This window comes from Primulina eburnea, chromosome 12 (genome assembly GCF_022965805.1).
Source record: "Primulina eburnea isolate SZY01 chromosome 12, ASM2296580v1, whole genome shotgun sequence".
Taxonomy (NCBI): domain Eukaryota; kingdom Viridiplantae; phylum Streptophyta; class Magnoliopsida; order Lamiales; family Gesneriaceae; genus Primulina; species Primulina eburnea.
Genome location: NC_133112.1, coordinates 28,365,145 through 28,437,233, shown reverse-complemented (window position 1 = coordinate 28,437,233; position 72,089 = coordinate 28,365,145). Strand labels below are relative to the sequence as shown.

General features: G+C 38.8%; 4 protein-coding genes, 1 long non-coding RNA gene and 1 other non-coding gene across 20 annotated transcripts; 5 read left to right on the top strand and 1 right to left on the bottom strand.

The window, feature by feature from the left end:
- Positions 1 to 1,353: 1,353 nt before the first annotated feature.
- On the top strand, positions 1,354 to 5,781 carry LOC140807272 (receptor-like protein 4). Of its 2 annotated transcripts, none has more exons than XM_073164058.1 (9): positions 1,354 to 1,681; positions 1,792 to 2,871; positions 3,224 to 3,374; positions 3,823 to 3,894; positions 4,389 to 4,457; positions 4,622 to 4,690; positions 4,803 to 4,880; positions 4,972 to 5,177; positions 5,276 to 5,781. In XM_073164058.1, the coding sequence occupies exons 1-9, from the start codon at positions 1,558 to 1,560 to the stop codon at positions 5,380 to 5,382; spliced, it is 1,956 nt and encodes a 651-aa protein (XP_073020159.1). In that variant the 5' UTR covers positions 1,354 to 1,557; the 3' UTR covers positions 5,383 to 5,781. The 2 variants fall into 2 exon arrangements, with proteins under 2 accessions (XP_073020159.1, XP_073020160.1); XM_073164059.1 differs by having other exon boundaries at positions 1,355 to 1,665.
- A 31,682-nt stretch (positions 5,782 to 37,463) lies between these two features.
- LOC140806748 (uncharacterized) lies at positions 37,464 to 38,629 on the top strand. The gene is made up of 3 exons (XM_073163288.1): positions 37,464 to 37,763; positions 37,881 to 38,075; positions 38,330 to 38,629. Exons 1-3 carry the CDS (start codon positions 37,464 to 37,466, stop codon positions 38,627 to 38,629), a joined length of 795 nt encoding a protein of 264 aa, XP_073019389.1.
- A 54-nt stretch (positions 38,630 to 38,683) lies between these two features.
- LOC140806747 (uncharacterized) lies at positions 38,684 to 40,150 on the top strand. Its single transcript, XM_073163287.1, has one exon. The coding sequence runs from the start codon at positions 38,684 to 38,686 to the stop codon at positions 40,148 to 40,150; it is 1,467 nt and encodes a 488-aa protein (XP_073019388.1).
- Positions 40,151 to 40,398: 248 nt separating this feature from the next.
- Positions 40,399 to 40,827, top strand: LOC140806746 (uncharacterized). The gene has a single exon (XM_073163286.1). It carries the CDS (start codon positions 40,399 to 40,401, stop codon positions 40,825 to 40,827), a length of 429 nt encoding a protein of 142 aa, XP_073019387.1.
- Positions 40,828 to 50,655: 9,828 nt separating this feature from the next.
- LOC140808486 (small nucleolar RNA R71) lies at positions 50,656 to 50,761 on the top strand. Its single transcript, XR_012112907.1, has one exon. It is a non-coding gene; the product is annotated as a small nucleolar RNA R71 (small nucleolar RNA).
- An 8,454-nt stretch (positions 50,762 to 59,215) lies between these two features.
- On the bottom strand, positions 59,216 to 61,339 carry LOC140808453 (uncharacterized). 14 transcript variants are annotated; one of them, XR_012112884.1, is made up of 6 exons: positions 60,913 to 61,339; positions 60,613 to 60,767; positions 59,773 to 59,867; positions 59,641 to 59,682; positions 59,459 to 59,517; positions 59,217 to 59,370 (listed from the first exon to the last, which is right to left on the bottom strand). It is a non-coding gene; the product is annotated as an uncharacterized lncRNA (long non-coding RNA). The 14 variants fall into 14 exon arrangements; XR_012112892.1 differs by having other exon boundaries at positions 59,218 to 59,370; positions 59,817 to 59,867; XR_012112883.1 differs by lacking the exon at positions 59,459 to 59,517 and having other exon boundaries at positions 59,216 to 59,418.
- Positions 61,340 to 72,089: the final 10,750 nt, after the last annotated feature.

The window sequence follows — 72,089 nt, the reverse complement described above, 5'->3', positions numbered from 1 at the left end:
GAATTTCTGAAATATTCAAAGATTTTTTGGTACCATTCGGAAAATATATATTTTTTCTTCTGGAATTCCAAAATCCTATATTATTTGTTAAATATTTGGGAGACTTGATATTTTCTCATTATATCAGGCCAATCGAAAATATTCATTCATGGAGGATTTGTGTATTAAAGAATATATTTTACTAGTTGGTATGGTCGAAATTCTGCTAATGATTAATTGGCGATATATAAGTTTTATTTGGACAAATATTTATAAAATATTTTTATAAATATATTTTTTATAATTTTTTTAAAAAAGTTCAAAAAATTGTTTTTTAAGAATAAATATAACTTTGGACAACTATTTTATAAAAATATTTTATTATTAAATATGTTTGAACAACTTTCTCTATTATTCTAAAAAAAACAAAAACAATTTCTTAACTATTATTTAAAAATTGTAGTTTTTAGAAGAAAAAAAATTAAAAACATTTCCATAATTTTTTTACAAATTTTTTTGTCAAAAACACATATTTTAAAATTTTTCACTTATAAAACACTATTTTTTTTTTCAAAATACTTGCACAAAAGGAGCCACACACTTTAGTGCTAGATAACCAGAACAAAAAATGTGGAAGCCAAATACAATTGTACTGGATTTAATGATCAACGTCATCATTGAGTGAACTTTATTGTTTCATATTAATGCAAATGAATTTGATTTTTAAATTGAAATCTCAACAACCAAATTAATTTGAACTATTTGAAAGTGAATTCTTTTGAATAGAATTTGTGGTAAGGATGAAGTCCAAAATCTATTTGATTTTGAGTTCAAATCTTGTTCATGTAGATATTTTTGTTAGATTATATTAAATAGAAAAATATCTCGTCGAGCAGATTCGTGAGATTTTCGAGTCGACTCGATAAATATTTGATTTGTATTTGAAGTTGTTGAATTCGACTTGAACTCGAACATACTGGAACTTTTTTCCGAGCGGAACTCGAGTAAAAAATATCTTGTTCGATAGTTCGTTAGTCTTAATATTTTATTAATATAATATAATTATATACTACATATATTCATTTTAAGATTTTCGGATTTTTCGAACTTTCGTTATTGAATGTTAATGTTCAAACAATAGTCTGAATAGTCCGTTAATATATTCGAAAATTTCGAGTTGAATTTCAGCAAAAAGAAGAAGAGAAATTTCGAGTTTTGAATCAAATTTTCAAATTGAACTCAAACACAAAATGGTTAAATCAAATCTTAAATTTTAATAATATTCTACTCGCTTCAATTCATCTACATTCCAACTTACGGTATAAAATTTTTATTTAATGAACATGAGAGTTGAGACCACACACTCCACCTCACAAAAAGTCAACCCTCCCTTTGACAAATCTCCTTTGAACCTTAAATCCATCATCCATGGAGACTGAAGTGGAAATCCATTTTTAATCCCCAAATATATATATAATTTACAGAATTCCCGATCATTATCTGTCTTATTCATTCTGTTTCCTACATTTTCCACTGTCAACTCACAAAACAAACACTCTTTCTTTGTTCGTTCATGTAATGTCCAGACAAGAAACGTTAAACGAAGAGCTCCGGGCAGACCTACAATGTCCCTTCTCCTTCTCCTTCTCCTTCTCTTTCCTTTTCTTTCTCTATGCTCTCCCTTCAGTGAGTGTACACCAACGTATACATAAGTTATCTGTATCTAGCTGTACCTTCCCTTTTTTCTTGGCTTCAATTAATTGACTTGGAAACGGATCAGCTAACTCTCACTGCTTTTACCCTTTTTCGCAGACTACAGTCTACACATTGACTGCGGTGGCCTCGTGAATTCCACAGATGCTTTCCACACGACGTGGGTTTCCGACCGCTTCTACTCCGGTGGCGCCGCCTCGGTCGTGTCGGAGCCGCTACACTTCCTCCACCAGCAAGAGAAGACTCTCCGCTACTTTCCCATATCTTCTGGTAAGAAGAACTGCTACACCATTCCCATGTCCTCCGGCTCCGGACGATACTTTCTCCGTATGTTCACTGTGTACGATAACTTCGACGGGAAGGCTCACTCGCCGTCTTTTGACGTCTCTGTTGAGGGTACTCTAGTCTTCTCGTGGCGTTCTCCATGGCCGGAGTCGGTTTCTCGCTCCGGAGCTTATTCAGATCTGTTTTTTTCTCTCGATGATCCGAATGTTGATCTTTGCTTTTATAGTATTGCTACTGATTCTCCTGTTGTTGGGTCTTTGGAATTGACCCAAATTGACACCCACGCGTACACTTTCGATTACGCAAGAAATTCAAGCAATTATATCCTGGTTAACTACGGCAGGTTTTCGTCTGGGTCGGATCAATGGGGACCCGGATTCAGCAATGACACAGATTCCTTCGGCCGGTCATGGCAGTCTGATACAGAATTCCGGCAACCATCCGTATCCCTTACTAATGGAACAACAATCAAAGCAATTTCCGCAGTTCAAAACGTAATTAACGTCGAAAAAAGCCCAAATTATTTCCCGGAAAAGCTTTACCAGACCGCGATAACTGTTTTAGGAAATGGCGGTGGCGTGTTGGAGTATGAATTGCCTGTTGATGCGAAGCTCGACTACTTATTATGGTTCCATTTTGCTGAGATAGATTTGAGTGTGAATAAAGCTGGTCAGAGGGTGTTTGATGTGGTAGTGAATGGAGAAAATACAAGTAGAGTGGATGTGTATGAGAAAGTGGGGGCATTCGCTGCATACGATTGGAGTTATGTAGTCAAGAATTTGAGTAGTACTACTTTGAGTGTGAGGTTGGAGTCGGTGATCGGGGCACCGATCATTTGCGGGCTCGAGAATTATGCGATTGTGCCTCTTGATCTCAAAACAGTTGCTGATCAGGGTATGTGTATCATATACTTGTTTGATGCTTTTCGGGATTCTGATTATATTTCTATGCATTGTGTTTGGATGAGAAAAAGGAAAAGACCAAAATTTTGTTTCTGCTATTCAGTTAGAATGTTGGATTGTTGAAGATAATGGGATTTTGTTAAATTTAGAAGAAGTTAATTCTAGAATTGTTAAGTCGAAAGTAGGTAATCTCGTATTCTTATCATATAGGAATTCATCTTTTGTGCTGAACCTGCTATCTTTGGTAACTAAGACATGTTGTGAGTAATTTGTAACTCTATTTAGCATTCAGAACACAACGTGTGAACAAATCTTTGTAATAGTTTGTGCCAAAACATTTGCAGTTATTGCGATGAGAGCACTGAAGGAATCGTTTCGTATCCCGGACAGAATGGGGTGGAATGGAGACCCTTGTGCCCCTACCACTTGGGATGCTTGGGAGGGTGTTACCTGTCATCCCACTAAAGATGAATCTGCCCTTGTTGTCTCCCAAATGTAACTCCTCCACTTTTTGAAGTCTTTATTGTATTAGAATTTAGAACAACAAAGAAAGAGTATGTGTGGAAAGCTGTGGTGTAGTTTGAAAGCTAGTACTTTTCTTTTGCATAATCTTGATTAACTTAGTTCAAGACTCTGAGTTGGAACTGGTAGCTGGAATTTTATTTCTGAAAATAGATTTTGATTGGTATATGCTACCAAGTATTATAACAGGAAATAGCTTTCCAAGGGCCATTTCATTCGTAATACGGTCATCGAACTAAGGCATCTGGTTAAAGCTTTGCATGTAATGTTAAAAAGTTCATGATTGCCATTTAAGTCATTCTGTGGGTTTTTTGAAATTTCCTTATCATGACAGAGACGTTGCAAGTTCATTGCACGTTAGTCACCATACTCCCGGGGAGTAGATAATTATTTCGAATGTTTTATTTTATCTCTTTCACAGAGATCTTGGAAGCCAGGGCTTGAAGGGGTATATTAGCGAACAAATCAGTCTTTTGACAAACTTGGTAAGCCTGTAAGTATCAATCATTAAATTCTTTGATCATTGTTTCATTGTGCATTGCTGCTCAGATAGAAAGTAGTAACTAATCGAGATTCTTTAAATTAGTTATTCTGCTAATTATCTGCATATGAAAGCTGTTTTCTGCATGATGGTAGTGTACTTTTGATGGGCTATGAGAAATTTTTGATATTCTATCTCCGACTTTTGAATTTTGATAAGTTTGAATCATGAGACCAAAGCAGATGTCTGAACATTGACATTGGGACAGTAAAAAAATTGGAGCTATTGTCTAATTCTTCCATAACCTTCAATTTAACCTATTGAGTATTCACTTTACCAATTTGTGTTGTTTGATGATTGCTGCTCTTTCTGATCAATAAATCTTCTAAATAATACTCGACAAATCCATACTGCAGCACTTTGGTTTTCTGTTCATATCATGTCATTTACCATAATTCGTTGCGATTCTGCATAATCAATATCTGGAAAAATATTTTTATGTGCAGGAATTTGAGTTCCAATTCTTTGGGAGGTAGTATACCCTCAGGATTGAGTCAAAAGTCTCTTGTGAAGCTGTAAGAATTTAATTTTCATTTAAATACACAAGCTTCTCAATGCTGTTTGAAATCATTTATCTTACTAAGATATTTTTGTCCCCAAATTAAATTTATTTGTTGAAACAAATATGGAGGACAAGGTCTGATTTCATAAGTTATATTTATTAACGACTTTGTTGCAGGGATTTATCGAATAACAAGTTGACTGGCTACATACCTGATATTCTAACTTCAGCCAGCTTGCAGCTTGTGTAAGTTGGGAGCTTCTCCTGATCAAGGGACTGGCATAAATGCACAACACGCACGAGAACACAAATTTAGTTCCTTGTCTGTCTTATTAATTCGCATTCTGTTTGTGCTCAGGTTCTTGAATGATAACTTGTTGGAGGGACAGGTGCCGGAAGCACTTTACTCGATTGGGCTCCATGGTGGAACTATAGAGTATGTTCCCATATTTCTTATTCCTATTAAACTTGCACGTTCACTATTATTCTCAAGTTTATTTAGCAAACCATATAATCTTATTTTACAGCCTTTATGGTAACGAAGAATTATGTGGCGTACCCTCTCTACCTAGTTGTTCGCTAATTTGGGGGAAAAATGGCTTGTCTACTGGTGCAAAAGTTGGTATAGCTCTGTCATGTGTGGTAATTTTTTCGACATTTGTTCTTGGTATATACTGCTGCATCAGTAGGCAGAGAAACGAGTATGACTTCGGGTTACCTCATGAACTAATGTGTAAGCTCCCGAATAGACTAATTTTTGGTTTTTTTTAATACCAAAATTCCTATTCTTTCGGCTACAAACTTTGCTGATTTTTGAAATTCTTTTCATAGCTCTTGCTGCAAAAAGAAACAGATATCAGCGACAAAAATCCTTGATGACTCTTGAAATGGAAAGCCAACATGCCAAAGGATTCATACCAACCTATGATGAAAACTGACTCATATACTTCTCTCTATGGCACAGAACAAAGTTTTGACGCTCGAAGCTGATTTACATAGCTGAGTGTTGATGATCTTGATCGCACGTATACATATTTCAACTTCGAAAAGATTGAGGTCACCTGTTTGAAAAGATGCAGTTCAAGACACATCATCAGCTTGTGTTAGAAATTACTGATTACAGGTAGTAGTGTTTCTTGGCTGATAAGGGAAGTTAGTTCACATTGCATCGTAACAAGGTTTTCGCAATTGAGCGACAGTAAGAAATTTTAAATACGACGTGAATGTCTTCAAGCAAATACAATAATATATCATTTTAGCATATGGTTTGATCTTTAACTGTCGTGATTTTTATGTATACCATGCACTAAATGATGAGTTGCTTTATTTCTCGACAACCTAGTCTTTGTAATTTGTGAGTTGTGACTGAAATTGATATAGTCTCTCTTGTTTTTGTAATGCTCATTTAGAGATTTTTGGTTCTTGAAATTAAGTTATTGTTAAAAATTAATGAAAGAGGATGCATGCCCACATGTTTAATTTTCACCCAAATTGGGTATTTTTTGAAGGGTATAATAACGTCTTCCTCACTTATTCGGAATCAAAACTATTTTGGTCTTTTACAAAATAAAAATAATAATAATAATAATAAAAAAAATATTTGATCTCTCAAGTCTAAATAATAATCTTTCAAATTTTTTTGTTTTGTTTTTTTATACTTAACCACATTGTTTTGCATGGGAAAATTACAAAATGCTTCCTATAACTTGACCATTTTTGTTTTCATCATGTAATCATTCTAAGTCTGATCTTTAATCTAATAATTTATTTTATTATTTAGTTTTTTTTTTCCGTTGGAATAATGAACACATAGCGTAAAATTGATGACGTGGTGTCGTGTAACAAATTACGACATTGTGTCATATTATTATTATTATTATCATTGTATTATTATTAATACAATAATAATAATAATAATAATAATAACAATAATAATAATAATAATAATAATAAGAATAAGAATATATTTTGATCACTCAAGTCTAATATTTTATTACCATATTTAACTTATATAATATTTTATCTTAAATAATTTCCCTAATATTATCTTTCTTTGTTGATTTGATTGTGTATGATATTTAATATGATTTTGTTTTTTTAGATGATGAGATAATGATGCAAATATATTTAGAATATGATACTTATGATTACGATTTAATAAGATATGATATTAATGTTTAAAAAGAGTTTATTTCTAATTAGACTCTGACTTTCCTTATGATGATAGGTTTCCTTGTGGAGATAAAGTTTACATCTATAAATAAGAAATCAAGGATATTGGTAAATGGCTCTTCTTCCGTTTTGATCAATACATACGTACACGTAGTGGAGTTTTCAGAACAAGAAATTCACGAAGCCGTTGCTGATCAGAAGAGTGGTGATCGCCGTGTTACCTTGAATGTTGGAAACATCTACAGACAACATTCGTGACGAAGTTGGCTGAAGATCATTTTCGTGGTTCCTCTTTTTGGCATCACGTTTTTTCTTTCTTATAGACGTTTTATTACTCTTAGTTATTTTAGAAAGCTTTTATTTTCTCAACGTGTTGAGGAAATTTATTTTAGTCTTAGTCACTAGTGATTGGTTTTGTGTAAACGTTTTAGTTTTCTAGTGATTAATTTTTGCCCTGAGGCACCACACAAGTACCGAACAAGTATTTATACTTGTGCAAATTTAATCTTGTCCATCTATTTATTTAAAGTCAATTTGTGTTGCAATGTTCAATATTTCGCTACATGTTGTCGCAAATATTGTAACATTTGGCACAACACTTAATAGGATAAAACACGAATTTACTGTCTTATCTACTATTGATATATTTATACACATCTGTCGAACAATATTACTAACAAGTGGTATCAGAGCCTACTCTTGATATACTAAGTGCTGATTCTGATTTTTTTTTTGTTTGAAAGAATTGATTAAATGGATATATCACTTGATAATGCAGCACTTTGACCACCAGTCTTAGATAGAACCAATTACAGTCTATGGAAGGTCAAAATCCGGTTTCACATAAAATCCATAGATGAGAGAGCATGACAACAAGTTCTAAGCGGTTGGACTCCACCGAGGAGACTAGACGAAGATGTTGATGGTCTAATTAAACCAGAAAGTGACTGGACTACTGATGAAGTGCAGATTTCTAATTATAACTCAAAGGCATTGAATGTAATTTTTTTCCTCAATTGATACGAATATGTTCGGGCTTATTACTAATTGTGTTTCGGCCAAGGATGCATGGGATATTCTCCAAAGACACTGTGAAGGTTCTGAGAGTGTGCGACGAACTAGACTAAGGATACTCACTTCCAAATTCGAGATGATGAGGATGAAAGAATCTGAGAACATACTGGATTATGATCGTCGCCTACGGGAACTTGCCAATGAGACGTTCAGTCTTGGAGACCCAATCTCTAATGAACGATTAGTTAGCAAGGTTCTTCGTTCTTTGCCCGAAATATTCAACGTAAAAATCTGTGCAATAGATGAGGCTAAGGAGACATCTCAGATGGCTTTGGAAGACCTGATTAGTTCACTTCGAACCTTCGAAATGAACATGGACATGCAGAAGAAAGAAAAAAGGAGAAAACGATGGCATTCCAAGTTTCAAATGACTCCTATAATGACCTTCTTCAAATATCCCAAGAATTTAATGAATCAGATCTTTGTGAGGACACAATCGCATATCACAAAGAAATTCGAGGATTACTTGAAGAGAATTAGATACAAGAAGAAGGATGCACAACCTTCGAAATTTCCAAGCCTTCCAGCACCTGAAAGGCCACAAAAGTTTCCGGCCAAGCAACAATTTCAACCAAGGAACGAAGGCAATGGACAATTTAATTCAAAGAAGTATGATTTGGTGCAATGTAGAGAATGCAATGACTTTGGTCACTATGCCAATGAATGTGCTAACATATTACGCAAGAACAAAGGCTACAATGCATCACTAAGCGATGAAGAATCTGATGAGGAGGAGAAATCCAATGATGAAGAGAATCACACCTCATTGACTGCATTATTGACAGAAAATCGCTGGCTGCAGATGAATCCTTTAGGTGTTGCCATTCCTGGCTGCAACATCTGCAAAAATTCAGTTTGTTTAAAATCTATAGCTTCTGGAAATTCGAGTGTAGATGATGAATTGGAAGCTGACAACGAAGAGATGACTCTTAAGAGTGTACAAAAGCTTTATGAAGAGTTGTTTAAGGATTGGATCAAAAGAAACAAGCTTAATTCAACTCTTGCAAAGGAAAACACTGATTTAAAAGTCTTGGTTGCCAAACTTGAAGTAATTCTGAGCAAAAAAGACTTAGAACTGGGTAAGACCAAAGAAGAGCTTCAAAAGGCAACTGAAACTTTATCCAAGTTAAGTTCGAGCACATCCAAGCTTGATTCCATACTTTTGATGGGAAGAGATGATAAAAAAGGCTTAGGCTTCAAAGACAGTGTGTTTGAGATTGGTAAATCATCCAAGTCGACTATCTTTGTGAAAGAAAAAGCTGTTACATCTACACGTCCTACATCTCCAATCAAAAGCTCTCCACCAAAAAGACAACCTGCTGCACCCGTTCCTAAGAAAAGAAAACACAGGTATATATGTCATTACTGTTTTAAGCCTGTATATATCAGGCCCTACTATTTTAAACTCACGGATGACCGCATGAACCAAAATTCAAGCCGGATGTTGCTCCGAATGTTGCACAATACTTCCCGCAACACCTCCAAATGCAGACCTACAATAAGACATGTTTGGGTACCAAAAGAAAAAAAATTCACTATAATATTGTTTATACTTCATTAAAAACTAACACTGCAGTTCATTGGTACTTTGATAGGGGAAGTCCACGCCATATGACGGGATCACGAGAACATCTTAGTGATTATATTGAACAGAAAGGCGGTAGAGTAACCTATGGAGGGGGAGCTAAAGGAAGGATTGTTGAAAAGGGAACACTGAATGTTGAAGGACTACCAAAGCTCCAAAATATGCTTCATATTGAATGATTGAATTCGAATTTGATAAGCATAAGCCAATTATGTGATGATAATTTTCTTGTCAAGTTTGATAAACATACTTGTGAAGTTTTTGATGAAACTAACATGTGCATTATGACAGATACAAGGTCTTCGGATAATTGCTATCAAATAGGTGGAGAACTTTCATGCAAACGTACACAAATTACTGAACTCGACCTTTGGCACCAAAAACTCGGTTATACAAATTTCAAAACCTTGAAAAATTCGAGTAAGTACGATGCAGTACGAGGTATTGGAATACCATATGTGTGCGGAGATTGTCAAAAAGGAAAACGGACTCGCGTGTGACACCCAATGTTGTCAACATCTGGGACAACACGCTGTCTGGAGTTACTACACATGGACCTTATGGGTCCTATGGAAGTGGAAAGCTTTGGAGGTAAGAAGTATTCTTTTGTGTGCGTAGATGATTTCTCACGGTTTTCATGGGAATTAGGGAGAAATTGTGCACTTTCGATATGTTCAAAAAATTGGTCACAAGGATCACAAACTTCCATAACTCGAAGGTGAGAAGGATCAGGACTGATCATGATCTCAAGAAGAAAACTGCTGAAGATAATGTTGATGACCTTCTGGAAAATCTACTCGTAATGGAAAATGTAGGTGTTGCCCCAGATGTTGCAACACCTAGCACAACACGTGTCACTGATGTCACTGAACTTGAGGACGAAACGAACAGTGATAATGACGCAGTAGATGATGGACAGAATATACCGACTAAGATCCAGAAAAATCATCCAGCATATCAAATAATTGGAAGTGTACAAGGTGAAGTCCAAACCCGAAAGAAAGAGAAAGTCGATTACCGAAAGATGGTTGGACTAATGTGCATGAGTACCATGTACTTACAAGTCAGATTTTCATGTTTTGTATCTCAATTCAAACCTAAAAATGTTGATGTAGCTTTAAAAGATGAGTTTTGAATCAATGCAATGCACGATTAGCTTGAGAAATTCATTCGAAATGATGTTTGGAATCTAGTTCCACCTCCTGACCACAACAATATAATTGGAACAAAGTGGATTTTTAAAAATAAAACTGATGAGTCAGGGAACATCATTCGAAAAAAGCAAGTTTGGTTGCTCAAGGGTACACACAGGTTGAGGGGGTTGATTTTGATGAGACCTTTGCTCTTGTTGCCCGTATTGAGTCAGTTCGACTATTGCTAGCCATTGCATGCTACATGAAAATCAAATTGTTTCAAATGGATGTTAAAAGTGCATTTTTGAATGATATCTTGTGTGAAGAAGTATATGTTAGATATCCTACCTTATTTGTCAAAAATCCAAAGGTGAGATCCTTATTTGTCAAATCTATGTTGATGATATCATTTTCGGTTCTTCATCCCAAAAACATGCTAATGATTTTGTTGAATGCATGTCTACTACCTTTGAAATGAGCATGGTTGGTGAATTACATTTATTTCTTGGTTTGCAAATCAAACAAATGCATGATGTCATCTTTTTGTGTCAAAGTATGTATGCTAAAAATTTGGTAAAGAAATTTGCTAATGAGAACACCAATCATATGAAGACACCTATGGGCTCAAATGAAAAATTATCCAAAGATAATGCTGCCGAAAATTTTGCCAACACCTTATACCACAGCATCATAGAAAGTCTCCTGTACTTGACTGCTAGCTGCCTTGACTTAAAGTTTAGTGTTTGTTTGTGTGCTAGATACCAATCTCACTTAAAAGCCGTAAAATGTATCCTACGATGCATAGCCGGAACCATTGACTGAAGATTATGGTATACTCACGAAACCAACTCGAATTTAGTAGGATTCTCAGATGCTGATTGGGCTGGGGATTTGGACGATAGAAAAAGCATTTCTGGAGGCTTCTTTTATCTTGGAAATAACTTGATATCATGGTATAGTAGAAAACAGAACTGTGTTTCACTTTCAACTGCTGAATCCGAATATGTGTCATCAGGAAGTGGTTCCACTCAACTTTTGTGGATGAATCAAATGATAGAAGGTTATGGACTTAGGAGTGAACCCTTAGTTGTGTAATGTGATAATTCTAGTGCAATCAATATTTCAAAAAATCCAATACAAAACTCTCATACTAAACACATTGATATTCGACACCACTTTATTCGAGATTTAATAGAAAAATGATTGATTCGAATTGAATTTTAATAGAAATAATCAATTGGCTGACATATTCACAAAAACATTAGACTTTGAGAGATTCTCCAATCTTAGAAAATCTCTCAGCATGTGTTTTGCCTGATCATTTATAGATGTTATCTCAGATGTTACAACATCTCGGACAACACCTAACATGCATGTGTATTTTTAGGACTTAGACATACTGCATCTGTATGCATACTGTTATATGAAGTGATATCACAATGTTGCATAATCTTCTGATGCATTTACAATTTCTTATTCTAACTAATCTTTACACACTTGGATATGCTTAACAATCTGATTAAATCACAAAGTAGTTGAAGTATGATCATGTACTTCATGACTTTGTCTCTTACGAAAAGTGACTTGAAAAGATAGAGTAAAAAGACAAATCAATTATGCATATTGCTCTGTATCAGAAGAAAAGATGGGATAAAGCTAACTAAAAGAGTCTAATGAAGACTGTACTTTTAGTGTGGGAGCTAGCTCTTCTGAGTTTAATACAGGATGAAAAACATAAGAAATTGGAAAAAGATATCTAGAAGAGCCCAATGAAGATTGTTCTTCTAGTGCAGGAGCTATCAATTATATGTTCAGAAATTTGTTAAGTCACTAAGTGTGAAGAAAAATCAATTTTTTTTTTAAATTGGACGTGATTATCCGAAGATGTTGGCAACATTTGTGACAACACTTCATCTGTAAACATATCTCATATTTGTTTTCATGTTTATATTCCTATTACATTCTGTTACTAGGCATAACTAGATCATGCATAGACATATAATTGTGAATATTGTTGAGTCATAAGGACATGAGTATTTCAACAAGAGAAGAATTCGATGAAAATTCAAACTTTGCTAAAATTCGAATTTCAGTGATCTTTCATGTCTAGTGGAGTTTAAATTCGATATGGGTTTATTTCTGGAATTTTTGAAATAAGTATTGTGTGAAAATCATCTCAGTAAGTGCAGAAAGGTGTTAACGGCTATTTTTACGGTTTCATTTTTCTTTTACCATTAGACTACGCCAGTTACCAAATGTTTTGTTACCGTTGCACTGTTCTTTCATCCTTATCTTCATGATTTACACTGCCTAATTCATCATTATCTGCATAAGAGTCTCTCGAATTTTCATATCTTCCTCTCCAAATTTATCTCTGTGTTTTTCTGCGTTCTTCGTTTTTCCCAATTTCCTCTTCACTCAAACCACCAATTTAAATGGCAGGAAAAGGCTATGATCGCCATGACATACGGAGTGAAATGAGTCACACGGATGATGTTGCCCTCACAGAGACAACATCTCCAGCAACACCTACGGAAGCCTCTCCTAGGGAAATAGTCCCCGTTGCTGAACAACCCACACCATTGGAAGTAATTCTCCCAGGAGATCCTGGGAATGCGATTGATCTTGATAATTCACCAATAATACAGGTTTTCAATCCTCCATGACCACCTGTTTTCCGATCGAAGCGACAAGCAGGGTATAACCCCGATTTTACTCCTGGCAAGCGTTCCGCCGAAAGGGTGAAGGGCCGAGCCTTCCTTCCCTTGCTGATCAAGATAGTACCTCCGGCGATGATTCTGATGATGCCAATTATGAACTAGTGGCTCGTAAAAAACCCACACCATCAACTGCTGCTAATTCTGCATCTTCTTCATCAACTGAGCGCACCTCCACTTCATCTGACACCATACCGGTAACTACATAGAAGGAGACTCCTCTGTCGGATGAGGACGAGGTGTCCTTGGCTCAAATATCGGCTGATCTCAAGAAGGCCAAGAAGCCCTCCTCAGCTTCCCCGACACATCTTTCTCCTGCCCAACCTGCATTTGAGGAGTTGGAGGAATCCTCAGACAAGCTCTCAGTAAGTGAAGAATCCAGTGCTCACTCTCCCAACTCTGAAGGAGCATCTGATGAAGGCACTGACTCGGTTGATACAAGCCATGATGATGCATCTACCCCTATGAATGTTGTGTCAGATGTTGAGGACACTTCAGACAACACTGACCGCAGTGATTATGAACCGGAAAGCAGGTTCAACATCCTGTTCTATACAGAAAAGGCGTTCTCCAATGGTCTCTCTACACTAACCGGGCCTTTATTGAAGAACGCAACATGGACCTGGAAGTCTTCTCTAGAAACAACCTGAACGAGTTCCTCAAATCTCGCGGTATGTTCTCTACAGTGTCAACATTTTTACCGTTCTGCCGCAAGCCCGTAAATAAATTGTACGCCAATATTTCACCCAACGTAGGAGATGAGAGGTGACCCAAGTTTGGTCGCGTCTTTGTGCGCAACAGAGTGTACACCTTCAATCCACATGTCATCAATGATCACTACAACACACCTGCAATTGATGAAGGTCCTCAACCAGACCTCAATAAAGTCATCTCCGTTCTGACTGGTGGACTGATTCAACACTTTCCTGCCCATCCAGATAAAGTCTCGGCTGCTGATCTTACATTTCTATATTCGGTCCTTCACAAAGTAGCTATCCGGAACTGGACGACCCCGTCCACAAAAACCACGGTAGTTACAAAGTCCCAAGCCTTAACGTTATTTGCAATTGGTAATTGCACTCTGAATTTTGGGTGACTGGTCTTCAGACAATGCTACAGTATGCTGATGGTGGGATGAAATCCTCCAAGTTGCCTTTTCCATCTCTCATTTATAGTATCCTTGAATCACAAGGGTTTATTCAGGACATCACCGAGCAATCAAATGATACTAGCAAGCTGCTGAAGATTGTTCCTGCATTTTTCAAAGGAAATAGGAAAGTTGACCTTCCCTGGTCTGCATCTCCAACAACACCTCCTGTTTTTGGCATTCCACAAGGCTCCACTACTACTCCACTGGCAGATGGATTTGTGAAGTTCACCGTAGCTGAAATTCAAGCACAAATTGATCATGCTCTTACCTAGATCCTACATGCTAAGGCAGACATTGCATATTATGAGGATCTTGTGGCCAACCACAGGCTACTTTTGGAGGTAGGTGTCTTTTCAGGACAAAAAAGGGGAGATGGTGCAACTGATCAAACCGAAGCTGGTCCATCTGGGACCAAGGTCAATGAAGAAAATGAAGAGGATTCTGAAACTGAAGAGCAAGAGGATTCGGATGATGGGAATTAAGTGGTTTGGTGGAGGGGTTGATTCTTTTTGTTGTTTGGTGTGGTAGTTATTTTGCAGTTTGATTAGGATTTATGTTTTCTCTCTGCACCTGATGTATGTGCTTAAATGAACTACTAATGAAATGATGCAAGTGTTGTCTCAAGTGTTGCCAACAAAAGTCACAACACGCGTGCTAACCTTGTTTTAATTCAGGGGGAGAAAAATTCTCTAACTCAGGGGGAGATGACCAGCCCTAACACACGGATAAATGGCTTTGATCTCATTTTGTCCAGAAAGGCAAAAAAGGAGAGAGTGATGGGAAATACTATTTACCACAATTAACTGATATAATTTCTTATCTTAAATAATTTTCATAATATTATATTTCCTTATTGATTTGATTGGGTATGATATTTAATATGATTTTGCCTGTCTAGATAATGAGATAATGATGCAAATATATTTAGAATATGATACTTATGATTATGATTTAATAAGATATGATATTAATGTTTAAAAAGAGTTTATTTCTAATTAGACTCTGACTTTCCTTATGATGATAGGTTTTTTTGTGGAGATAAAGTTTACATCGATAAATAAGAAATCAAGGATATTGGTAAAGGGCTATTCTTCCGTTTTGATCAATACATACGTACACGTAGTGGAGTTTTTAGAACAAGAAATTTACGAAGCCGTTGCTGATCGGAAGAGCGGTGATCGCCGTGTTGCCTTGAATATTGGAAACATCTACAGACAACATCCGTGACTAAGTTGGCTGAAGATCATTTTCGTGACTCATCTTTTTGGCATCACGTTTTTGCTTTCTTCTAGACGTTTTATTACTCTTAGTTATTTTAGAAAGTTTTTATTTTATCAACGTGTTGAGGAAATTTATTTTAGTCTTAGTCACTAGTGATTGGTTTTGTATAAACGTTTTAGTTTTCTAGTGATTAAGTTTTGCCCTAAATACTTGTGCAAATTTAATCTTGTCCATCTATTTATTTAAAGTCAATTTGTGTTACAATATTCAATATTCCGCTGCATGTTGTCGCAAATGTTGTAAAATTTGGCACAACATTTAATTCTGATAAAACACAAATTTACTGTCTTATTCTACTATTGATATATTTATACACATATGTCGAACAATATTACTAACAATTTCTATTGGCCTTCGTTTTTTGCGATAACTTGATGTTTGAGGATCAAAATTCACATGTCAAATTCTTTTGGGATACAGCAAACACGAATAAGATATATTTGGTATCTCGCACATTGTTCTGTGACCTATTCTGATCGTATAATTCATGTAAAAAACAAAAAACTAATTTATAATATAGCTTTTGTAAATCTATGATAAGTCTTAGTTTGATTCTTCTCTAGTTTACTTATTGTTCATCTAGTCTATCATTTCAATAGGTCTTTTCCAAAATTTTTGATCCAATTAATCGATATTAAGTTGATGCGATAGATTGATAATCACAGTGTCCTTTTTTTTTTTTTTTACCTCTTGGTTCTTTTTTTTTTCTCCTTCCTTTTTTGTGCTTTTTGTTTTTGTTTTTTTTAAACTTAACCACATTGTTCTGCATGGGAAAATTACAAAATTCTTCCAATAACTTGACCTGTTTTGTTTTCATCATGTAATTATTCTAAGTTTGATCTTTAATCTAATAATTTATTTTTATTATTTAGTTCTTTTTCCGTTGGAATAATGATCACGTAGCATAAAATTTGATGACGTGGTGTCGTGTCACAGATTATGACATTGTGTCATATGTGTGTGCTAACATTTTGGTGAAAAAAACAAAAAACTTTTTTAAAAACTTAACGAATCAAAATTAAACTTTGATTATTTATATGACTAAAAGCATAAACAAGTGGAAACTACTTATATATAAGTTATTTTGTCCTAAATATAAATATAGTTTTTTCCGTCCATAATATATAAACAAATATATGTATTTTCTATGTTTAGTAGCCCATTGTATGCCCCGATTTAGTAGTATTGGAATTGGATATTCTTCTTCAAAAAAAATTATCTAAATAATTAGCTAATTAACTCATTTTCATTTTTCATGTGTGTTACATTAATATATGTGTAAATTAATTTTCACTAATATCATAGTTTCAAAATGAAATTTAATATGAAAAACATAAATATAAAATTCATTATGATTCGCAGTATCGACATGCATCAATAAAATCATCATTGGAATCATAAGTATTATGATCGAATACAGTTTAGAGGAGGTGAATAATTTCTATTTAAATATATTTTTTGAACTCGAGTGGGCTTTAACATTTATTTCTCTTAAAACCCTTTCTTGAACGACCAGACTTGTTTGGACCACTATAATTAATATAAGTGTAGAAACGGTCTGACTAAACTAGTGATATAAAATATATTGAGTTCGTGTATCAATCAACACAACGATAAGTTAAATAAAGATCAAGAGTGCAATATAACTGGACAAGATAGTATGTATTTTAGGAGATAACAACTCCTTGTCACATCTTCTTCCACTTAGGAAGTAATTTAGTAAAATAATTTGATTTATACACCCTTGTGTATACCTACTTCGACTAAGATTTATCATACTGCCTAATTCAAAACTCCTAACAATAACTCAACACAAGAAACTCTGATTTTTTTAAGGACCCTCGGTCTACCAGAAGAAGCAAACTTTCCAATGGTTAAATTTGAAAGGCTAGAGTTGGCAGGGTAGCACAAGTTAATCCTTGATTATCTGAGATAAACAAATTAGTGTGTGCTAGGTGAGCAACTACCTGAAAGAATAAGTTTTCTCGAGACATTGTATATTTTCATTTGAAAACATGAATCCTGTATTTTTTGTTGTTGTTATTTCATTTCTATTGATGTTCTGATTCTGCATATTTATATCAAAAATTTTCCACGGTCGTAAAATTTTTTCGACAATCCTCTGTACTAACTCCCGAAAAATTGGTATTGTCAAATTCCCTTCATTGTACGATATATTAAATGCCTATTTAACGATCTTTTAATTTTTACGACTTTGACTCATTTAGCTTCTGAAAAGTTGATCGACTCTTGACATTTTAGGAAATATTCATCTCAATCATGAATTGATAGGATATTGTGATTAACACTTTATCTGATTGCATTGAACAATTCGAGTTTGTTGCATCCATCTTGATCTGATAGTTATGACCGGTTGGAGTGCGATTAGAGTATACAGTTTGACTTTGAACACTTATTCGATAAACCAGTCAAGTTAGAAACAAATTCAAGTGATGCTCTTCTGAAGATTTCTGCAGTTTGAGATTCTGATATAATAATAAGCAGTTCGACTTTTCCAGCTGCCAGAGTCCTATAATTACATGAAAGAGACACCAGGACCTGAAACAACTTAATGCTTTTTGTCACTACCAACACTTGGGATATTTTAAGCTTAACAATTTTTCTCTTCTTGGTGATGATAAAACCAAGTGGCAAGATTAAATATAATTGTTATATTTGGAAAACAGTTAAGTATTAGAGACAATTATAGAAAATGTAGTTTATTGAGTAAATGAAATTACATTGTTACAAGTACATAAAAAATTAAAACCTATTATACCTACATAAAAAATCTATCCCCTGAAACTCTAACTCTCACTGCCACTGTCACCATATCTATTTCTTCTTTCTTCCTCATCTAGAATTATTCTCTCTTCAGCTTTGTTGGCCTCTTCATTTTTCATTCATTTTGTCCTTGTATTTTGTTCCTTTAGCTTCTTATAATTTGTTTCCCACTATTGGGAGTCAACAGGCTACATGAGCCCAAGAATTTCATGCAAATTTCTACCAAGTGTAGTCTGAAGATGATGAAGCCATGCATCCATGCGATTTTTAATTTGTGTAATCTGCACAAATAGTTCAAGATTCATGTTTGTAGCTCTAATCTTCATCTTGAGTTGATCAAAACTAAGATTGTTACGAAGCTTACTAATAAATCCGATGTCTTTCAGAATTTGTGACTTGAAGTTGTTGAATGCCATTGTATGATAAAAATGCTTGATCTCCAAGTTGCTGATGGACTTGGATACATATTTCAACTGAGTCGTTACTTGTTGTGGCATATGGTCTTCATCACTTTCTTCATCAGGCTCAGAGACTTGGTTGTTATGAGATGTTGAGGGCCGATATTTCACATGTCGAGAGGATTTGGATGAGGTGTGGAAGCTGTATGAATGATGATTTCCCCATCGGTTTGACTTGTAGAGGGAATATCCTCATGCAGTTATTATGTTGGATCAACGGTTGGGGTTGAGATAGATGAAAATTGAGCTCCGATGGCTTGATCTTGTGAATCATCAATTTGAACCTACAACTCATCTTTAAATTGGACATCTTCTTCCTCAATTATCATAGTATATGTAGGTATAGGAGAGGAAACGTTTGTATTTGATCGATCAAAGTAAAACTGTGATAAAGACTTGACCACTTCATCCACAGAGGTTATTGTCATATCTGGAAGCTCTTTGGTTTGGTTTTCTATGGATGGTGGAGAAGATAAAGTTAATGAACCAGCAACTAGTTCAAATGAGGTTACCTTAGACTCAGCCTAGATAAGAGTTGCAGCAGCTTGAGTATACATGTCTTCAATTGATTTCTCAATAGCCAGAGTTGACGGGACTCCGGCTTGAGTCTGAGCATAATCTGGATGATCGCAAGTTTGAGTTACTTCCAGGTCAAATATGGCTCGAGAATATTGTTCCTCTGTTGTATGAATTTCATATTCTTGACTCTTGAACTTGACAATACATTTCAAGCTAACCGATGACCACAACATCATCTCTAGCCTTTGGCAGAGCGCATCGAAGTTCTCACGCATATTGCTGATGACTTGTCACTACACACTTTCCCTTAGCTCCATTACCGTGAAGTCTCACTGCTGCAAGGATTTATAGATGACATCTATCTCAGCCCGATTCATAATTTTCTTCTCTAGCTTAGGCACAGACTTGAGCTTCTTCTCCTTTTGGATGGTGTCAAAATGAACAGTGGTTCCATATTCCACCCAGAGATCAAACATGCATATTCTTTCCTTTGCAACTTCATCAACTCTCTAAGGCAAGGTTGATGGTGGTCTAATCACTTGTCATTTTCATCGGCTCAACAAGTATTTCTTTCCCCTTGGCCTTGCGGTCGATAGTTGGCAGCCCAGACTGAGTGGACACTTCCTCCCTTTCTAATATCTTGACTACACTTAAACTGAAGATAGTAATGTCTGATATTGCTTATGGTCTGAGAGGTTCACATACGTATGTTATCAGTTTGATCTGCTTCTTTGGCTTCTCGAGCTTCAGCTTAGGCTTAAGCTCAACCACCTTATTAGCCACGCTGAACACGAGTCAAATGGATCTTCTCTCTATCATTTTCAAAATTTGAATCTAATGAGAGAACCAATTTCTTATTTGTCTCTTGGGCTAGTGTCTTGTCTGACTTCACTTATTTTTCTTTCCAGCTCCTATTTCTTCTCACTTTTAAATTCTAACGCTAACAATTCGGCTCCGGTTGGCATGTTTTTCATCTTGTATGACTCAACGGTGTAGAAGTTGATAAGTTTGGCCCTGTAGAGCTTGGGACCATCCACTAGGGTAATCGAATGTTACTAGATAACATATAGGGACAACAAACCCATGCGACTGTGGTCCACCTTTCATCATCGCTGAGAAGGTTTTGAACAAGATATCTTACAAATTCAAATTTATCTTGGATGTGATGGTTGCCAGCCATCATCATGAACGTCTCTACAGTAACTATGTCAAAATCACCAAATTTTGCCACGAGACATTTGCTAACAAAATCGGCAAGCAAGTGATACTCCACCTTCATATCTTTATTCAAACATGTTGGGTATGAAAAAGGAGCACCAAAAATTGAAAATTCCATCAGCCAATGTGCAACATTTTTGTCTAGGAGATTTGCGCAGGAGTCCAAACCAACTGCTAGTAGATCAAAGGTCTTGGCAAAAAAATCCTAAGAAATAATAAGGTTAATTTCCTGGAGAGTGCAGATAACATTTCCATTTCCCATTTTTGCATTTTCGAAAAACTCGTTGAGCACTGGTTCACAGACCATGGTACTGCAACCCTTAAATTATTGGAGGCCTGAAGTTTCATTTTGAACATATTCACCATGTGTTCATCCTTCATGGCCAGAACAGATTCAAAATGAACTATGAGAGTGTTGTTCGAGTAGCTTGTCATTTTCAGAAAAATTTTGTTGAAACGACTTGAGTTTATATGCAAAAAGGTTAGAGTGCAGCAATATAATGCAGAAAATTTGTCTAAGTGTTCAGAAAGATAGAACAGTATTTAACAATGATTATATATACGGTTCCATGTTATAGACATGACAATCCACGTGTATTAGAGGTTTATTTTTAAAATTTTGGAAAGTCAAAAAATGACTTTTGGATGTTGATATATCCACGTGATGAAATAAGGAGAATAGTAACGGACTATGCAAATAATTCAAACACTTGAACTTTTAAATATATTGGACCGTTCAATGAGATTAATTAGTTTTATAGAAAGAAGCAGTCAGAGCCTATGATAAAGTCAAGTTTCTAGCTGGATTGGTAAGAGTTGTGTACCGGCTTGACCTATTTTTCACCAGCTCGACTTTAACTACCCCTAAATTTATGCATCTAATTGAAATTTACTAACCCAAGAATATTACCAAAGTAAGAAGATTTAGCGTCGGATAACAACTTAATGAATATGTCAATAGATTTTTGATATGTTGAAATGCAATCTAGCTATATCCTTCTTCATCACATGATTTCGAATAAAATGATATCATAAGACTTTCATAAATTTTCATATTCCTTAAAAATTTCCAAAAAGATGCCTTATATAATTCATATACATCTAGATTGCTAAAAATAGAAAATACATTAAAACTTGTAAAAATAGCATATATCATGCATATAATTTAAAACTTCTAAAAACAACATTTAACATAATTTTTAATTGTTTTAGGAAGTTGCAAACCGCCCTCGACTTTCCTAGAACCGACCGCACAAGATTCAATGCTATACGTACCCGGATAACATTAAACTTTTACTCAAGGAGACGACTCGATTTCAAAACTTTATAAACACCCAAAAAAACTCCAGTATCTTGCTGGAGATTCAATCTTATGACCTACGTTTCAAAAACGGCTCGATTCGCTTATCGGATGACTTATTTACAACCGTTTTCGCATTTTTGGTTAAACAAATGACCAAACTACCCTTCTGACTTGAACCAACCCAAGAACAGACCTTTATTAACATCCTAAGACTCAATATAAGTTGTTGGAAGTTCCCAAGCCCAAGCCAAAACCAAAACATGGATTTAAAATTTAACCTAGGCTCAATACGACCCTTTTTTGACACGTTCGGGCAATTTATGACCACAAATGGACCATGGCTTGAAACGACCCTTAACCATGCCCTATACCCATTCTTTAGACACTAAATAAGACAATGATCAGGCTCTTTTGGACACAGACCAGATGCCCCATGCTCTAAACCCCTCACAACAGCCGTGCGTCGTATGGCTCTTCACGTGTAGCTGAGGAACAAATGCTCTAGTGGCTTTGGCTGCCTTTGACTCTAATTTTGCCTCACACTAGACCCTCATCAGGACCCTAAGGCATGACCCTAGCCCCTTGACCATCTATTCAACCATCCGCTTGCCCTAGAAACCACATGACCCCTAACAAGCCAACAAGATCAACTTTTGGAGTCTCGGCCACTGTGATGCACCATCACGTCCAAGCCTTATCTGAACCCAACCAAGACCTACCTAAGACCCTAAACAACCATCCAGAAGATGTCTAAGGCATCATGCAGCCCACCTTGACCGATGAGGCCCAAGCCGCGCCCTTCTCCTCTCTCGGCCTGCACACCTTTTGTGTGCAGGTTTGGACATCCCCTTGTGGCTCTAGTTTTATCTTTTGTCCCTTCAATTCTTTTCCTACACGTCTAGACAGCCTTTGGAACCCTCGGTTTGCATCCTTCCCTCAACACTTTCAAAACATTAGCCAGTTCTTGATGGAAACAAGAGATACACATGCATGAGATTAAAACAATCACTTTTGTAAACTTTTCACACAAAATAAGCATACACTAAATAATATGAATTGAATGGTGTTTGAAAAAGGGTTTGAAAACATGTCTTGATTGTTTACGCTTACGGAATACAAGCGACGGCGTGACAAAAGACGAACGGGATGCAAATCTCTTATCCTTCCTCTCCTCTATGTCTCGGCCCCTAGAGTCCTACTGTGTGTGCATGTGTTCTGAATGTGTGTGAGTGGCATGTAGTTTAGGGTGTAGGGTGGGTAGGTTTCTATTTAATTAGTTATTAGTGGGCTTTAGTTTACATTAAGGGCCCTAATTAATTAATTAAATCCTTTCTAATATAGGCCAAATAAAGAATTAATTAAATACTTAATTAATCCTACTAAAAAGTCCCAACAATATTAAGAAATTATTTGGTGCCGCTCGTTTCTAGTATCGCATGCCCAAAATTACCCATTTTCTAGCAAAAGTTCGTTATCGATTAAATTTGTCTCTTACTATAAATAAATTGTTAATTTCCTAATTTAGATTTATTAAATATAGAGTTTCTATTTATAACTTTCTAAAAATAAATACTTTATCAAAATCGTCCTCGGTTCTCTCACCTTCTGCTGTGCGTCACGTATTCGACTGCGTAAAGTTTACATTCATAACATTCGGTTAAATAATCATTAAATCATGCAAATATTTAAACATGCTTCTACACAACTCATTTAAATAATTTCAAATAAATTTTCATGCATGCACATGGTTAGTGTGTCCGGATTTTCAGGCGTTACATGTTGTGTAGACTTTCTCTTTATATGAATCAATTTTGGTCAGACCTTTGACCACATTACTTTTACTTAGATTTGCAATGGCTTTGAGATTTAAATGATTTAACCTTTTGTTTCATAGTCAATTCCTTGAAGAGTTTGATGCTAGAAATCATATTAATTCATTCGTTTGAGTGTTCCAACTTACTTTGTATGTGTTACCAAATCTGTCACATGACATTATAATACATCCAAAAGTATTACTGATAGTAAAATCACGCTAACTAAACTCAATTGAATAATCATGATTACACAACTGACTTATACTAATTAAGTTATATTTGAGATTTTTATAAGTAATATATATTTAATGATAATTTTACCATCGATAAGCTTACCCTTACCCACAATTATACCTTGAGAAGAATCTCCAAATGTAATCTTAGGTCCAGTAAACTGAGTCAGTTCATCTAGCAGTTCAGCTTCTCCATTCATGTGTCTTGAACATCTACTGTCCAGGTACCAGACTGGCCTTTTAGTGGGCTCAATTTTGATTTCCTGCAATAAAAAATAAATAAAATTTGGTACTCATACCTATTTTGGTCTAGACGGGATTAGTCATTTTGGAACCCAAACTTAGATCAACTTAACTGTCTTTCCATTTGTTGTGCTCCAAATAGATTGTGAGTTAATATGTGTGTTATGTGTTGTGTGTGCAGTAGAGTTCACATGTTGTTTACCTTTACCGACTTCATTGATCAGTCTATATCGTTTCTAAAAATGTTTGCAATTAAAATATTTTTTTTGTTTTACATGTCATCGAGTTATGCTTGGCCAAACTGGCTTGAAAAGGCTTCCAGTTAGGCTTAGCATTAGTACTCTCAGGTACATAACCAATACCAATTTTTTTTTTTTGTTCATATCCTCAATAGGCTGTTTAATTTGATGGATATGTTCTTGATGTTTATATACCATACTAGATCTCACAAAGAAAATATATTTCTCTTTGCATACGTTCAGCTTTGGCTGAGTACTGGTCTCAAGAATGTTTTGCTTGTTGTTGAAACCGAGACCAGTTTTGTCTCCAACATGTTTCTGCAAGTCTTGTATTTCAGCTATAGGAACTGAAGACTTATTTCAGGATGAGACTAGTTCAGTTAGTTTCAAAATTTCAATTTTAACCTTTTGGTTTTCATCTTGTAATTTTTCATTATTCATATTCAGTTTAGCAATCTCTACCTTTAAACTTGACACTTCACTAGACTATTCCTAGTCAGTTCCAGTCATGTTGTCTGACAGTTCATTTTTCTTGACTTTAATTTCATTGGTGACAAAGAGAGATTTTGATACTCATTTACCATGTCATAAAGTTCATTGACAAGATCTTCTCATGAAAAATTAGTAGAACTGAATTCAAATACCTATTTATTGGTAGATTGCAGCTCAACATCATTTTCCATTAAGCACTTTACTTTCTCATCATCACTAGATCTGCTTGAGTCTTCTGATTCAAGTAATTCAAAGTCTGAATCAGCCCAATTAGATTTTTTTTCTTCAGCTATCATCGCCTTTTGATAATATATTTTTGAAAAGTTCTTTTCATCTTTGGATCTTGTTTTGTTGAAACAAATCTCGCCCTTTGTCAAATGATCTCATGTCATACTTCTTCACTTTAGGGTAGTTTCCATGAAGTGGCTTGTTTTTCCACAGTTGAAACATGCATTGGAGTCATCAGTTGACCCTTTTTTTGGGTACGCTCTTTGATTGGAATTTTGAAAATTTCCTTAATTCACTACAACAAAAACGGCATACGACAACGGATCCTTTGTCGTAGCCTTTTTAAAACTGTAGTAACTTAGGGTGTTGTTGAAAGTCCATTCAACGACAACAGTTTTTATCCGTTGTGGTAGGTAGAATTTGCGACGGTTTTGGAAAACCGTCGCTAGCGACGGTCAGTAATCATGATTTCCGTCGCTAATTTGTTTCAAAAAATAGAGAGAAAAATATTATGTCAGTAATCATGATTTTAGGTGTTGTAAAGTAGTGAAATCGTGTAAGAGAGAAAAATTTTAAGTGTTATGAAGTTGTGAGAAAAATTTTAAGTGTTGTGTGAAGCGATAAAATCGTGCAAGAGAGAAAAATTTTAAGTGTTGTGAAGTTTTGTGGAGAAAAATGGACCGAGGATGGTGGTATTTATAAAAAGTTTGCGACGGTTTTTGGAAAAACTGTCGCTATTGGCGACGGTAATTAAAAAACCATACCATTTTTAAATTTAGCGACGGGTTGTCTTTGAACCGCGCTAAACTCAGCGACGGTTTCATCAAACCCATTGCTAAATTTAGCGACGGGTTTTTTAAAACTGTTGCTAATTTTAAACATGCGAAGGTTTTAAGTTAGCGATGGTTTATAAAAAACCGTCGCTAATTTTAAAAATGCTTTAGCGACGGTTTTAGAAAATCCGTCGCTAAATATTACAACGTTTCCAAAACCGTTGTTGTTTGTCCAAACACTACGCTGATCGAGAACGGTTTTTTAAAATCGTTGTCGATTGTAAAAAAACACGTTAATAGACAACGGTTCATGGAACCGCATGAACCGTTGTCATTGACCCTAAAAAACACTCAAAGCAGTTGTCATTGACCATAAAAACCGTTGTCTTTGACCCCTAAAAGAAAATGGTTTTCGCTAATACCGTTGTTAAAAACATACGACAATGGTTTTTCACAAAAAGCGTTGTCGTATGTGTGTTGTTGTATGCAGAATTTCTTGTAGTGATTCTATCTTAGAAATTTTACAAACTTCTTTCAGAATAGTGACATAACATCACTACTTAACTATTTAGTCGATTTTTCTTTTGCAACTGATGATTTCATTTTTACTACAGTTAGATCTTTAGTCAGCTGAAAGGTATATTGATCATCATCCCTTATTTGTAGTTCAAATTCATAAGCTTTTAAGTTTGCAAATAGGTCGTGTGCTTCCATCTTGTTCAGATCTTTTGATTCACACATAGTACTTGACGTCCCATTCTTTTGGCAGTCCTTTCATTACTTTTAGAATCACTTCTCGATTGTTGTGCACTTTTCCAAGTGCACTGAGTTCTATTATAATCTCACTAACTTTTTCATCAAAATCAGACATGGATTCTCCAAGCTTCATCTAGATGTTGTCAAATTTTTGTATGGCCATGGATTTTTTGTTTTAATTGGTTTGCTAATTTCTTTCAAAGAGCTGAATCAATTTTTCCCAAATTTCCTTGACAGTTTTGCATAGTTTGATATTGTTGAATGTGTTTTTGTCAAGGGTTTTATAAGGTATATCTTTTGATATATTGTCATGATTTGTCTTCTTCTTATTTTCATTGGTCCATTTGCTCCTTGGTTTTTCAAGATAATTGATACCCCTGTAAGGATCCGGTCATGTTTAATGTAAGGATTCGGGTCATCTTTAACCCGGTTTATTGATTGGGAAGCCCATATCAGAGCCAGCTTACCGGGTATTTTAAACATGTTCCCGAGCACTTCACTTCTTCTCGGGCAGTCATCATAGGCCGAGCTCTCATACAAGTACCCGGGTAACCTACTACCTGGGCCACCTCGAGAATTGCACCACACTCGAGTATGATTAATACATGCAGTCTAATTTGTCGGAACAAATTGGGCTTGGAGCGTCCTAGAAGCCATCAGAAGCTAGAGTATGAGCAACCGACTTACCATATTTAGTAGGTGTCACTGGAATCAAGGTACCTACCCCATTTTTTTTATTATAAATAACAGGTATAGTTCTCATTTAAGGGGCCTGAAATCTTTGAACTCTCGACCATTATACATAGTTCCTTTCAAATATTGATTGTGTTCATCTGAAAACCTGCTGACTTAAGTATCGGAGTGGCCACGTCGGACACCCCTCCGACGCCTATTCACAAGTTCCTTTCTTGTTTACAGTTGTTATCACAACCATTATCTTCACTTAAATTCCCAAACACAATAAATTGTTGATTTGATCCGTTGGAGCTCCTTACCCGGCTCACCCATTTCGGCGAGATCATATCATTGGCGCCGTCTGTGAGAAATCGAGATTAAGACGTTGATATGGCTCGCACCAGAAAAACTAACCAGGATAATTCCCGAGCTCCTGAAGACGGGGGACAGACTTCGAGACAAGGTGGTGTTAATAACACCGGACCAAATCTCATTACCATTGTAATGTCCGCGATTTAGTTACTGTAATCAGACGTTGATTAATTGTCAGAATTGTGATTAGCGAATATCACAGGAGCCAAATAATACATGAGAGGTGAAGTCGGGCGTTGGTGCATTGTAAACCAAAATATTAAGACATAACTGTTGGCGCCCGAGCGGTAGAAAGAGACCGCCCGAGCGCCAATGCACCATAAATGGGAAAGTTGGACAGAACGCCTGGCGCCCGAGCGGCAGAAAGTTACCGCCCGAGCGCCAGTGGTGAACAAGTTGATCTTCGGACAGAACATTCCGCGCCCGAGCGGCATAAATTAACCGCCCGAGCGCCACCTAAATTTTGTGCAATTGTGCCACGTTTTAGTTGCATGCACGGTGAGTGTGTGTGTGTGTGTGTGTGTGTGTGTATATATATATATATATATACGATTCTTTCTTCAGAAATAAGAAAGAAAAGAGAAAGTGAAGAAATCCTTACGCCTTTTGCCTCGTAGATTTGTGAGTTACGAGAAATCCGCCCGTTAGATTTTTAATCCGACTTCAGTATTGTGTTCCTATCGACGCAAGCTACAACAGGACGTAAGTTTTGTTACGTTTAGATATGATTTGAAATTATGATATTGTCAGAATGGAATAGGAATCATATATGGTGTTTCTGATATAGTATACATCATAGATTTGAAGTCAGACTGAAAAACAGACTGTATATGTAATTGTTATGATTTTCAGAAATGATATGATTGAGATTGCGCAAATTTGAAGTTATGCCCTGTGATTATTAAAGATTATGATCTGTATTGAGACCGAGTATGAGTTATGATATTATATCTGGGATGTTGAGATTGACGGGGTTATCAAGATCGTATTGTTATACCGTCGAAACATCAGTAGATTGATATTGATCAGATTCAATATCGATTAAGATTGTATCGTACTTTGTTGACATTGATCAGAGTATGTCTGGATTTGAGTATTGATCAGAACAGATCTTAAATTGAGTTGTACATTGATATTGTGCATATTTGATATTGTTATTATCAGATTGGGAATGGACAGAGTTGGATTCGGGACTTCGTCTTCGTCAGATCGAGAAGATAAAGGTATAAATAAATGTTGATTCGGGACTGCACAACTCGAGTCAGGTTTGACTTGAGTTTCCCAAAATCACATACTTTATTTTATTGCATTGATATTTGCAGATTATCAGATTGATATGTTTAGTATATTGAATTATAGCAGAGCCAGAGTTGAGTCTAGGGCAGATCAGCCTAGCTAGGGCAGAACCGCCGAGTCCTTGTCAGAACCGCTGAGACTCTAGACTTACGGTGTATCGATGAGCTTAGATGTAGATCGAATTCTATTGTAGACATTCGATACAGCATTCCGAAGTCTAAATTAGATCGGGATCCCTAGGTTAGAAATAAGCGAATATAAGATAACAAGTCATTGACTTTATTGCATTGATATATGCAGATTATCAGATTGATATGTTTAGCCTATTGAATTATAGCATAGCCAGAGTTTGAGTCTAGGGCAGATCAGCCTAACTAGGGCAGAACCGCCATGTCTTCGTCAGAACTGCTAAGACCCTAGAATTACGGTGTATCGATGAGCTTAGATGTAGATCGACTTCTATTGTAGACATTCGATACAACATGCCGAAGTCTAAATTAGATCGGGATCCCTAGATTAGAAATTAGTCCTTGTTTTAATTACAGATTTGTATTATCTAATGTAGTCAGATTGGATACATATTTCAATGTTTGTTTATGCTCTTATATATGTTTTATATGATTGCATGCTTACATTGTTTATACTGGGATATTTATATCTCACCAGAGTTATCCGGCTGTTGTCTTGTTTGTATGTGTGCATGACAACAGGTGGGACAGGATCAGGGTCAAGAAGATGATGAGAGATCGAGATTAGAGTGGTGATTCCGGACTTGGATATAGATAGGTTTCATTACTTGATTGTAGTAGTTGAACCTTAGTTTGAACTAGATGCATGTTGTACAGGATTTGTATTATTATACTGATTTGTATAATAGAATGATTCCACTACATTCCACAGTTATATTTTAAAAAGAAAAATGTTTAGTACCCTGTTTATTCTAATTGATTGAATTAGTCCCAACGACGATTAAGAAGATGATTAGCGTCCGGGTCCCCACAACAGGTGGTATCAGAGCGATAGATCCTTTAGACTGAGATAGAAGAGAATGAGCGGGGTAGATTGAGTTTTCTTTCCTTGCATGCGATTTCTAGCATGAGATTTATTTTAATGTTGATTGACATTGAGTATGCTAGCATGAGATTATGTTTTATTGCTTTGAAATACATGTGTACCTGATTATCTGAGTTGAATTGGTATTATGTATTATTGAGTATGAATCAGATTTGATTCATGATCACAGTAAGATGATCAGAGAAAAAGTGGAACAGATTTGTTGTATTTGGGTTACTAATGTTTTGGTAATCAGATATACCTCCACGAAGAATTCCAGAACGGAACAGTACTTCGGTTGAACAGATAGATATATCAGAAACTCCGATGGAAACACAGATGAAGAGGTTTCAGTCGTTTAAACCGCCGATTTTAAAGGGTACTGAGACACCGGTAGATTGTGAGAATTGGCTTGAAGACATAGAAATGCTATTCGAATTTCTTGATTCACAGATGAGTGTAGAGTTAAGTTGATTGGGCATCAATTACACGAAGCTGCAAGAAGTTGGTGGCTGGTAACCAAAGAAGCCCTAGAACAGCTCAATTCAGTAATTTCATGGAAAATTTTTAAGGTTGAATTTTATCAACGATTTTTCCCCGTATCATACAGACAGGACAAAGGCGCAGAGTTTGCAAACTTGAGACAGGGTCAGCTGAGTATTGATGAGTATTTGGCCCAGTTCTTTACTTTACTACGTTTTGCTCCTCTTGTGGCTAGAAATGATGAAACTATATCTGGTCATTTCATTCAGGGATTGAATCCGGAGATACGTACATTAGTGAATGTAAAATGACCGATTAATTTTGTTGATACCTTGAACAGAGCCAAAAGAGCAGAAACAGTTCTGATAGGACAAAAGAAAGCGTCATATGTTCTTCCAGTATCGAGTTCACAGCAACTGCCTCACAGAGTTGAGATGGGCAGTAGCAGTAGTGGGACGAAAGAACCGTTACAAGCTCGAAAGAAGCAGTTCAAGAAGTTAGGGAGCGGGTCATCTAGCTCCAGTGGTTCTAGCTTGAGTTACAATGTAGTGTATTGCAGAACTTGTGGAGGAAGACATCCTACAGAGAAATTCCAGGGAGTGACTGGCATTTGCAATATCTGCAAACAGCGGGGGCACTTTGCTAGAGTTTGTCCACAGAGAGATTCTCGGAGATTTCAGGGATCGGGACCATCTGGTGGTAGTGATCGAGGAACATACCCAAGAGGCACTTGATGATATAGTGGCAGGTACTGTTCTTTTATGATTATATTGCATATGTATTGATATATACTAATGCATTCGTTATGAGTATTTTTGAATGAATTGCATTGATATATGTTGTATTTGTTGAGTCTGTTTGTACTGTAGTATTGATTCCCTTACTTTTTGGGAAAGAAAGATTGATATCAGAGATTTTTGTAAAATATTGTATACTACAATAAGAGGGGAATGAGATCGAGTTAGATTATGATGTACTTGTGTTTCTAATTAGACCGCATTATTGATATTAATATGCTGAACAAGTACAGAACTATTGTAGATTCCTTCCAAAAAAATATAAGATTCAGACTAGATAGAGATGATGAATAGAGATTTCACGGTAAGGATTCTAGATTTAGAATTCCTTTGATATTTGTATTGTCTATGACTCGATTGATACAGAAAGGAGCAGATGATATCCTTATGTATACAGTAGACGTACTGAAATCGAGTCTAGCATTGGCAGATTTGCCTGTGATGTACGAGTTGGCTGATAATTGCCAGATAAGATTCCAGATTTGCTTTATATCAGAAAGATAGATTTCAGAATCGAATTGAGATCAGGTACTGTTTGTGCTTTAGAATTCAGCACAGGATGACATTGAATGTACAAAATGAATTGAAAGAGTTGAAAGATTAGTAGAAAAGTACCGACTAGGAGTTACATCTGATTTAGTGGTTCTCTTTGGCATGTTTCAGTATGTTCAGAGATATTCTGATGATTTCATGCTTGTTGTATCTATGATATTTTGATATATTTGCAGCATCTGATTGATTGAATCGAATATCTGAAGATTGTATTGAATATTCTGAGAACTGTGATTATTGTATACAGAAATTATTCAGATATGAATCCTGCTTGAAACAGATTGTATTCAGAATATACGATATCTGAAGTTAGTATACCGATTGATTTTAACACAGTGGAGATCATGATCAATGACTGAGAATGATATCGATAGTAGAAATATCAGAAATGTCAGAAATGTCAGAAATTTATTTTTGGTCTGAGTTGGCAGATTATTTTATACGATTGTTGTTTTGTATCTGCTTGAGTAGTGTTATTGTTCTAAAACAGTATTTGAGACAGCTTATATTGTTTGGGGGCAAATTATATTTGCAGATGATATATAGCAGTTGATCAGAACGATATGAAAACGTGATTGATTAGTCAGAATTGACAATATTGCCAGAAATTGTCGTTTTATGAGTTTACTGAACTCACTAGATCAGTATAGATTATTGATATTTTGAATCTGATTTGATAGTATTGTTATTCTGAGTCAGTGTTCGATACAGATTATTCAAACCGAATCAGAGCTGAATTCGAGAATTACGGCAGTTCAGAGATTTAACCAGAATGTTCAGAATTTAATTTCGATAATCAGAGTAGAGCATCGAACAGAGTAACAGATATGTGATTTTTATTGTATGAGAATGATTATCTTGTGATGTCAAATATTTCAGAATTGTACAACAGAATTTGATATCGATGGTCAGAAACGAATACCAGATAGGTATTTTTCTTTAAATTATATTATTAACTGATTTGTTTGTATCAAATAGTTCGAATCTGAAATGACAGATAGTGTCAGAAACACACATTAGTGGATTCAGTTTTCATTTTGGTGACTGAGAATGTATAATATTCGGACAGATAGTTTTGATATAGACATATTAAATCAGTTATAATAGGAATTGTACGGAAATGTTGGCAGGAATTGTACTGAAATGTCTGAGTTGCCAATAAATGAAGACAGAAAGATAGAAATCAGAAGATTTATTACAGAATTGTTTATTTCTGAATAGAAATGGGAGTACATTTCTATGAATTTCGTAATGAAATTACCGTTATCCTTTCAAGATGGTGATAGAATGTGATTATGATTGATATATTGTTCAATCTATATATAGTAGTTTGTACCAGATAACGTACAAACATGACCAAATGACACAGATCGATGTCAGAAAAGTGGTCAGAGTAACCAGAATGCCGAAGTAAAGTATATCAGATTGTGATTTTGCTTGATTTTGTACTTGTGGCAGAATATACCACGAACTCTTTTCTATAATATCCAGATCTGGGAAGTTATTTATGGAGCCGTAGTGCTGGATGTTAGCACTAGTGAAAACGAAGCATTATCACTTTGTGCATTCGGGTACAATGAGAAACATCAGATGAGTATTAGGATAGCTACAGATGACACATGGTACAATGAGAACTGCAGATTTCCTGTGTATAAGGATAATGTCTCAAAGATATCTGAGATAAGATCTGATACAATCAGAGATAGGGCAAGAAAAATATTTCAGAACAAAGATTATTTTGTTGTTGAAAACACAGTAAGATTGTCAGAATCTCAAATAAACTATTTGAGAGATAGAATCTAATATAAGACTGAGATTTCAGGATTGGTTCAGATAGAGGAGTTTTCTGATTAACCTCTATTATACATTTCTGTCGTATATATCTGATTTGATTGCTTGTGATTTCGAGGACGAAATCAGATCTTAGGGGGGGGGGGAGAAATGTAATGCCCGCGATTTAATTACTGTAATCAGACGTTGATTAATTGTCATAATTGTGATTAGCGAATATCACAGGAGCCAAATAAGACATGAGATGTGAAGTCGGGCGTTGGTGCATTGTAAACCATAATATTAAGACAGAACTGTTGGCGCCCGAGCGGTAGAAAGAGACCGTCCGAGCGCCAATGCACCATAAATGGGAAAGTTGGACAGAATGCCTGGCGCCCGAGCGGTTGAAAGTTACCGCCCGAGCACCAGTGGTGAACAAGTTGATCTTCGGATAGAACATTCTGCGCCCGAGCGGCATAAATTAACCGCCCAAGCGCCACCTAAATTTTGTGCAATTGTGCCACGTTTCAGTTGCATGCACGGTGAGTGTATATATATATATATATATATATATATATATATATATATATATATATATATAATATATATATATATATATATATATATATATATATATATATATATATATATATATATATACATATACACGATTCTTTCTTCAGAAATAAGAAAGAAAAGAAAAAGATATATATACTATTCTTTCTTCAGAAATAAGAAAAAAGAGAAAGTGAAGAAATCCTTACGCTTTTTGCCTCGTAGATTTGTGAGTTACGAGAAATCCACCCGTTAGATTTTTAATCCGACTTCAGTATTGTGTTCCTATCGACGCAGGCTACAACCGGACGTAAGTTTTGTTACGTTTAGATATTATTTGAAATTATGATATTGTCAGAATGGAATAGGAATCATATATGGTGTTTCTGATATAGTAGACATCGTAGATTTGAAGTCAGACTGAAGAACAGACTGTATATGTAATTGTTATGATTTTTAGAAATGATATGATTGAGATTGCGCAGATTTGATGTTATGCCCTGAGATTATTAAAGATTATGATCTGTATTGAGACCGAGTATGAGTTATGATATTATATCTGGGATGTTGAGATTGACGGGGTTATCAAGATCGTATTGTTATACCGTCGAAACATCAGTAGATTGATATTGATCAGATTCAATATCGATTAAGATTGTATCGTACTTTGTTGACATTGATCAGAGTATGTCTGGATTTGAGTATTGATCAGAACAGATCTTAAATTGAGTTGTACATTGATATTGTGCATATTTGATATTGTTATTATCAGATTGGGAATGGACAGAGTTGGATTCGGGACTTCGTCTTCGTCAGATCGAGAAGATAAAGGTATAAATAAATGTTGATTCGGGATTGCACAACTCGAGTCAGGTTTGACTTGAGTTTCCCAAAATCACATACTTTATTTTATTGCATTGATATTTGCAGATTATCAGATTGATATGTTTAGTATATTGAATTATAGCAGAGCCAGAGTTGAGTCTAGGGCAGATCAGCCTAGCTAGGGCAGAACCGCCAGGTCTTCGTCAGAACTGCTAAGACCCTAGACTTTACGGTGTATCGATGAGCTTAGATGTAAATCGACTTCTATTGTAGACATTCGATACAGCATGCCGAAGTCTAAATTAGATCGGGATCCTTAGATTAGAAATTAGTCCTTGTTTTAAGTACAGATTTGTATTAATTCATGTAGTCAAATTGGATACATGTTTCAATGTGTGTTTATGCTCTTATATATATTTTATATGATTGCATGCTTACATTGTTTATACTGGGATATTTATATCTCACCGGAGTTATCCGGCTGTTGTCTTGTTTGTATGTGTGCATGACAACAGGTGAGACAGGATCAGAGTCAAGAAGATGATGAGAGATCGAGATTAGAGTGGTGATTCCGGACTTGGATATAGATAGGTTTCATTACTTGATTGTAGTAGTTGAACCTTAGTTTGAACTAGATGCATGTTGTACAGGATTTGTATTATTATACTGGTTTGTATAATAGAATGATTCCACTACATTCCACAGTTATATTTTAAAAAGAAAAATTTTTAGTACCCTATTTATTCTAATTGATTGAATTAGTCCCAATGACGATTAAGAAGATGATTAGCGTTCGGGTCCCCACAACCATGACCTCAGAAGAGCTGAAGAAAATTATATCTTATGCGGTAAAGAAAGCTATGACTAGGAAAGAAGTTTCTCAGCAATGTTACACCACCCGGAGATAGACAAGAGCATGAGCAAGAGCAAGAGCAGGAGTTGAGGGAAGAGGAAGAGGTAAGAGGAGAAGACGAGGAGTCCAGCGACGGGTACAAAACTTCTACTATGGAGGAAGAGTTGTTAGAGTTGAGACAGAAGATTAAGGTGCTGGAAGGGCAGTTGGAGAGCCGGAGTACTTCCCGGGCCGTCACCAAAGGATGCCCGTTTGCTGAGATAATTGTCCGGGAAGCTCTTCCCAGGAATTTCAAATCTGCCAAAATAAAGGGCTACGATGGTAATGTAGACCCTGAGGAACACTTGGCCAGATTTGAAAACATGGCCATGCTGCACTGTTACACTGATCGAATAAAGTGTAAGGTGTTCTTGGCGACATTGGTAATTCAACCCATAGATGTTTCGAGGGATTAGCCCCTCAAAGCATACATTCTTTCAAAAACTTTCTAAAGGTGTTCTCACACCATTTCAGCAGTAGCAAAAAATACAAGAAGACTGCTTTTAGTATTTTCGAGGTCAAGCAGAGCCCGGAGGAGAGTTTAAGAGCTTATATCAGAAGATTCAATAGAGTGGCTCTGGATGTACCCACTTGTGCCACTGAAACAGAGACTACCGTATTCACCCAGGGCTTGAGGGAGGGTGAAATTTCAAATCATTAACCAAGAAGGTGCTCGGGGATTTAGAGTACTTATTGTCTCGGGCAGAGAAGTATATCAATATGGAAGAAGCTCAAAAACATAAGAGGGAGGCTGTAAAAAAGGAGAGATGGGACCGGGCGTCTAAGCCCGATGAGAGAGAACAGAAGAGGGGTAATCCAGGGCACTTTTCTCACCACGTGCCTCTAAAGATTTCCCGGGAGAGGGAAGTCCAAAAATGCAGTAGAAACCTAGCCCCAGACCATCAATTATCCCGGCCAGAGAAGAGAGGATTTTTCTTTCTCCACAAGGTTTGTTATCATAACACCGAGGACTGCAAAACACTGAAGGAAGATTATGTCTTACCTTCCGGCCCGGGGCCCAGTCACGACAACAAAAGACCGAGATTGCCACCTTGGACATCTCGGCAGCTAGGATCCAGCGCCCGAGGAGGAGGTGTAAGGAGTAGTCCGAGGAGTGAGCCCGGGAGAAGAAGAGAGCCCGAGCCCGAAAGAAAAAAGAATTAGCCCCCTGCTACGGGGTTGATTAAAATGATATCAGGAGGCCCCACGGATGGAGATTCCAATCGGGCGCGGAAAGCAAGAAGTCGGAGGTAGTGTATGGAGGTAGAGAGGACGAGGAGGAGTGAGGCGGTCATCAGTTATGGCTCGGAGGATTTGAAGGGGGTGAATCTGCCCCACAATGGTGCCCTGGTTATCCAAGCCCGTGTGGTAAACTATGACATTTTGAGAGTGTTTATTGACTCGGGCAGCTCTGTAAATGTAATCTTTAAATATGTTTTCGTGCAGATGAATTTGCAGGGTTACCATTTGGTAGATGTGGAAACTGCCCTCTTTGACTCTGTTGGCTATGTGGTTTACCCTGAAGGGAAGATTGGCTTACCACTAACTATGGCTCCCAAGATCTCAAAAAGACGGTGATGACTTCTTTCACTGTGGTGGACTCCCCATCCTCATATAACATCATTCTTGGGAGGCCGACTATGAATGAGTTGAGGGCTGTGGCATCCACTTACCATCAAAAGATAAAGTTTCCTGTGGGAGCCCGGGTAGGAGAAGTCCGGGGAGATCAACCTTCTTCCCGGAAATGCTATGTTCAGGTAGTCCGGGCTGATCAGAGCAAAACCAGGAGGGAGGGAAAGAAAGCAAAGGTTGAAGAAGTGGGAGGAAGAGTGGTGGAGAAAGGGGAAGTACATTTTGTAGCGGAGGAGGAGCAGGAGGTGATAGAAGTTGGACCAGGCCAGCAAATCCACGTGGCTCGAGACCTCAGTACATCCACCCGGGTTAGTTTGATTTGTTTGAAAGCTAATATTCATGTGTTTGTCTGGTCCCAACAGGATTTGACAGGGATTTCTCCCCTGATATCGGAGCACCAACTGAACATTCTCCCGGGATCTCACCTGGTGAAGCAAAAGAAGAGACACTTTGAACCTGAAAAGGACAAAGTTATTGATGAGCAAGTGAAAGAACTTTTGAAGGCCGGCCACATTCGAGAAATTCAATTTTCTACATGGCTTTCGAATGTGGTCCTGGTACCTAAGTCCACTGGGAAGTGGAGAATGTGCGTAGATTCCCGCGATCTTAACAAAGCTTGTCCCAAAGATCATTATCCCCTGCCCCGGATTGATCAACTGGTGGATTCCACCTCGGGATTCGAACTGTTGAGTTTCATGGACGCCTACCAGGGGTATCATCAAATCCCTTAACCCAGAATGATCAAGATAAAGTCAGCTTCATCACCTTGGAAGGTACATTTTGTTATATTGTAATGCTTTTTGGGTTGAAGAATGCAAGGGCTACTTACCAGCGTCTAATGAACAAAGTCTTTGAGAAGCAACTAGGCCGAAATGTGGATGATATTCTGGGCATGTCCAAGGAGGTTGCGGACTTTATTGTTGATCTAGAAGAAACTTTTGCCACTATGATGCATTGCGAGATCAAGCTTAACCCTGCCAAGTGTATTTTTGGCGTAAAGAGTGGCAAGTTCTTGGGATTCATAGTGACCGATCCGGGGATCGAGGTAAATCAGGAGAAAGTCAAATCTGTGCTGTGCATTCTATCTCCTCGATCTGTCAAAAAAGTATAGAAGCTGACCGGGAGGATTGCTTCCCTTTCTCGATTTATTTCCCGGCCAGCACACATGAGTTATCCTTTCTTTCAACTCTTGAGGAACGCACAACAATTCAGATGGGATGAGAAATGTGAACAAGCCTTCCAGGACTTGAAAATTCATCTTGTAGAGCTCCATGTATTGGTAAAGTCGGAGCCCGGGGAGAAGCTATTTGTTTATCTATCTACTACGGAGTATGTTGTAAGCTCATTTCTAATAAAAGAAGAAGGCTCTGATAAAAAGCCTATCTACTATGTCAGCCATGCTCTAAGAGGCCCCGAGCTCCGTTACAGCGAAATAGCGAAGATTGCTTTAGCCTTGATCATGACCGCCCGGAAGCTACAAGCTCACTTCCTGTCAAATCAAACCATTGTTCTTACCAATAGTCCTCTTGGTAGGATCATGACTCATTCAGAAGTATCCGGACGGATGATCAAATGGACGGTAGAGTTGGGAGAATATTACATTGAATACAAGCCTCGGTTTGTCATCAAAGCGCAAGCTTTATCAGATTTCTTATCCGAAATGGTTGAACCCGAGGAAGAAGAAGTATGGAGAGTGTTTGTGGATGGGGCATCTAGCCTTGCTGGTTGTGGAGTAGGGGTTATAATAATATCTCCCCCGAGAGAGAAGATTAAATTAGCACTAAGGATTGATTCCCGGGTGACCAATAATGAGGCCGAATATGAGGCTGTTCTTGCTGGTATCCGAGCTGCTCAGGAAGTTGTAGCTTCCTGGATTATTCTGTACTCTGATTCGCAGCTAATCACCCAACAAATAAAGGGCGTGTATGAAGCTAAAGATGACTGGATGCTAAAATACTTGCAGCTCATTCGAGCCCAGGCAGAAATCTTTGCAGATTGTAGTATTGGACAAATACCACGGGAGGAGAATGGTGAGGCACATGCTTTGGCAAAAATGGCTGCTTCATTGTCAGAAGTTAGCACTCGGGAAGTTTTGCACATTTCCCAGTTGATCCTTTCCACCGATGAGGAGATATTACCAGCATCCAAAGACTCCAGGAAGATACCTCTGATTAAGTTCGTCGTGAATAATGAACTACCCGAGGACAAAGCTCAAGCCCAAAAGATTAAGAGACAAGCTCCCAGGTTTGTTCTCTTAAATAATATTTTGTACAGGAGATCATTCCGAGGACCTCTTTTGAAATGCTTATCAGAGAAAGAGGTGGATTATGTCCTCCGAGAGATTCATGAAGGATGTTGTGCTGAGCACCTCAGAGGAATATCTTTGGCCCGGAAGACAATGCTTGCTAGGTTCTGGTGGCCTACTCTTAATCAAGATTCTGCTCGAGTGGTCCAGGCTTGTGAGGGTTGTCAACATCATTCAAAATTTCAACATAGCCCGGCTAGTATCATGAAGCCTATTTGGGCATCTTGCCCCTTTGATCAGTGGACCATGGACACTGTGGGTCCCTTCCCAATTGCCCGGGCTCAGAAGAAATTCTTGCTAGTAGATGTTGATTATTTTTCCAAGTGAGTAGAAGCTGAGCCCTTAGCTAAGATCACTGAGCAAGAAGTTCTGAAATTTCTGTGGAAGAACATTGTGTGCCGGTTTGGAGTGCCCAGAAGACTGATCTCAGATAATGGAAGACAATTTCAGGGCAAAGAAATTACGTCGTGGTGCCGGGAAATGAAAATTACTCAGTCTTTCACCTCTGTTGCCTATCCTTAATCTAATGGTCAAACAGAAGTTGTCAATAGAATCTTGTACAAGCACTGAAGAATATGCTACAAGAAAAAGGAAAGGATTGTGTTGAAGAATTACCCAATGTTCTCTGGGCTTACAGAACTACTCCCCGGGCACCTACTCAAGAAACTCCTTTCAACTTGGTATATGGTTCTGAAGCAGTCCTTCTAGTTGAGATTGGGCAAACTTCTTCCCGGGTAGAATCTTACCCGGATGATAATGACCAAAGTCGGGCCATGGAATTGGACTTGATAGAAGAAAAGAGAGACCGAAAATTCATTCAAATGGAGGCATACAGGAGCCGGGTTATGAAATCATATAACAGAAAGGTCCGAATCCGAGACTTCCAAGTAGGAGATTTAGTCATGAAGAAAATAAACCCTGCTGGGGATGTGGGAAGCTGGAAGCTCGGTGGGAAGGACCTTATAAAATCACCCGGAGAGTCAGCTTGGGATCCTTTTATTTAGAAGATTCTCAAGGACATAATCTCAAAAGGTTTTGGAATGTATTTAATTTAAAGAAGTATTATGCCTGACAGATGTAATTGTTTGATTGAAGATATAATGAAAGATCTATTTTTCTCAGAGAGAAGTGTTATATATTGTTTCTTGTATCTTAACTCGGGAAGTACCAAGCCCCGGTTAGTTAAAAAGCCCAGAGCACTACACCTTGGCACGGAGAACCACACATCGACCATTCCCAAGTCCCGGGACATGCTCCCCGGCCCAAGGCTTCGTACCTTGGTTCTTAAAAAACCCAGGGCACTACACTCTGGCTCGGGGAACAACATCTCAACCATTCCCAAGTCCTGGGACATGCTCCCCGGCCCAAGGCTCCATACATTGGTTCTTAAAAAGCCCGGGACACTACACTCTAGCTCGGGGAATCACACCTCGACCATTCTCAAGTCCCGGGACATTCTCCCCGGCCCAAGGCTCCGTACCTTGGTTCTTAAAAAGCCCAGGGCACTACACTATGGCTCGGGGAACTACACCTCGACCATTCCCAAGTCTCGGGACATGCTCCTCGGCCCAAGGCTCTGTACCTTGGTTCTTAAAAAGCCCAGGTCAATACACCCTGGCTCGGGGAACCATACCTCAACCATTCCCAAGTCCCGGGACATGCTCCGTGGCACAGGATTAACACACCCTAATTATTCTTAACTTGGCAGGATCTACACTTTTCATTCATTATGAAAACATGGTTCATTATCTCGATTAACTATTGATCGAGAAAAACTTGCACAGTGAAATCCCCAATAAAATATGATTTTGTATGCTCAAAAATTAATCGAAAGTGCACGATTTCAAGTAATAATATAGTGTACGTGAGTACGAGTATCGTTCCACTGAAGACTGTGTTTTACAATTGTTATTTTCAGTTATTTAACATTTAGCAACGAAAATTGAGTTGATTGTTTTATTACTACTAAAATCAAATGAGAATGCAAATAAAAAGATTCAAAATCAAGTAATGAGATATAATGTCTAAAATGGTTGAGTAAAATTCAACGAAAAATGGATTTGTTGAGAATCTCGGTTCACCTACCCCTCGTTAATTAATTAATCCGTTCGATCGTGATCTACGCTTCCGACATGATTTCCTAATCTATTGAACACACTCTCTTGAGCTATGCCAAACTAATTCTACTCAATGAATTAATTAAATATCTTTAATTATTTATAAAGATCAAATCGCATTTCGATCTATAAAATCCCCTAGTTTTCGACCCTAAGGACTATGACTATCGGCACGTATCCAATTTCATACATCTATGTAAATTGTAGATCCGCGAATTATACTACTCGATCCTATCACTCGTTATTCTCTCGAACTCACTCGTGATATGAAAGCGTTGTTAAAGTTAGCTACGCTTTAATGACACTGTAAAACAGTAGTAAAATCAAGAATAACGCACAATCAAAATATAAATTAATTCAAACAACGTTCGGGGTAGGATCCCCTTTAATCCCAACAAATAATGAAGTTAGCTACTAAAATTCATGACTGAAAATAAACAAAACAAAATTCAAATGTGAAAACTAAATAAGAAATACTAGGAGTGATGAAAAACGCGAAGAACGACGCCCGGAAAACTTCAAATCTTCAATCCAAGCGCAAAAATGCTCTCCAAACTTGTGACGGCTGAAAAACGAAGTCTCAATCCCTCTCAAAGTCGACCAACCGACCTTCCATAGCATTCTCCTCTCAGAATAAGGTAAGGAATCGCACACAATATCTTTCCAAAAATAAGTGGCGCTCGGGCGGTAGAAAAGTACCGCTCGAGCACCACACCTTCTGTAAAATCTCATGGGATGTGCGGCATTCGCGCTCGGGCGGTAGAAAACTACCGCTCGAGCGCGGACTCTTCTGTAATTTTTGCTCGGAAATCCACCTACTGCGCTCGAGCGGTAGAAAACTACCGCTCGAGCGCCGACCTTGTTGCACTTCATTTTCTTGACTTGGTACTTGGCTCCGATTTTTGGTTTTCCGGCCACTTTTCCTGCAAATTAATCATGCCCGAGTGAGATATGATAAAATGCAAATATTTACTCTAAAATAAACAGAATGTGATTGAAATAAACGATGCACAATGCAACACACACAGACTAATGCAATAAAACACGTAAAAACGACACATATCAACCCTCTCATACTAACCTTTTGCTTGCTCTCAAGCAAAATAGGTTACAACCCACAACCAAAATACGAAATAAACACAAAATAAAAGAATTACACTAACGAAACTGATGGTGAAGTAGCAAACCGGTATCTCCTGCCTCAGCGGGTGTTTGAACCACATCCAATTAGTCAAATCCCAACATTCATCAATACCCCTTGTAAAACACCTTATAACATTTTGATTTCACCAGAAAGTGTGGTCGTGTGTGTGCTGTGGGTCTCACTAGCTCGTGCGTCAGACAGTTTTTTTGTTTGCAAATCATGTGAGTAACCAAATCAACAATTCAATGCAAGTCTTCCTATCCTGAGTTCTGTTTCTAGTTGCGACCAACAAGTAAACACAAAGTGGCAAAATTTCAAGGTTGTACAATAGGAATTTAGGGAGTCAATATCATGAGGTTTCAAATGGCTCGAAAAGATGGGACGTACACTGATCATTTTCATTATGCACTTGTCAGAAATTTTTTCTGACATTCCTTAACGCCTTACATCTCCATCTATTTAGCTGTGGGATAGGATTTCATCCCTTTTTGGCTCCCCCACACCTTACATCCCCTTTTTCCATTTACAACACTCTTGTTGTAATACTTCTCTTTTTTTTTCTTTTTTTTTTCTTAGTGCATAATTTTCTCAAGTGTACTCCCTAAATATTGAGTATATGGAATGTGTGTTTAGTTGGCTTAGGGATAACTCTTGAGGTATTATGCACAATTGGGACGAAAGTTATTTCGGTGGGTTCAAATGATCTATGCTATTTCATGTCACTGGTCGGTCGCGACTGTCAACAAAATTCATTCAGGTTCAACTTGCATCTCATGTCATTTCAGTTCCTCCCACAGAAACTTAAACTCGACTATCGTGTACACTACTAATAATACCCACAATGTACGCATATACAATAAACATTTCATTTCACTAGGGTATTCATGACGTGTGATAAAACTAATAACATGCAGTTCATTCACCCCACAATCATCATCGGCTACCAATTCACTAATGTCACCATCACTGCTACTCATGCAAGACACAGACGAATGCAAACAAATAAGAAGACGTACAACGACCCCCTCATACTAGACGTGTGCAATGTCCCCAGTGCACAAAAGACTCAAAACACAGAAATACAAACACAAATGCAGACTGATAAACATGAAAGCTAATAAACATGCTAGACTGAAACAATGATAAGAAAGAAAAACAGAAAAGCGGCAAAGAAATAAAAGTGCGAAGTAGGGGAAATAGTAAACTCCCCTGATCAAGCGTCCTCTTCATCATACTCCGGCGGTGGCACTTCTGCGGCCTCCCCATGCTGAGAATAATCATACTGGAACTGGAATGGGGGAAGAGGTAGCGGAGTCGGTGGAATGGTCGACGGGTCAACGCCCCCGTGCACAAGCAAAGTGCGCATCATGGAGTCAATGACATAGGAGTTGAACTGACTCTGATGCGCTTGGAAGGCGAGATTTTCATCCATCTTATCATTCTGAGTTCGCCTGCGGGGTTGTGGTGGGAGCCGTTGTGGAACGGCAGTGCTTGATCCACCGGCATCCTCCGCCCGAGGGGGAAAGTCCGCTCGTCATTTTGCCCTTTTGCGCTGTTCATCCTCCCGACAAATTGGCTTCATCGGTTGAAGCCACTCCTCGTCGTCCCTGAAGTGCACCCCGGCCCGTGCACACAATTCGGAAATGATGTTCGGGAAGAAGAGACCTATGTGGCTGTTGTGGGTGCTCAGTGTGATTTGCGAGTTGATAAGTTTGCCCACATCGATGGCGTAACCTCGGTGCAACGCAAAAAGTAACACCGCACGCTCCTTTTGCACCTCGCTTTTGTGCGAGACTGGCATCATCCGTCGGGCCACAAACAAATACCACAAGGCAATATCAGCTCCCAAGTACTTCTCATCAAAACAGCTCGGTGATCCACCCAATGGCTTCCACATCGCTCCCGGGTGGCACAGAGTCTCGATAATCAGGTTGTAGTCGGGATTAACCATCAATGCCTGGAAAATAGAGTCATCTACCTCGGCCGTTTCCAATAGGGCGTTAATCGTGGCCGAATCGAATGGCACAAGCTTGCCCCTAACAAAGGCCCTACCATCAGTTCGTTCAACGGCATTGGCGTAGAATTCTCTAACCACCGACACCACAGCCGCCTTAGGTTGCTCGCCAAATTTGTCCCATCCCCTTCTTCCCAAGTCCACAAGAGGTGGCATACATCGATCCTCAAAAATACGACGAAATCCCCTCTCGGTAATGGGGTTTTGGTGAATTTTAGCATGGTCATATCTAGCACGAGCCTCCGCACTCACGAAATGTGTTCTATCAAATGAGGATGAAGAGGAGGAGCTAGGATTACCTCGTTGCTTCTTGGGAGCCATGGGATTGAAGAAGTTGGAGCTTTGAATTGGAGAAGGTGTTCTTGCTTCCGAGGGGAGGTTGCACCTTGCCGCCGGAAAGAGGAGTGGAGATGGTGGTGCCTGCACAAGAGAATCGAGAAGAAGAAAAAAATTGAGAGGAGTTAGGGATTTGGGGGGTGAATTTGGGGGAAAATATTTCGTGCAGAATGAGGAAAGGGGAAGGGGTTCCGCGCTTTTAAAAACTGTCGCGCTCGAGCGCGAACCTCACTGGAGTTTATTTCCAGAGGTACACCCTCGCGCTTGGGCGGTAAAAAATTACCGCTCGAGCGCCAACCTCTCGGGAATTTGTATCTCGAGGTAGGCGTTCGCGGTCGGGCGGTATAAAATTACCGCTCGAGCGCCAACCCTTCTGTTTTTCTTTAGATTTTTTTTTTAAAAATAAATAAAATAAAACAAAAGGAATAGAAAATCACTAAATTGACACGAAAGAAAATCTAAATCAAATGCAAGGAAAGGGGAAGACAATAGTTCTCAATTTATAGTCGAGAGTTTGACTGTCGGTCTGTCTCAGTTCGGCGTGTCTTGGAACCGGGTGATTCCAAGTTGCGGCTCAATTGTGCCACTCATGTAGTGCTTCAGTCGCTAGGCATTGACCGTAAATGCCCCATCCTTCCCATCTTTCAATTCTACAGCTCCCGATGGATAGACTTTCGAGATCACGAATGGACCGGACCATCAGGACTTCAATTTTCCGGGAAATAGTCGCAACCGGGAGTTGTAGAGTAGGACACTTTCACCTTCTTTGAATTCTCTTTCGATGATCCGCCTATCATGAGCCTTCTTTGTCTTTTCTTTGTATGACAGTGCTAGATCATAGGCCAGATTCCGGAATTCCTCCAACTGATCTAGTTGAAGCAAACGTCGTTCACCTGCATCAGCAAAGTTAAAGTTTAGTGCTTTTGTTGCCCAATATGCCCGATGCTCTAACTCTACAGGTAGATGACATGCTTTACCAAACAAAAGCCTATATGGTGTAGTGCATATAGGTGTTTTAAAAGCAGTCCTATATGCCCAAAGAGCATCGTCTAACCTCACCGACCAATCTTTCCTATTGACACCTACCACTTTTTCCAGAATCCGCTTAATTTCTCGGTTGGACACTTCTACTTGACCACTTGTCTGGGGGTGATAAGGGGTAGATATCTTATGTGTGACACCGTATTTGCTCAAAAGTTTTTCAAAGAGTTTGTTGCAAAAATGAGTGCCACCATCACTAATGATTGCCCGGGGTGTTTCAAATCGGTTAAAAATGTTTTTCTTCAAAAATTTTAAGATCACTTGAGCATCATTAGTGGCGTACGCTTCCGCCTCTACCCACTTAGAGACATAATCCACAGCAACCAAGATGTATTTTTTCGTGAAAGAACTAGGAAATTGTCCCATGAAGTCTATCCCCCACACATCAAAAACCTCACATTCAATGATATTATTTAACGGCATTGCATGACGGTTAGAGATGTTACTTGACCGCTGGCATTTATCACAATGTAGCACATAAGAACGAGCATCTTTGAAAAGAGTTGGCCAATAAAAGCCACATTCAAGTACCTTGGATGCCGTCCTTGTTGGTCCGAAGTGACCACCTACCTCACGGTCATGGCAATGGTTGAGAATTTGATCAAACTCTTCCTCCGCAACACACCGTCGTATCATGGCATCTGCACAAATTTTGAACAAAAACGGTTCCTCCCAGAAATAGTATTTCACGTCAGAAAATAATTTCTTTCGTTGGTGAAACGATAGGTTTGGTGGAGGTGTGCCTGTGACAAGAAAGTTAGCGAAGTTTGCATACCAAGAACAATTTCTCACCTCAAAGAGTTGCTCATCAGGGAACCAATCATTGATAGCACGATTGACAGAATCATCACAAATAAATTCTAATCTAGACAAGTGATCTGCTACCACATTCTCGACACCCTTCTTATCTCTTATTTCTAAATCAAATTCTTGTAACAATAAAATCCACCGAAGAAGGCGTGGCTTTGCATCTTTCTTAGCAAGCAAGTATTTAAGGACAGAATGATCAGTGAATACAATTACTTTGGACAAAACAAGGTATGAATGAAATTTGTCAAGTGCGAATACTACTGCAAGTAATTCCTTTTCAGTTGTTGCATAATTCAATTGTGCCTCATCTAAGGTCTTACTTGCATAGTAAATTGTGTGAAATACCTTGTTTCGCCGCTGGCCAAGTACGGCCCCCACTGCAGTGTCACTGGCGTCGCACATGATCTCGAAGGGTAGGTCCCAATCCGGTGCCACCAAGACAGGAGCCGTCACCAAGCGCTCCTTTAAATCCTCGTATGCCTTGCAAAAAGTTAGAATTAAAATCAAAGGGCATATCTTTCATAAGTAGAGAAGATAGAGGTTTGGCAACTTTAGAAAAATCTTTGATGAACCGCAGATAGAAACCAGCGTGGCCTAAAAAACTTCTAACTCCCTTTACTGAGGCTGGTGGTGGTAGGTTCTTTATGACTTCAATTTTTGCCTTGTCCACCTCAATTCCTTGCTCCGAAACCTTGTGCCCTAAAACAATCCCCTCTTGTACCATGAAATGGCACTTTTCCCAATTGAGCACCAAGTTCGTCTCCTCGCATCTTCTCAAGACGGATCTCAAATTCTGCAAGCACTCATCAAACGTTGCACCAAAGATAGAAAAACCATCCATAAATATTTCAAGAAAGGTTTCAATCATATCATGGAATATAGCAGTCATACAGCGCTGAAATGTAGCAGGTGCATTACAAAGACCAAAAAGCATTCGGCGAAAAGCAAACGTGCCATAAGGACAAGTGAAAGTGGTTTTCTCTTGGTCCTCAGGTGCAATTGTGATTTGATTATACCCCGAATACCCATCTAGAAAACAATAAAATGCATGCCCCGCTAATCTCTCCAACATTTGATCAATAAAGGGAAGGGGAAAATGGTCTTTACGGGTGGCATCATTCAACTTCCTATAGTCAATACACACTCTCCACCCCGTGACAGTTCTCGTGGGAATAAGTTCATTCTTTTCATTTGTGATCACCGTAATACCACCTTTCTTAGGCACACATTGAACCGGACTTACCCAAGCACTATCGGAAATAGGGTAGATAATACCTGAATCGAGAAGCTTAATAGTTTCCGCTTTCACTACCTCTTGCATCTTTGGATTTAGTCGTCTTTGAGGTTGCACGAGACGTGAGTACTTCTCTTCCATCGAGATTTTATGCATGCATATCGATGGACTGATTCCCTTGATGTCTGCCACCTTCCAAGCGAATGCTCTTTTGTGCTCTTTGAGAACTTGCAACAATTTGTCCTCCATAGCATCTGTCAAAACAGTAGAAATAATGACAGGCAATGTGTTATTCTCACCTAGGAATACGCACTTTAAGTGCGGAGGTAAGGGTTTGAGCTCAAGCGTCGGTGGCTCCTCGATGCTCGACTTTGGAGGGATCAAATCTCTGCGTTCTCCTAGGTCCTCCAGTCGCATCCTCATTGGCTTTCTCCATGGACGGTTGGCATTGAGATGTGCCACAATTTCAGTTTTTTCATCATCCAATTCCTCTTCTCCCAACTCAGTAGTGATAGTGGCCTCCAAAGGGTCCCTAAAAGCATCCTGCACATAGTGAGAAACAAGAGAGTCAAAAGCATCAATTCTAAAACAGCTATCAGAATGCAGTGTGTGCTTAAGTGCATTAAAGACATCAAAATTAATCTCCTCCTCGCCCACTCGCAATCTCAACTTCCCTTCTTAAACATCAATCAGTGCCTTGCCAGTCGCAAGGAATGGTCTCCCCAAAATGAGAGGCATCTCGGTATCCTCCTCCATGTCGAGCACCACGAAATCGGCAGGAAACATGAATTTGTCCACCTTCACTAGCACATCCTCAATCACTCCGCGGGGGTACTTGACAGATCTGTCAGCCAGTTGCAAGGACATCCTCGTCGGCTTAGGCTCTCCCAACCCAAGTTTCCTAAACACAGAAAATGGCATCAGATTAATACTTGCACCAAGATCACATAATGCTTTATGAAAAACAACATCTCCAATCATGCAAGGAATAGAGAAACTCCCTAGGTCTTTTAGCTTCGGTGGGATTTTGTTTTGCACCAAAGCGGAGCAATTTTCAGTTAAGTTCACTGTCATGTGACCCTCTAACTTCCTCTTATTTGCTAAGATATCCTTCAAAAATTTAGCATAACTAGGCATTTGCATTAGAGCATCGGCAAAGGGAATATTGATATGCAACTTTTTAAACACCTCAAGAAACTTACCGAATTGTGCATCTAGTTTTGCTTTTTTAAGTGCTGCAGGGAAAGGAGGAGGTATAACGATTTTTGGTTGTGCAGTGGGTGCTAGTGTGGAGTTAGAAGACTTACCTTTAGATGTCGCGGTTTGCTCATCCACTGTTTGAGTTTTCTCTTTTTCCCTTGACTCCAAAACTTTCCCACTTTTCAACTCAATAGCCTTCACTTGCTCTTTTGGATTAGTCTCTGTGGTACTTGGCAAGGTGCCTTGCTCTCTACTTGCTATCATCTTCGCTAATTGACCAATCTGATTTTCAAGTCCCTTAATCGACGCATCCTGATTTTGAATTCTAGTTCAGTGGATGAAATAAACTTAGACATCATTTGCTCCAAGTTGGACTTTTCTTCTCTAGGAGGATCGGATCTGTACATCGGTTGTTTGCCATATTGTTGTCCTCCTTGCAGTCTAGTGTGATTGTTTTGACCGCCCCATGAGAAGTTAGGATGTTGCCTCCATCCAGGATTGTATGTGTTCAAATAAGGGTCATGCCTTGGGCGGTTGTGGACTCCTACTTGATTCACTGGCACCTCATTTTACACATAGAATGGATTGTCGTCTTGACAATCCTTCGCATAATGTTCCCCTCCACACTTTTCACAGAATATCTCTTGGAGACGCATCGCCGTGCCACCCACATTCAAGCCGTCTATTTTCCTGTTTAAAGCATCAAGTTGTGCAGTAATAGCAGAAAAATCAGTTACCTGGTGCACTCCTGCACTTCTCCGCTGGTTGTTCCTGTCAGATTGAGGATGATAACTGCTAGCAGCCATCTCCTCCAACAACTCATATCCTTCTTCCGCAGTCTTCCTCAAAAGGTTCCCACATGCAGCAGCATCTATCATAGTACGGTTAGGAGTAAGCAAACCGTAATAAAATGTTTGAACGACTAACCCAAGTGGTAACTCGTGATGTGGGCATCTTCGTAGTAGGTCCTTGAAGCGTTCCCATGCCTCATATAAAGATTCCTGATCGAATTGAGCAAATGTTGTAATGTCTGCCCGCAGCTTCATGGTCTTGGAGGGAGGGAAGTATTCGATGAGAAAAGCTTTCGCCATGTCCTCCCATGTAGCGATCGAACCTACAGGCAAACAATTTAACCACGCTTTAGCTTTATCACCTAAGGAGAAAGGAAATAAACGCAATCTAACAGCATCATCAGAAACTCCAGTGAATTTAAAAGTATCGCAGATTTCAAGAAAATCCGCGATGTGCGTGTTTAGATCATCCACTGCAGTTCCTCCGAATTGGACTGTGTTCTGAATCATCTGGATTATGGCTGGCTTGATTTCAAAGTGATTTGCCCGCACGATAGGTCTCACAATGCTAGGGCGTGCACCCTCCAAAGAAGGTTGGGCATACTCCAACATCGGTATGCGGCGTGGCATCTCGACTTGTCTATTTTCACGTTGTTCCTCCTCACGTTCTGGCTCGTGTCTCTCCATCAGTTCTTTAAGCCTCTGTTGTTGTCTTCTCCTGCGGAAGGTTCTTTCAATTTCAGGATCAAACTCAAGCTCCACGTCAAGTGACTTTAGCATGCACTGGAAGAGATATCTGTAATAAAATGTGAAGTGTTATCTCAAGAGAAATAAAATAATGCTAAAGAAAATAACTAAAAATAAAATTGTAGATTAACAGTCCCCGGCAACGGCACCAAAAACTTGATCGAGCAAAACTTGCACAGTGAAATCCCCAATAAAATATGATTTTGTATGCTCAAAAATTAATCGCAAGTGCAAGATGTCAAGTAATAATATAGTGTACGTGAGTACGAGTATCGTTCCACTGAAGACTGTGTTTTACAAATGTTATTTTCAGTCATTGAACATTTAGCAAAGAAAATTGAGTTGATTGTTTTATTACTACTAAAATCAAATAAGAATGCAAATAAAAAGATTCAAAATCAAGTAATGAGATATAATGTCTAAAATGGTTGAGTAAAATTCAATGAAAAATGGATTTGTTGGGAATCTCGGTTCACCTACCCCTCGTTAATTAATTAATTCGTTCGATCGTGATCTACGCTTCCGACAGGATTTCCTAATCTATTGAACACACTCTCTCGAGCTATGCCAAACTAATTCTACTCAATGAAGTAATTAAATATCTTTAATTATTTATCAAGAGCAAATCGCATTTCGATCTATAAAATCCCCTAGTTTTCAACCCTAAGGACTATGACTATCGGCACGTATCCAATTTCATACATCTATGTAAATAGTAGATCCGCGAATTATACTCACTCGTTATTCTCTCGAACTCACTCGTGATATGAAAACGTTGTTAAAGTTAGCTACGCTTTAATGACACTGTAAAACAGTAGTAAAATCAAGAATAACGCACAATCAAAATATAAATTAATTCAAACAACGTTCGGGGTAGGATCCCCTTTAATCCCAACAAATAATGAAGTTAGCTACTAAAATTCATGACTGAAAATAAACAAAACAAAATTCAAATGTGAAAACTAAATAAGAAATACTAGGAGTGACGAAAAACGCGAAGAACGACGCCCGGAAAACTTCAAATCTTCAATCCAAGCGCAAAAATGCTCTCCAAACTTGTGACGGCTGAAAAACGAAGTCTCAATCCCTCTCAAAGTCGACCAACCGACCTTCCATAGCATTCTCCTCTCAGAATAAGGTAAGGAATCGCACACAATATCTTTCCAAAAATAGGTGGCGCTCGGGCGGTAGAAAAGTACCGCTCGAGCGCCACACCTTCTGTAAAATCTCATGGGATGCGCGTCATTCGCGCTCGGGCGGTAGAAAACTACCGCTCGAGCGCGGACTCTTCTGTAATTTTTGCTCGGAAATCCACCTACCGCGCTCGGGCGGTAGAAAACTACCGCTCGAGCGCCGACCTTGCTGCACTTCATTTTCTTGACTTGGCACTTGGCTCCGATTTTTGCTTTTCCGGCCACTTTTCCTGCAAATTCATCATGCCCGAGTGAGATAGGATAAAATGCAAATATTTACTCTAAAATGAACAGAATGTGATTGAAATAAACGATGCACAATGCAACACACACACAGACTAATGCAATAAAACACGTAAAAACGACACATATCATCTATTAAGAAATCCCGTTCAGTTCCCAGCACTTAGAATATTCTCTAGTTGTTTACATAAAAGCAATTGTGTTACCCGGGTCTTTGAAGATTAATCAAGACACTATTAAAGAAAAAATAACTTTTCATTAATAAAAGCCCGGAGGCTGAAGATTGCAGGAAGAAAGAAAAATTATGAAAAGAGTACAATCCTAGTCTATAGCTACGTGTTTGGACCCTGGTTGGTCTTCTTGGGTTTCCTCCTTCTCCTCCTCACCATCCTTGGGAAGGGAAGCAATGGCCATGCCAAAATCAGAAAAGTTTTCCTTATCTTGAGGCAAGAGTCCAGCTTCCTTAAATTGTTCCCGGTATTTATGAAAGCTGGTCTTGAAAAGAGGATATGCCTTATCTACCACGGCCTTCTTGAACTCAGGAGATTGGAGGAGGGAAGCCTGCCACTTGCCTTTGTTGTACTCAGCCAGGGCCAAAGCCATCCTCGGCCTTCTCTGCCCGGGATTGCTGCACCTCTATCTGCTCGGATAGAGAATGATTGCTCGACTCCGAAACAGATAGGGCACCTCGCAAGTTTTCCTCCCGAATAGCGGCTTCGTTAAGATCTTATTGGGACTTATCCAGTGCCATTCGAGTCGACTCCAAGGAAGCATTAAGGATGGTTGTTTCCTCTTCAGGAAGCCTTTTTAGCCCGGGCAAGCTCTCCTTGCAGTTGGTCGTGAATTTTTTGGGCAGCCCGGACTTATTGGCCTTTCTTGGTAGCCACCGCAGCCACTTTCTCGAAAGCCGAGATCATTATTTGGGCAGCCTGCACAAAGCAAGTTAGTAAAAGAAAGAGAGAAGAAAGGGAAAGAGAATGAGGAAAAGGCTTACAAATAAGAACCGGTTGGATCCCTCAAGAAATCGGGAACCCGGCCCAGATTTCTTCAGAAAAGCCTCCTCATCAGGAGCGAGCATCTGCTTGAGACGCTGAATGCCTGTTGAAGTGGCCCCCTCATGGTCTTGAGAGTCCAAGGAGGCCTCCTAATTTGCCTCTTGATTGGGCTCGGAATTTTCCCTGGCCATCTCCTCTGCTTGTTTTTTTCTATTCAGCAACGTCCTTCCGAGCTGCCAATTTTCTCTCCATGGCCAGTCTCTCGGCCTCCCATTGTTTGGTAAAAGCTTCCTGCATCTCTGGATTATCTGCAAAGAAAAAGAGGAAAAGAATTAGTACGGAGAAACAATATAAATATAAAGCACAAGGAAATAAGGAATTACCAGGTTGAGAGCCCGAGCCAGCCACCTCATCGATTACCCGGTCCAGTGGATCCTCAGCCCGGGCACTCAACCCGTAGGTAATCAAGTTCTCATTTGAAATAAGAGTAGATGAAGAGAATTTTTCGCCCTCCACCAAATCATGGCTTCGGATATAGAATTCCTCGAATTTGTAAGCTCGAGGAAGGGCACGAAGAGAAGGAAGAAACCCGGTCAAGCATGGAAGAGGACGTGGGAGTTGAATGTAGAAGAATCGTCCTTTCTACCCTTTCTGAGAAGAAGGAATTTCATCAAGGAACCGGGAATTAAGGCGGGCAGTCAAGGAGGAGGCATATCTCCAAGTCTGCAGGAGAAGTAGTAGTGAAGAATGAGGGGGGTAATGATAAGATTGTTCATTTAGAAAAGGACGTAGGCCGAGGCCATGATCCTAAAAGAGTTGGAATGTAGTTGATTAAAAGGCACGCCGAAAAACTTGGCGACCTGAGTATAGAAAAGAGGGACAGGGAATCGAAGACCATTTCTAATTTGGTCTCGGAAAAATGTAGTATAGCTCGGGGGAGGGTTGTTTGCCCTATCAGAAGCCCCAGGGATTATAATGGAGTAAGTAGAAGGAATAAACCCCAGAGTTCGGAGTTCCTCGTCCGCCCCCGAGCGCAAAGTGCTGCTCATTGAGGAGAACCAAGGAACTCCAGGGACCTCAGTAGAAGGGCGGTCAGAAGCCCGGGCTTTACCCTTACCTTTGTCCTGCTTTAGGACTCGGGAAGTACCCGAGGAAGAAGGTTTTGAAGAAGAAGGTTTATTTTGGTGGACTGTGGGTTTTTTAGAAGTTTGAACAAAATGACGAGGAGAAGGAGAAGAATCAGAGCGCATCACGGTGGACTCGTCACTGGGCGAGCCTCGGGCATTGCCTCCAGAGGTAGAAGAAGTGGAATTAGACATGGTTGGGAGAGAAAAGACTTACGAATGTTTGAAAGACGATTGGTGGTTGCAGCGGCAGAAAATCGCCGGAGGTAGAGGAGCTTCGAGAGAAAATTTTGCAAGGGCTTCACCGAGGTTTTGAATTTGCAAGTGATTTTTCGAAAATGGAAGGGCTAATATATATAGGCGGTGGGGGGAGATCTCGGCCGTGGATCTAAGCACACGTGGACGATTAGGATGTACTTCGTAAATTGTATCTGGCATATGAAAGGACGTGCACGAATATCAATGTGTCAGACTTATCGGATTCTTGGAATACGAAACGATTTTCGGCGGGAATTAAATGCAAAAGCATGCGTCATAATGACACCCCTTGGACTACCCGAGAATACTAAACTGCACAATCTTCAAAGTCCGGGAGATATGAGGCCCCGACATCTTTTTCAAAGCCCGGGAGATATGAGGCCTCGTCATCTTATTCAAAGTTCGGGCAGTGATAGGCCCCAACATATTATTTTAAGCCCGGGTGGTATAAGACCCCGGTATCTTGTCCCATCTATGGGATATTTGAAGCCCCCGATGCTCTTACACATGCTGGAAACTATGTTTTTACAAAAGTGCGAGTATGACTGATCGGGACATCGAGTCAAGCTCTAGCCCGACTATTTTAGGGATGGGTGGTGATACCCCTGTAAGGATCCGGGTCATCTTTAATGTAAGGATCCGGGTCATCTTTAACCCTGTTTATTGATTAGGAAGCCCAGATCAGAGCTAGTTTACCGGGTATTTAAACATGTTCCCGAGCACTTCACTTCTTCCCGGGCAGTCATCATAGCCCGGGCTCTCATACAAGTACCCGGGTAACCTACTACCCGGGCCACCTCGAAAATTGCACCACACTCGAGTATGATTAATACAGGCAGTCTAATCTGTCAGAACAGCTTGGGCTTAGAGTGTCCTAGAAGCCATCAGAAGCTAGAGTATGGGCAACCGACTTTCCATACTTAGTATGTGGCACTGGAATCGAGGTAACTACCCCTTTTTTACTATAAATAGCAGGTATACTTCTCATTTAAGGGGCCTGAAATCTTTGAACTCTCGAGCATTATACATATATTTTTTTTAAATATTGCTTGTGTTCATTTGAAAATCTGCCGACTTAAGCATCGGAGTGGCCACGTCGGACACCTCTTCGACGCCCATTCACGAGTTCCTTTCTTGTTTGCAGGTGTTATCACAACCATTATCTTCACTCAAATTCCCAAACACTATTGATTTGATCCGTTGGAGCTCCTTACCCGGCTCACCCATTTCAGCGAGATCACATCAATAATTATCCCTCTGATACAATTAAGTCGATATAATAAGTGCCAATCAATCATTTATCATAAAACTATAATTCTAGCTATATATCTATGTGATCTTTTTGCGATTTTTATCATATATATTATCAAATTTGAATGTTAGTTTGTTATCTTTTGCAATTATGATTATTCCTCATACATGGTGGTGACTGGATACATAGCACTCACATGTACAATATTGCCACATAACACTTCCATAATTAAAAAAAATACAAAAAAATGAAAATACAATGCTAAAATAATTTTTGACAACATAAAAGATTAAAGTTACAAAGAAATAAACATACACAACGGAAATTACAAATTTTCCCTCATTTATAGAATTGCCGTATAACAAGTAGAATCTCCATACTTGAAAAAAAAAAAAAAAAAAAAAAGAGGTAGGAATCTCTAAAACCCATGTCTTGGTAATCATTTTTCTTGACAAAAACAAAAGAGAGAATTGATGTTGAAATTTTATCTCATTATTTAACTTTGCATCAGTATTCTACAATTACAAGTTAAAAGGAATCAAAAAACCAAAGCGATTGTTCAACAAACCATTTGTCAATATACATATATTGCTACATAATTAGTTCAGCGAAAAACTGACACGTACAGTTTAAAGAATCACGGTCTATGTTAAGCAATTGCAATTCATTTTGTAGTCAAAACGATTTCCATTTATTACGAATTAATTGTTTGATGGAAGCCCATAATTTTAAATACAATATTCTCCATCTTAAACTAAAATATGATAAATTTTTTCTAGAAAAAAGTTAATTTTAGAAATATTCTATGAGTAAATTTCACATATTATAATTATAAAAGGGCATATTTCAATCATGTCGCATGAACAATTTGTTGATATAATTTATTTTAAATATATAGCATGCAGTGGAACCACGCACAAAGAGAGCCGAGGTACCAACTTGTAAATAAATCACAAAACCTTTGAAAATTCAAAGCAAAATATTTAATAAAGTAGGCCATCTGGCACACCAAGCCGACACAATTTGCGTCTTCTTGACGTTCATGGGGACCTTCCAAAGCCTTCACAGAGCCTCATTTTCACCCCACCAAAGGCCATTGCTCTCTTCTTTCACCATTAACTAACCCAAAATATACATTAAATTTTGACTCACATTACTAGAGATGTATTCGAAACTATTTAACGTTAAATGTGAATTCACAACTTCCAATAATATGAATTTACATGCAATAAAATAATTAATTACTATGTTTTTATAATTTTTATTGCCACTAAGATCATCACATCGTTTGATACGGAAAGTAAAAACATCGATTCTTTCTTTACCCTTATCGCATCAATACATTATCTGGACTTCTACAATTCTTAGAGTTGTATACAGAGAAATTGTAATTTTAGTTCGGTAAGTTAGCATATTTTGAGTTTTAATAATGATGTAACTTGTTCATATTTGATTTTCATCTATTTATTTGATTTTTCTTTTAGTTTTTTTTTTTTCTTGAAGTCATTAAATCTACTTAATATTTCTTCTTTGAAACCGATATTATTTTACTTAACTCATGTGGTGATAATAAAACCTATATTAAATGTATTAAAATTTATTTAAGCAAAAATAAAAGAAAACAAAAACTTTTTTCCTCCCTTTTAAAAATATTTGGTCTCATTTTTCTTATTTTTTCTTTTTATTTTTGCATAAATGGATTTTATGTATGTAACTTATGTTTTATTCTTGACACATGAGCCACGTATTATAGTATCAATGTCAAATAATAAATATTCAATAAGTTTAGTAGCTTACGGCAGAAAAAAAAACTTCCAATTTACTGAATTACAGTCAAACTTTGACAAGGTATATTACAAAAATCTAAAAAATTACTCAACTTACCAAATTAAATTTTAATTTTTTCATATATATTTAATATATAAATATATATTTATTATTCATATTTTTAAATTTATTAATTATCCCTACATTAGACATAATTTACCATGGTATCCTCTAATTAAGCGATGCTTGAGATTATCACGAAGTGTATGGATAAGGCGTGGGATGCAATGAGATTGACATGGAAATAAGAGGTGCATGCATGCAAGTCGCAAAAAGTCGATGTTGACTTCGTAACCTGAAGTTCATGCGGGCCATGTCGGCAACATATATAGCTTTCTTCTACGTACCATATGCTTCATTATTCAATTTCATTTATTAATGTCTACAAGGTTTGGACCATTAAATACTTGGAAAAGTCTTTGCGCTAGAATTGGTCCGTCCCTTCATTTATGGCACTACAAGAATATAGCGGCATTCAAAAATGTCTTTATATTAAGAATATAGTGACATTTATTCTATAGTGACACCCGAAAACAATGTCGTCTATTCTCGTGTCGGCTAAAGGTTAGTGACATTATGTAGTGTCAGTATATAATACTAAAACCGACATCATAAATGCCTCGATTTAAAGATACGAAGACATTGCAAAGTGTCACTAAAGACATGTAATGAAGACACTTACAAATGCCTCCTTTTGTGTTAATGAGGACATTTATAAGTGCCTTTGTTTTATATTAATATGGACACAATTGAATGTCTTCTATTACTATATATAATGACAATGATAGATGCCTCCTTAATCTATTTACAAAGACGCTGAAAAATGTCCATATATCAGGTTATAAGGACACTTTATAATACCTTAACTTCAAGATTTTTAAACAATGTTCTAATTCTTTTTTTCACAATCAATTCATACATATGATATTTTAACATAAAATAATATTAAAACTTTTAAAGAACGTAAAATGAATCAAAATAATATAAATCAAGGTAATAATATATAATTGCTGAAATTGTTCACTGCTATACATTTAAGTCGATGAATAAATACAATGTTGCTAGAGTAAGAATTTAGAAAAGAACAAAGCTAAATGAACAAGTAAAAAAACTCTTTTCCCATTGCTTAATGCAGCAGCATTTGGAGTAGCAAAAAACAAGAGAATCTGTCTTTCAGTATGTGCCAATAATGACCTTGCCTCATCCCCTTCCTTCTTCAATCTTGCAATAACACGACACGCAGCATCATGCTAAAAGACATGGTAGAAACTATTTAACAAAAAACAGCACACTGAGAAATCCACCATACTTTTAATAATTCTCAGGTTACAAAAGAAACAAAGTTATTGAGAAGAGAGGCTCTATACACTGAAACCAACCAAAAATAATGAAGGATAATCAAAATCCAAATTACGAAAATGATGTAATCACATTTTGTTCACTTAAAAAACATACTACTTTTTCGAAGGAAGAAAAGGATAGCATACTTACATCTAGGACAGAATAAATCCTTAGCGTGGAAGGATTCGTTCTCTGTTGAAGGTCAAGAATGGGAAGAGTTAGCATCAGAGAGAACTCAAGTTTACCAACTTGTTATATTTCAGACTAGTCCATATTACTGACCATTAATGAGGCAAAAAACAATAAGTAGCCGAAATGCATCTTACGGTGTATTCACTTTTGATGAGCCTCTGAACAAGTTAACGATTCGATTCCTACTACAAGAGAAAAAAAAGGGCAAGAAACAACTAAATATATTGGAAATAATAAGCATGATAATGTAAACATTTGTAAACTTTTCAGAGTTCTAGCAACACGGGAACAGAGTTGAACAAATTTCTTATCAGTAAAGACAAATATTATTCAACTAAGCTACTTTAAGTTTATTAATTCCATTTATAAACTAACATGTATAGATACTAAAGGGAACAGAACAGGTGAAAATGGACAAGGTTGCCAAGTGGTACTGGTCTTTTTAAGGGGGCTTCAAAGGAAAGTAATGTATTCAAGTGAACTACGAAATGATCATTCAGCACTGATGTCCAGTAGCCCATGAATCTCATATTATCTGTTATATGACACATATTTCATCATACATATACTGCTAAAAGATTACCTACACTCTAGGGTACTATTCCCCTGAGTGTACTTCATAGGTATTTAACTGTGAATAAGATAATTTTTGTATGATGACAGACAAGAAAACCTCATGAAGAAAACCTCATGTAACATATAGCGTAAACACGAACTGATGATCATAAAGTTGATGAAAAAGGTCCATTGATCGACCAAACACCTGTACAAGCTCCCCTCCCACCCTCTAGAGCATTTTCATCACTAGTGAGATGACAAGAGAGCTATCAATTTCTCAAGATTATAATCTTTGTAAACAGACTGAGATCTAAGTTTACCAAAAATGTGAATATCATAGTCACAAAGCTCTAAAATCAAATTGGTGAGAACCTTGAATTGCATCAGTTTGTCAGTTCTATCCATTGGTAGGCTCAGATGTGTGGCTCTGACTTTTCTACCTTCCTTTCTGTGTTAGATGAATCACAATTATCTTTCATGGATTCAACATCCATGCTAGTTGTTCTGCTTTTCTTATTTCTTCGATCCTGCAAGTGGCAAAAATTGGTAAGTTTCACATAGATGGTTAGGATTTCAGGGGACCACAATTTCAGTGAAGGTAAGAATAAGTTTCAGATTAATTTTGCGATCTTTACTCTTTGACGTGAATGAAAAATTGTGGATAAAACTCACCTCACGGTAAGGGCACTCATCCGCTTCCAGCATCCGCACAACCTGGCTCATTTTGAGCCGTTTCTCCGAATCTGGATCAACCCACCTAAGAGCAAGAACAGGAAAAACACGTTTTCTATAAATTACAATTACGACTTTAATAAAACTCACCAAGAACTAGGCTGGAAATCTCGAACAAGACAGCACAAGAAATTGCAGAAACAAGACTCGCTCTAGGGCTTCGAGTCTCCCGAATCGAGGTTCAAATCCTTCGATTCATGGCTTAGACCGAAGCTACATGTCATGAGCCATGATTCACGGTGGCTCTGGTGGCAAAAGGTGGTGTTGTGCAATGATGCAAGGGATTGGAAGGAAGCCGATTTGGGGTGAGATAATGAGATTGGTGGAGAGATAAAAAAAATTTAGAGATGTATGGCGGTGAGAGTGAGAGTGAAATTGGAAATGAGCGGGAAAAATATTAACTTTTAGTGACATTCATTAAATATGTCATTATAACATATCTAATTTAATATTTTTTTTATTTAAAATTTTATGTTTAACCAATGTCATAATATGTATGTAATAACGACATTATTTTAAAAATGTCACTAAGAAAATGTCAGTATAACTATTTTTTCTTGTAGTGTGGGACATTTTTTGCATGTCACCTAAAAAAAATTAATGCCGATCCGTTCTACATCTATAATAATACATGGGTAGGTGGTGGTGTTAGAGTAGGAATTCAACAAAAAAATCTTATGACTTGAATTTTATTAATTTAATGTAAAAAGTATTTCTTTAAATAATATTTTATGATTTTATTCAATTATTACATTTGTTTAATAGGTGTATTCATGCAATTAGTTGAATAGATAAAGACCTTGAATATACTTTAGTATCATTAGGTCAATTTCGAAAGGTTGATCATGAAATTTATCACGTGTGTATTGTATATTATAAATATGTTCCGAGTCGATCCAGCTGCCTAAAATAAGGATAAATATCGTTCGAGCTCGAGACTAGCATATTTAATGTAAAATACAGTTTTCATTAGTAAGTGCATGAAGATGTTTATTCATACAGATGTGTGATAGTTAGATAAATCATGGAACAACTCTCCCTCGAACTTTCCATGTAGTTATCATTTATCGAGTGCAGTAGTATGCGGTTATGGTTGTGTATCATTAGTCTTTAGAACTGGGACAACATAGATGTTCTACATATTAGTGATGCACTTTGACTCATTTATCAACTCCAGGAAGGTCACCAGGTGGCGAGGTTGGGTGTAGTCTCGAATATGTAGGATCCAATGCATTGTATCTGGGGATTCACCACTTGCCTGTATAAATATCTTATGTGATCTGATGAGTTAATAGTACAAGAATTATATGGTCAAAGTAAGATATACGCTTTAGGGAAGGTGGTTCTCTAGTTGCAAATCCGATGCCACTACTATTACTCAAAGATACATCGCATCGTTATCGAATTCATTTACAACTCTCGATATACCAATGATTGTAGATTCAATCGGGATATATTAGTTAAGGGACAATATAGTACGTTAATCATAATCCACTTATTATTGTAAGCACTATTAGAGATACATAGGGGCTAGCATGGTATGATGCTACTAGACGCTTTTATCATAACCCGACAAGTGCAGTGAGACTTGAGTTATAACGTTCTTATTATCATGAGGTTGATGCACGTAATGAGGCCAACTAGAGTAAGCCCATGTAAGTAACAAATGTTGTTTTGAATCACACACAATGTGAACTTAAAACTACTTTTATCCTGAACCATTGAGGGTCAAACAAGTATTGGATTACGTGTTCTCGCTGAGATAGTCAAATTTAAAGAGTTATGATGCCATAGTTTGATGAAGATCAAACTTATTTTTTTATAATTGAGTTAATAAGTAGATTTCATTAGTGGAAGTTGTAGAATTTATGGTGACTGCTAATTTTGTTAGGAAAGTGGAACTGCGAAATTTAGTTGTAGTTCACAAAATAGGAAACGGCCAAAAATCGAATAGTGAAAATTTTTTGTCTTCGAAATTTGCATTTGCACTATATGGATGAGATTTGTATCCTTGTTACATCGACAATGGCATATCTACTATCGTTGTTATAACAAATCAACAATATTAAATTGTTTAATTAGGACACGATGAAAATCCAGTAAAAGGTTGAATTGTGGAATTTTACTACGTCAAATATCCATGAAATATTCAAGAAGGTCTAGAATTAATTAAATATATAACTATTATATAATTAATTAAATAATATTTATTTAATAATTGTATCATGTATTATCAAAAGATAATTATTTAATTATATAATGTATTTTCAAAAGATAAATAATAAATACATGGGAACTTTGACAAAATATCTAAGTTGGAATTTTAGTTGACTGCACGGGAATAACTCAATCGAATTCCTATTAATGTCCTATAAAGATTGTTATACAAACTTTGATATTATTATTATATGTGATTGATGTGATCTCGTTGAAATGGATGAGACGAGTATGGAGCTCCAACGGATCAAACCAACAATTTATAGTGTTTGGGAATTTTGAGTGAAGATGATGACTGAGATTAACACCTGCAAACAAGAAAGTAACTCGTGAATGAGCGCCAGAGGAGTGTCTGACGTAGCCACTCCGATGCTAAAGTCAGCAGGTTGAGATGAACACAAGGAATATTTGAGAGAAAATATGTATAATGCTTAGAGTTCAAAGATTTCAGAATCAGTAAATGAGATTAATACCTGCTATTTATAGTAGAAAATGGGGTAGGTACCTCGATTCTCGTGCCATCTACTAAGTATGGTAAGTCGGTTGTCCATACTCTAGCTTCTGATGGCTTCTAGAACACTCCAAGCCCAAGTTGTCTTGACAGATTAGACGGTCTGTATCAATCATACTCGAGTGTGGTGCAACTCTCGAGGTAACCCGGGTAGTCGATTACCCGGGCATTTATAGGAGATCCCGAGTTATGATGACTGCCCGGGCAGGAGAGAAAATGTTTGGGTGATTGCGCGAGAGACCGTCCTCTTCGGTGAACGCTCGGGAAGAGGCGTAGTGCCCGGGTTCTTGAGGATAGTGCTCGGGTTATGATGGGGGTATCACCACCCATCCCTAAAATAGTCAGGCTAGAGCTTGACTCGTTGTCCCGATCAGCATACCTGTAATTTTGTTATTTAGTATTCTCGGGAAGTCCAAGGGGTGTCATTATGACGCATGCGTTAGCATTGATACCGCTGAAAATCGTTCGTATTCCGAGGCAATAATGAGCATGTTTCCTCGATATCCGTACACGTCTTTTCACCTGCATGCACAATTTCCTAGACTCATTCTGATCATCTGATTAGATCCGGATCAACGGTGGAGATTGATTCCTTCCCCTATATAGATAGTAACCCACCTATTCTTCAATCATAACAGCAAATTACTATCTGAGAATATTAATGGCAGGTTCAAGTAGTTCGAAGACTCCCGATATGTTGGAGGAGTTCATGAAAACAGCTGTGGAGAAACGAAAGACTGAATTGGAGGATGAAGTCTTCCACAAAGTGCTTCGATTCTGGGAAAGGCTGTACGAGCTTGAATCTTCTCAGTACGTAGAGGGAATTCCCACTCCTGCGCAAGTGGCTCTTATGCGGAAATACCGCCGGCGCCTCCACGTTGCAGTTAATGTGGACATCTTCACACATGAAGGTGTCTACACATTGATGCTTCAAAAGGAGATGAAGATCCTGCAGGATATAGCAGGTTCTGATAGCTTCGCCAAGACTTCTACCGGAGTTTTAACCGGTTGGTTAAACAAATGGAGGGCTGTCATTGAGGAAGAATATCTCAATGTACTTTCTGCTAATTTCTTTTAATGAATAAAACGCTTCTTTCGTTTACCTTTGTTTTTATTTTCTGATAAATGACAAACTGAAATCAAATGAATGTGAATAACTAATAAACGACAAAATGAAATGCCAAGACCTAATATCCCCCGAGCTTAAAATAAAGTGCCGAGGCCTCATATCTCCCGGAATTAAAATAAAGTGCCAGGGCCTTATATCTCCCGGGCTTAAAATAAAGTGCTTGGGCCTCATATCTCCCGGGCTTAAAATAAAGTGTCGGGGCCTCATATCTCCCGTGCTTAAAATAAATTGTCGGGGTCTCATATCTCCCGGGCTTAAAATAAAGTGCCGGGGCCTCATAGCTCCCGGGCAATTGATGTGGTGTCATAATGACAAATGAATCAGTATTAAACTCCCGCCGAAAAACGTTTCATATTCCGAGATAGATAAGACTGACGCCTCGATAATCGTACACGTCCTTTCGTCTGCCTGGTACAATTTACGAGGCACATTCTGACCGTCCACGTGTGCCTAAATCAATGACCGAGATCTATTCCTATCGCCTATATATATTAGGCCTCCTACTTTCCAAAAACCACTTTCAAATTCAAAACTTGCGGAAGCTCTTGTAATTTTTCTTCTCGATCTCCGGCGCATAAAATCATCCTCCTCCGGCGATCTCCCCACCGCTTTTCTCCCGTTTACTTGTAAGTTTTCCTTCACCAAAATTTCTAATTCAACTTCTTCTACGTCAGGAGCAAATGCGCGAGGCTCGCCTAGTGACGAGTCCTGCCGCGCTGCGCTCTGACTCCCCTCTGTCTCCCCCTCGCCGCTTTATCACCCAGCCCCTTAGGAAACCCTCAGCTCAGCAAACCAAACCAACTTCTTCGAAACCTTCTACTTCTACCCATTCCCGAGCTCTTGCCAAGAGCAAGGGTAAGGGTAAAGCTCGGGCCCCGAGTTCTCCTGCAACTGAGGTCTCAGGCACTCCTTGGTTTTCCTCTTTGAGCAGCACTTTGCGCTCGAGAGCAGATGAGGAGCTTCGAGCCCTGGGAAATATTCCTTCCACTTTTTCCATTCTAATTCTCGGTCCTTCTGATCGGGCAGATCACCCCCCACCCGGATACACCACTTTCTATCGAGACCAATTTAGTAATGGTCTCCGATTTCCTGTTCATCCCTTCTATATTGTGGTTGCCAAGTTTTTTGGCCTACCTGTTAACCAACTTCATCCCAACTCTTTTAGGATCATGGCCTCAGCCTATGCCCTTTTCAAGATGAACGATCTTCTCATCACCCCCCCTTATCCTTCATTATTACTTCTCTTGCCGGCTTGGGGATAATGCCTTTTCCCTAACTGCCTGATTCCTTGATGGCATCCCTTCCTCTCAAAAGGAATGGAAAGGAAAAATTTTTCTATATCTAACTCCCGGGTCCTCTACCCTGTCTGACCGGGTTTCTCCCTTCCCTGGCCCCACAACCTTCTCTTCCCAGAACTTACAAATTCGAAGAGCCCTTCCTTGTAAGCCAAACACTGGTGGAAGGGCGTAAATATTCCTCCTTCACCCTTATCTCGGATGAAAATTTAATTGCTTATGGGTTGAGTGCTCGGGTTGAGGACCCCTTCGATCGGGTAATAGATGCAGTTGCTAGCTCGGGCTCTCAACCCGATAATTCTTTTCTCTGCCATGTCTCTCTATTCCTTAGTCCACTCCTTAATTTATTTATAACTATGTTTCCTCCTTATGTAGAAAACTCCGAGATGCAAGCAGCTTTTGCCAAGAGGCGGGCAGCTGAAAAAGGCATCCCAAGAGAAGAAAATGGCGGCTTGCCGGGCAGCTGCCGAGGAAGAGAGGAGGCGGGCTGAAGAGGAGGCGGCCTTGCAAATAGAAGCTGCCCGGGATAATGCTTCTTTGGATCAAGAAGAGATCGGCTCTAGGGTTCTGCCCGAGCAAACAGAGGATGCTGAAGATCTTATTCCTCTCAGTCGGAGGAAGAAGAAGGCTACTGCAGCCCCCGAGCTGATTTTTCTGGAAGATTTCCCGGAAGGTGACCAGGGCACTTCCCGCTCTGATCGATCATCTCCCCGGCGCCTACAATCCTCGGATGCCCCTAGCCGAGAGCTCTCTCAAACAGATCAGCCTACCCAAGCTAATATCTACTTTGAGGGGGCTACTGCCACTGGTGTTAGGCGCCTTAAGCAGATACTCAACCCGTCTGAGGCGTTATTCTTGAAGAGTGCTCCTGCCATTGTTAGGTTCTTGGAAGGATCAAACCGGCTTCTGTCTGTAAAATCTTATGCTCTCTCTTTTTCTATCCTTCTTTTTTTTTTAAAAACTTGCTTTGCACAGGCTTCCCAAATGATAATCTCGGCCTTTGAAGAAGTGGCAGCGGTGGCCACAACAAAGGGTAAGCAAGCCAAGGCAAGTCAAGACCTCTTCGGAAAAATGCAAGGGGAACTGGCCCAGGCTACCCGGGCCCACCAAGAAAAAACTACAGAGCTCCAGGCTCTTTCGGACATGGCCAACCACCAACTGGCCTCCTCGAATATGGCCCGGGATGAAGGCTTGGCCCGGGAAGGGGCCCTTCAAAGAGAGATCTCCTTCCTTGAAGGCCGGGTTCGGTTCCTTGAGGATGAGGCTAGCACGCAGCAACATCGGGCCGTTATGGCCGAAGATAAGCTTAGGCTTCTGCAGCTAACTCCTGAAGAGTGGCGAACAGTCTTCCTCCAATTTTCAGAATTTCAAGCGGCTGTTGAAGACAAGTCTTACAACTACTTCAAAGTCGGCTTTGAAAAATGCCAAGAACAATTCGAGGAGGAGGGCTTAATCCCGGCGGACAAGGAGGGCTTCCCGGATATTGACAAAGCCATCAACTCCCTTCCCAAGGATGATGATTCGGACAAGAAGGCTGAGAAGGCTTCCGAAGAGGTCGGGGAGCAATTCACTGCAATAGACTTAGAATAGGATTGTAACTTTTCTTTTGTTGCTCTTGCCTTCGGGCTTCACAATGAAACGACACTTCTTTCTATTGATGTACCTTTTTAATATTGTTTTGCCAAATTTTTCTAAGTGTTGAGAAGCCGGTAACTCTCAACCAATACTCGGGATTTCTGTCCATAAATAGAGAAACTCGTATGTTGGCGAACATCTAAGATGTAATAATTTAAACCTGAGTTTATAGAAGGTGTATCCCGGGATTTAGAACGATCGAGGTGTGTTTCCCCGAGCCAGGGTGTATTGCCCTGGGCTTTTAAGAACCAAGGCGCGGAGCCTTGGGCCGAGGAACATGTCCCAGGACTTGTGAACGGTCGAGGCGTGGTTCCCCGAGCCAGGGTGTAGTGCCCTGGGCTTTTAAGAACCAAGGTACGGAGCCTTGGACCGGGGAACATGTCCCGGGACTTGTGAATGGTCGAGGCGTGGTTCCCCGAGCCAGGGTGTAGTGCCCTGGGCTTTTAAGAACCAAGGTGCGGAGCCTTGGGCCGGGGAACATGTCCCGGGACTTGTGAATGGTCGAGGTGTGTTTCCCTGAGCCAGGGTGTATTGCCCTGGGCTTTTAAGAACCAAGGTGCGGAGCCTTGGGCCGAAGAACATGTCCCGGGACTTGTGAATGGTCGAGGTGTAGTTCCCTGAGCCAGGGAGTAGTGCCCTGGGCTTTCAAGAACCAAGGTGCGGAGTCTTGGGCCGGGGAACATGTCTCGGGACTTGTGAATGGTCGAGGTGTGGTTCCCCGAGCCAGGGTGTGGTTCCCTGGGCTTTTTAACTGGAACTTCCCGAATTTAAGATTCAAGGCATAATATAACACTTCTTTCTGGAAAAATAGATCCTTCATTATACCTTCAATCAATCAATTACATCTGTTAGGCATAATACTGATTTAAATTAAATACATTCCAAGGCCTTTTAAGAGAGCGTCCTTGCGCATCTTCTAGATAAAAAGATCCCGAGATGACTCTCCGAGTGATTTTGTAAGGTTCTTCCCACCGAGCTTCCAGCTTCCCAACTTCTCCAGTAGGGTTGACTTTTTTCATGACTAGATCCCCCACTTGGAAATCTCGGATTCGGACCTTCTTGTTATATGATTTCATAACCCGGCTCCTGTATGCTTCCATTCGAATGAATGCCCGGTCTCTTTTTTCTTCTATTAAATCCAATTCCATGGCCCGGCTCTGGTCATTGTTATCCGGGTAAGATGCTATCCGGGAAGAAGTTTGCCCGATTTTTACTGGAAGAACTGCTTCAGAACCATATACCAAGTTAAAAGGAGTTTCTTGAGTAGGTGCCCGAGGAGTAGTTCTGTAAGCCCAGAGAACACTAGGTAATTCTTCCACCCAGTCTTTTCCTTTGCCCTGAAGCCGGGTTTTCAATAATTGTACAATGATTCTGTTGACTACCTCTGTTTGGCCATTAGCTTGAGGATAGGAAACAGATGTGTAAGACTGAGTGATCTTCATCTCCCGACACCATGATATAATTTCTTTGCCCTGAAATTGTCTCCCATTATCTGAGATTAGTCTTCTGGGCACTCCAAACCGGCACACAATGTTCTTCCACAGAAATTTTAATACTTCCTGCTCAGTGATTTTTGCCAAGGTTTCAGCTTCTACCCATTTGGAGAAGTAGTCCACAGCTACTAATAAGAATTTTTTCTGAGCTCGGGCAATTAGGAAAGGACCCACGATATCCATGCCCCATTGATCAAAGGGGCAAGATGCCCAGATAGGCTTCATGAGAGTAGCCGGGCTGTGCTTAAAATTTGAATGATGTTGACAGACCTCACAAGCTTGGACCACCCGAGTAGCATCTTGACTTCAAGTTGGCCACCAAAAACCATCAAGCATTGTTTTCCGGGCCAAATACATTCCTCCGAGGTGCTCGGCACAACATCCTTCATGAATCTCTCGGAGTACATAATCCACCTCTTTCTCAGATAAGCATTTCAAAAGAGGTCCCTGGAATGATCTCCTGTACAAATTATTATTTAAGAGAACAAACCTGGGAGCTTGTCTCTTATCTTTTTGAGCTCGGGCTCTGTCCTCGGGCAACTCATTGTTTACCATGAACTTGATCAGAGGTGTCATCCATGAGTCCTCTGGTTCTGGTAACATTTCTTCCTCAATAGAAAGGATCAACCGGGAAACATGCAAAACCTCCCGAGTGCTTACCTCTGACAAAGAAGCAGCTATTTTTGCTAGAGAATCTGCCTCACTATTCTCTTCCCGGAGTATTGTTCAATACCCCAATCTGCAAAAACTTCTGCTCGGACTTTGATGAGCTGTAAATACTTTAGCATCCTGTCATCCTTAGCCTCATACACAGCCTTTATCTGTTGAGTGATGAGTTACGAATCGGAATATAGAATAATCCGGGAAGCCCCGACTTCCCGGGCAACTTGAATACCAACCAAAACAGCCTCATATTCGGCCTCATTGTTGGTTACCAGGGAGTCAATACTCAGTGCTAGTTTAATCTTTTCCCCTGGGGGAGATATTATCACAACCCCTACTCCGCACCCGGCAAGGCTAGACGCACCATCCACGAATACTCTCCATACTTCTTCTTCGTTGGGTTGGACCATCTCGGATAAAAAATCTGACAGAGCTTGTGCTTTGACGGCCATCCGAGGTTTGTATTCAATGTCATACTCCCCCAAATCCACTGTCCACTTGATCATACTCCCGAACACTTCAGAGTGAGTCATGATCCTGCCAAGAGGACTATTGGTAAGAAAAACTATTTGATGTGACAGGAAGTAAGGCCTTAGCTTCCGGGCAGTCATGACCAAGGCAAGAGCAATCTTCTCTACTTCACTGTACCGGAGCTCGGGTCCTCTTAGAGCATGACTGACATAATAAACAGGCTTTTGATCTGAGCCTTCTTCTTTTATTAAAACCGAGCTGATAGCATACTCCATAGTAGACAGACAAACATATAATTTCTCCTCGGGCTCCGGCTTCACCAATACAGGGAGTTCTGCAAGATGAATCTTCAAGTCCTGGAAGGCCTGATCACATTTATCATCCCATCCAAATTGCTGGGCCTTCCTCAAGACTTGAAAGAAAGGATAACTTCTATGCGCTGACCGGGAAATAAATCGAGAGAGGGAAGCAATCCTCCCGGTCAACTTCTGTACTTCCTTGACAGATCGGGGAGATGGCATGCACAGCACAGACTTGAATTTCTCCTGATTCACCTCGATCCCCCGATCTGTCACTATGAATCCCAAGAATTTGCCACTCTTTACGCCAAAAATACACTTGGCAGGGTTAAGCTTGATCCTGTACTGCATGAGAGTGGAAAAAGTTTCTTCCAGATCAACAATAAAGCTTGCAACCTCCCGGTTTTTGCCCAGAATATCATCCACATAGACTTCCACATTTCGCCCCAACTGCTTCTCGAAGAATTTGTTCATCAGACGCTGGTAAGTAGCCCCTGCATTATTCAACCCGAAAGGCATTACAATATAACAAAATGTACCTCCCGAGATAATGAAGCTGGCTTTATCTTGATCACTCTTGGCCACGGGGATTTGATGATACCCCTGGTATGCGTCCATGAATCTTAGCAATTCGAAGCCCGATGTGGAATCCACCAATTGATCAATGCGAGGCAGGGGATAATGATCCTTGGGACAAGCTTTATTATGATCGCGGAAGTCTACACACATGCGCCACTTCCCGGTAGACTTGGGCACCAAGATCACATTCGAGAGCCATGTAGGGAATTGAATTTCCCGAATGTGGCCAGCATTCAAAAGTTCTTTTACTTGCTCATCAATGACTTTGTCTTTTTCAGGACCAAAGTGTCTCTTCTTTTGCTTTACCGGGTAAGATCCCGGGAAGATGTTCAGTTGGTGCTCCGATATTAAGGGAGAAATCCCTGTAAGCTCCTGCTGGACCAGGCAAACACATGGATATTAGCTTTTAAACAGTTAATTAAACTAACCCGAGTGGATGCACTGAGATCCCGAGACACCCAGATTTGTTGGCCTGGTACGACTTCTACCATCTCCTGCTCTTCTTCTGCTACAAAATGCACTTCCCCTTTCTCCACCACTCTTCCTCCTGCCTCATCCACTCTGGCTTTCTTTCCTTCCCTCTTGGATTTGCTCTGATCCGCCCGGACCGCCTCCACATAACATTTCCGAGAAGATGGCTGATCTCCCCGGACTTCTCCTAACCTGGCTCCCACAGGAAATTTTATCTTTTGGTGGTAGGTAGATGCCACAGCCCTCAGCTCATTCATAGCCGACCTCCCTAGAATGATGTCATAAGATGATGGGGAGTCCACCACAGTGAAAGAAGTCATCACCGTTTTCTTGAGATCCTGGGAGCCCAGGGTT

Excerpts from the sequence above, each read along its gene's own strand:
- LOC140806748 (XM_073163288.1), top strand. The coding sequence starts at position 37,464 with ATGACTTCTTTCACTGTGGTGGACTCCCCATCCTCATATAACATCATT. Across the intron at positions 37,764-37,880 it reads TAGCGGAGGAGGAGCAGGAG|GATTTGACAGGGATTTCTCC; the intron begins GTGATAGAAGTT and ends TGGTCCCAACAG. Across the intron at positions 38,076-38,329 it reads GGCTTTCGAATGTGGTCCTG|AATGCAAGGGCTACTTACCA; the intron begins GTACCTAAGTCC and ends TTTGGGTTGAAG.
- LOC140806746 (XM_073163286.1), top strand. The coding sequence starts at position 40,399 with ATGCTACAAGAAAAAGGAAAGGATTGTGTTGAAGAATTACCCAATGTT.
- LOC140806747 (XM_073163287.1), top strand. The coding sequence starts at position 38,684 with ATGAGTTATCCTTTCTTTCAACTCTTGAGGAACGCACAACAATTCAGA.
- LOC140807272 (XM_073164058.1), top strand. The coding sequence starts at position 1,558 with ATGTCCAGACAAGAAACGTTAAACGAAGAGCTCCGGGCAGACCTACAA. Across the intron at positions 2,872-3,223 it reads CAAAACAGTTGCTGATCAGG|TTATTGCGATGAGAGCACTG; the intron begins GTATGTGTATCA and ends AAACATTTGCAG. Across the intron at positions 3,375-3,822 it reads GCCCTTGTTGTCTCCCAAAT|AGATCTTGGAAGCCAGGGCT; the intron begins GTAACTCCTCCA and ends TCTCTTTCACAG.